Raw genomic sequence first — 72,089 nt, 5'->3', positions numbered from 1 at the left:
CTGGATTCCAGTCAGAACATTTCTCTGCCATCTCTAGAAGACTCCTACAGTATTGTGCCCAATCTTGGAACATTGCAACTCAAAGAAGACATCTGAACGTCATGAGCCAAATATTGCCGCTACATCCATCGATCATTGTTCACATCATCCCACCATTTCTGTGTCATCTTACACGCTGAAGCAACCAGCATAATGCACTTTCATTTGACATTGTTCACATGTTCATCTCCCCTCACCGACATTTCATTCTTTGGAGAGCTTGCCATCAGTCAGTATTCCAGACATGTTCCTCACTGTCCTGGTTGATGGTGCCAGTCACTTGAAGCAGGTATCTAGTCGAGACTGGTACAGCAACATCATGACGGAGAACTAACATGACATCAACGAGAGCATTAGGGCATATTGCAGTCAGTCTCTTGTATGTCATGTTTTCTCACAATTGTAATGTCTGGAATCTTTGGTTTTATTTCCTCTGTAAATAAATGTTCTGTGTAAATAAACATGTTTTACTGTATATTTGATATTGCTTACAGAAATCAGCTCCGACACATACCCAGTTTATGTGTCTGTTGAACTTGAAAACACACAGGTACACAAACCAGAAACAGCTTGCTGGTAAACAAGTAATGATATTTTAGGATTAGATAATTAAAACTTTGTCTTTCACACTGTCCTCTTTACTCAAAGCCAGAATACCTGCAACATGTAAGGTAGACAGATACAGTCAACTGCAATTTTAGAGTCTTGTTGGATTCAAAGTTCTCATCATGAATGTGCCCAGACAAAACAAAGACGAAACATTTCATGTTTCCCAAGTTGTATTTTACATTTAGAAGTCCACATACTTTCTATAATTTTAGACAATGCTTCAGAACTCGGCAATATTTCAGCTGGCAATGGTGGACATGTAAATTGTAATTAGTATGAAATCGACAATCCAGTGATTGATACTGAAAAATGCAGTCAATGCAGTTTGGGTGTAATGCCCATTTCTGGTGTCCCCTGCCGTGATGTTGCTGGAATATTGTAAAACCAAACTCAAGTCATTCAGTCAGTTGGGTATAATGACATTCTACAAACCAAACTGTCAGATCATGTTTGCTTCAAATGAGTGACAGACTAAATATGTTGACAAGCAGTGGTGAAGCTTAGTTTGAGTTACTTTTCAACTGCACTGTCAACTACCAGTAGCTGTATGTGTTGCATCTGCAGTGAGAAACCAATACAGATGTTCAGGAAGGTTTATTGTCACAGACATTGTTTTTTTCTGAAGAATTGGAATAATCATGACATTTTATGATGTGATCCTTCAAAATCAAATCACAAATATGGATTTAACACTATAGATTATGTGAAAGTTATGTATACTTTAACAATGTAATGAAACATTTTACACTAATGTTATTATGAACTTTTCAAAGAATCCAAAATATTCTGAATTTCCAACTTTAAGATCAAAGTATTATGCTTTTGAACAAATCTATAATAATTTGTATACATCACGATGGTGTATTCTTATCATATAATGATTAGTGGACTAGTGGGGCAAAGTCCACATTGCATCCTATTGGCATAAATGAGCCTGTTTACGCCTAACATTTCATCTCCACCAAGGCCAACTACAGGCCAGGAAGACCATTGGTTCATCAAATGACTGAAATTCTCCAACATTAGCGTATTAAAACATGACAGAACCATATGACACCATTGTCTGACTCATGACAAGGGACCAGGATATCAGGCTACACCATTATATTCCTCTTGCTTGAACCTGGCACGTTATTTCATTTCTTGTCATTTGTAGTGTGACCTTTATGCTGAGTCTAATAGATTAAACAGAATTTTACTAGTGCTGGACATTAGACAAGTGGTTATAGTTAAAGACTGTTACATGAACACAAACAAAAGGTTGCAATAACTTCTGTATTCACATGACAACAGTTTCAAATATATCAGTATGATGAGCCCTGTATGAGTGTCTTGTTCAACTACTATTTTGTATTACACTGCCTAGAGTTAGTGCAACAAGTAGTTTTTATCACAAATGCTTGTGTCAGTCTGATCCAAATCACTGTGTCTTGTCCAACATTTTGTGACACTGTAGGGTTTGTTTGGCGATGTTTGAAGTTTTCTTCACTGTGTCAAGTTTATATCACAACATCTGGGGTTGTACCACACTAAAGTCTATATGACACTGAAGTTCATATCACAAATGCTTGGACTTCCTGTTGCCAACACAGTCTTCAGTCCTCACTGTCCACTTCCAAATCAAGCTCAACAAGATCGGTGTCGATCTGTAAGTGTTTGACAAAGTCTGGCAATGATGGGCGTGGCTGTGGCAACATGTTGTGTAGATCTGACAACGCCTGTTGTGTAACTCCGCGCCATTTGTCTATCAGGCTCTGCAGCTGCTGCAAGTTGTTCTGGAACAGAGTGAGCGAGGGAGAATCAATAACATGATGATCATCAAACAACATTAAAGTGTATTAAAGCCTAAAAGGACACATGGTATGGACCTTTGAAACCTTGGTGAATCTAACAATCATGTTAGTGATGATGGAACAAGAATTATTATAGCAAAGCTAGGATTCAAACCAACACCACTGTTGTAGCTAAAACAACCTTAGATGAAGCCGTTATCTAAACCACATCACAGCCACCTGCCAGAGTATCAGGTGGCTTTCTACATTAATATCTCATATCCACATCAAAGTTTCACTGATAATATTAAAACAGATAAGTAAAATAATGATGTGTGAGAGTAGTCACCTGTATCCTATTTATCACTAACCCATGTGACTAACATCTGGTTGTAGATATACGATGTGTCTCTCACCTTTGACCTGTACATCTTGACCATGTTCAGTTTCCTTAGTTTCTCCTCCACTGCTGTCAGATGTAGCGTGAGGTCTCTCTTCTCCCTCCTCATTGTGGCCATGTCACTACGGCCTACAGACCGTAGACTGGTTTTGTCACGGCAAATTACAGACTGTTGAACACTCTTGTGACTACAAGCTATAGATTGTATACTGGCTTTGTCACAGCAGGCTACAGACTGTTGAACACTATCGTCACTGCAAGCTACAGACTGTAGACCTGCCTTGTCATCATTATGAACTGAATGTAGATCTGTCTGATCATGACAATCTGCAGACTGCTGATCGACCTTATCAAGATCACTTGAGAATTTCAATCTGTTTTTGTTGCCAGTCTGTGATAATCTTTTGTGTTTGGATGACAATGGAGTACTTGGATCCATTCCACTACAACATTCATCGCCGCTCGTCTCACTTCCCTGGGGAGTCACTGCTGCACCGATGCCCTCTGCTGGTCCAGTACCAGGACCATAGCTCATGGTTTTCATGACAGGTGACTTGAAAGACAAAGATGTCCTCATTCTTCTTGAACATGACGGTGGCTTGGGTGTGTTTGATAACTTTGAATTATCCCCCTTTGATGTGAATGCCTGATGAATGTCTTGTGGTGTGATTGGCAAAACAACACTTGATGGACGTTGAGTTTTGGGAGACCAAGAAGCTGCAATACAGGGCTTCTTGGCTGAGGGTGTAGCAGAATGGTATCGCCCACATCTCTTCAGTCTACTTTTCAGTCCTGCACTCAGCTGCAACATGAACATGGCTGTCATTGAAAGAGATGCAGTGATGAATCAATGCTTTAGTTACTTCTAATACATTTTGTACAATTCAATATGTACTGATACATTCTTATTGAACCATTTCGAATAAAACTGTATAAAATCAACAATAGTTTGTTTTAACCATAGTTTACTTCACATAAAGACAGGCCACAATAGTGCCTCTGCTGTACAATTATAATTTGTAATACACAGCCCAAGTATCTGACTATGTGTTCAACTGAAAGCCAAACAAAATTATTTATGTGTTTCTGGTAATTGACTGACCAATTACATCACCAAGGAAACACCATAGAAACCCATATTTCTATATGAAAGAAAACAGACATCACCGGTGTGGCCATTCTGAACTATAAATCAAGAAACACTCCACCTGGCATCACTGCTAAACTAGCGATCAATATAACCTATTCATACAGACGTATATTTCCTGCCTAAAATAACAGACTGAACACAGTGACCATGATGACAGAGCATCTTGAAAACCTGTGTCACAACCATGTCACTGTGATGGATCTGAACTTGTTATTTTCAAAATGTACATCAAGATAGAATAAAAGATTTCTTTTGATTACTCAATGCCATTTTAGAAAGTGGTCAAATGTAACATATGTTATATTTGGGATTACATTTTCTTGGCAAAGTACAAATTCTAGTCTTTTGGGGTGGGTGGGGGTGGGGGTGTTTGAGTCCCATCCAGCACACAAATGTGAAGTCACAGTGGCTAAGCGGGTTAGGCGGCTAACTTTGTGTGCTGGCGATTAGGTGCCTGACTCTAAGGGTGTGGGTTGGAATCCCAGATGGGACTCAACCCCCAAAAAGTTCTAGAATTTGTACTTTACTAAGAAAGTGTAATCCCAAATATAACATGTTACAAGATTTCTTTTACCTAAAATTGGTGTCACTGTTGAATACTTCTACAAAACATCATTTTTCTTTCTGTATGGATACATATGTTATTATGTAAGTATGTGTATCATTTGATCTATGTTTTTTCTAAGAATTGTTAAACCAGTGATAGTGACCAAGACTACATGCTAACCTACATTTATTCCAGAACTTGGAGCAGCTTGCACTCTCTGATGGGTTGGTGTTACAGCACTCATTGTGGAATCTTGGGAACATCTGTGAAAAAATTAAACAGGTTAACTTAAGGTTTCCAACAGCACAGTCAGCAATGTGCCATCTGTGACATTAGTATGTGTATATAAGCAAATTTGGACCAGAATATCATGTCATTTACATCAACAGCATCACTTGACACAATTTGGATGTAATGACAGGAATTTTGGGCAGACGCCAATAACTGAATGCTGTTACGTTAAACCAAAGGGTAAGACTTCCGCCCGTATCCCCCCTAAATTTTAAGGAGGAAAAATGTCTTTGAGTGGCCTTTTTAGAAGTTGGATATGTCTTTCAGTATGTTCAGATAATTAAAGAAACATGTTAAAACTCATCCTTATCACTTATCAGATGAGGAATTATATACTCAGGTGATATTATTTGACTAGAATGAAATTCAAGGGGGGATATGGGCGGAAGTCTTTCCATCATGTTTTATGTACTCATGTATCTTCATCAAACAGACACTAAAGACACTGTCTTGGATAAATAAAACTTTGCTTTGAAGGGCGGATCACCTGATGAATATTTACAACCATAGACATTTATTACTAGTTTCTGCTGATGAAATATATTTTACTTTCCTTCTGTTCTGGTCAACTATTTTAAAACAGCTCTCAACCATCTACATCATCACAAAATTCTGAGAATTCAAATACTTGTCTTAATGTGTTTGTGAACACACAAACGTTGGTAAGAGTTCCGCCCGTAACCCCCGTTTGAAATGTATTCTATTTATTAGGATTATTTCGAGGGTTTGGGGTTAGGTTTGGGGTTAGATTTTAGGGTTAGGGTTTAGGTTTAGGTATAGACTGTTTATAAAAAAAACATAGGCGTATATTCTTAGGCATATAATGATTAAAAGAATACGGGGGTTACGGGCGGAAATATTTCCAAAACGTTAGACATGTTGAACAAATAAACACTTTTAGAGAAGGTTTGTATTTCCCGCAACAATTTTGTGTACGTTTGTTTTGCTCTGATACGGAACACGATTATGAACCTACTCATTAAACAATATGCATCTAAAGGCACTAAACTTAGGTGCATTAGCCACCTTGAAAAACTACTAACGTAATAAAATTAATTCACAGCAGCTAAATCCTCTTGGATGCCTTTCTTTATCTCATCATTTGTAGATGTGTCTTCTTCGGACGGCTTTTGGACGAAGTTTTCGATTTGCCGAACTAAAGTACTTCCGCGAGATCTCGCGATATTACGCTTAGTGCGCGATCAACGGATGGCGGCTCGTTTAAATGATGCATAAATAGAATTACAATATAGTATCGTCAAACAAACCGTTTGATTTGGAATTACACCATTACAGCGTAAGTAGTATCCATTATATGTTGAATTTGTACCTAAAGGATGTTTCATATTGAAAGCCTACTGATACTGGTAATACAATAATGTCTGGCTTTGTGTCTTGTCAGATTAGACAAGAGTCGATCAGAAGCATCAGCTTACCGGCAATAATTCTAAGACAGTCTCCATCTCGTATAGGTATGCTAGAATTGTTAGATATATTTGATTGCTCACTCTTCGGAATTTGGGGATTATCAGCATTTGAGGGGCGTACGGCACTTTTCATGCAGGGAATGGCAACCGGTTCATCCAAAAGGACTGAAACACACAAATCTGTAACAGGGAGCACTTTTAGCACAACCATTCATCATTCGACATAAACTGATCTGGGTGCTCTTTCTCTCTGCAGCACAATGTCCAAAAGAGATGTTTTATCCCCTATTACCAACACACCGATAGTACGTCCATCAACATCGTCATCCAAGTTCGTGTCGCCATCCCCCAGCAGGAACAGCAACTTGTCGAGTCCAACCCCTCTCTTGACTCGAGACCGAGATGATACAGCAGAGAGGAAAGAGAGACGAAGGTCTCGTGTCTTGGACCTGCAGCGTCGGAACTTAGCCAGTCCAAACACCCCTGACAGGTTAGATATGAGGATACTATGACTTAAGGTCCACTCTAGTCGTGATAACAACCTGTGAAGATCAGGGATATAATTTGTCTTCAGCAATCCATACTTGTCATAACAGGATCTGGTTGGACTTAATTGATGGATGCCAATTGTGTAAATAGATACTCATGATGTCAATCACTGGATTGACCTTTTTGTTTGTTTTCAGAAACCCACCATATGGCTGAAATATTTTTGAGTGCATTTGAGTATTGCATTTGAGAATCAAATCAAGTAGCTCTTCTGTGAATCTGGGTTTCTGACTGATGAACTAACAATGCATCAAGTTGGTTATTGCGTGATGGCAATTCCATTGCAAAAAATCTGATAATAGGTGACAAGTTAAAACATCAACAGTTAACATTAAAGTCTGCCATATATTCAGTAGTAACTGTTAATCATCTACTTTTTTCAAACTACTCTCTATGGTCATCTCTTGAAATTGGTTATCACCTTTTCATATTTATTAAAGAAAATATGAATAACAATGAAATCAGATTTGCATTTTATAACATGGACAGATAATTTTCTTCTCTGGTTGATTCATCATATATTCAAGGACATCATATATTCATATGTTCTTGATTGACAAAGTAGATAAGAAAGTTAATCACCGCTGTGATACATATATTTATGTATCTAGACCTGCTCAGAAGCTGATATTCAGAAATTTTCCATAAAGGAATAATAAATAATGATTAATTCTTGTTCTTGCAGTTTGAACTTATGTTATGAAATTTTGTTTGTGTTGCGTCCTTGTAGAGGTTACTCATATTTCACTGATAACTGGACCAAAAGAAAAGTTTCATAGATATGTAGTATAATTTACCAGCCTAATGCACTTAGTTTGGAAACCTAGATGCATCCCTGTTGCATATAATGGATAGTGGTGATTATACAAGAGGTATTATTTGTCTAATGCATCAAACTTTCACAGTTCACCTTGCTTCTCAGCAGATAGGAAGAATAGTTTTGTGTTTTCTTCTCCAGGCGCAGATCAATTCCACCTTCTGGGTTAACCAATAATCAGCTTTCGGAACACTATGCATCCTGCATCAAGCTCTCCACAGAAAATGTAGGTTGTCATTTGAAACTTAGAATGTTGCTGGTTATTAATGTACTTGACTGTGCGATGTACTAATGTCTTTCTCTTGACAGTCAGGTTACAGTTGCCTTGAATGCATAGCTAGCATGTCAGTGTAATGAAATAACTCCCTGGAGGCCACGGCACAATTTAATTTGTGTGTGTGAAGTCCGACTGTTCCATCTGTTGGATAAGTGTGTCATCATGTTCACAGCATGGTAACATTACAGTGATATATCACTTCTAAGTTCTGACAAAATAAAGGTGCAAACTGGCAGTGATCAGTGGTAATTGTTAACAGGTGACATTTTGTTAGACGTAATTGTAAGGCAGTGAAAGACTTACAGACGTGTGGATATTTTCATTTCAGTATTAAATTTAAAGCACTTTCTGCTTAATTTAGGATCCTCAATATTTACAAGTAGAACACACTGTTGTATGTTTTAATCTCAAACATATCTACACGTGACAATACAAGTAGTCTGCCTCTATTGCAAAGACCCACAATAGTATATTTTGGGTTTAAAAAAACATACTTGTGAGATTGACTTTGTATAGTCAGTATATATCTGTGTTTAAAAGAATTATATTTTAAAACTCATCCTATCTCACGGTATGCACTTCTCTTTCTTGATTCGACACTGAGTGGAACGATGTAAACTTTTTTCTCTAGGCCTCTCTTGTCCATCCGCCCAAGCACTCCATGCTACCCTCATGCGATGTTAAGTGCTCTTACTACTGCTTGGAATCAACAACAGGCTGCTCACTCTACGGGGAATGCTCCTCCCCTCGGACCATCCGTTACGGCGCCTAGTCCTGGTGTTCCACCTGATCCTACGTCTCCAGCACATTCGGTTGTGGATTCCTCGGAAGTTTGGATTTTGTCGATGAACCTCAAGTTTCAGCTTGGATAGTGGAGAAACAACACCTCCCTATGTCACAGAACCCGGAGGAGTTATCTCATTCCTTTTCCATGAGACAACGAGACTTGACATCTATTACCTTCCCACCACGGCCTTGTATTGCTCATCTCACTATGTCCTTTGATCATGCCTTTAAAAGCCTTAAAAGGATTAAGGATGATCTGTCTTCGCCTAGGTTTTCGCTAGCAGCAGCTCACTCCCATGGTTTCCAGTGCTTGGCTACTACCCCTTCGGTGGATGAGGATGTCCAAACACTTTGTGGGAAGATGACTTGTTCAGCTTTTCTAGTTGAGGACAGAGAACTGTCTCACATGGACACAGCTATTCGTCGTTCCTTACCCTCGATCAATTGCATCATCTCGGCGGTGGACGCGGTTGCGGCATCAGTGGAGCACTCTTTCACCGATCAGGATGCATACATCAGAGGCTGTACGTCCCTTATACTGGACCAATTTCAGATCGTACTTGACTAGCTGTCTCATTTCCTTGGCTATCTCCTGGCAGATTGACGTCGCGGCCCACTCAATTTGTCTTCATGGGATGACAGGTTTAAGGCTGAACTCTTCCGTCAACCGTGGTATGCAGAATCCTTGTTTAATGGCATGATTGGTGAAGTTTCGACGAAGGTGGATCGGGACACTCAATTTCAAGTTTCGGTGGAATTATTGAAACTCCAGAAGTCTCATCTGCAACTTTCCATGATACAGAGAAGGCCTCCACGGTTTGTGCCGTCTCATCCAGAACTGTGTCAGGGTTTTCGTGGCCATTCGTGCCGAGCTAGAGGTAGCAGGTCCTCCCTGGCACTTCTTCCCGACGTCCTCCCAAGTCCGACTCCCAGGTTGGGAGTGGGGCCCCCAAGCAGTGACTTGTCGAAACAAGGGCACGACTGGGAACTCCCGCATCCAGCCGTCCCCATTTATGACTCTCCAGTGGGCGGGAGACTAGGGAGGTTCGCTCCCAACTGGACCATACTCGACGATCCTTTCGTGACCGACCTCCTCGCCACAGGCTATCACCTTCCAGTCATCGGACGTCCGCCACTGACAGTGCATCCAGTACACCGCAGCTACCCGGCAGACCAGGTCCAGGTTCTTCACTCCACTATAGGTACGCTCATAGAGAAATGTGCAGTCAGTCTCTCGGTCCGGCGCCATGCACTCCAGGGTTCTATTGCCCCATCTTTCTGGTTCCCAAGAAAAACTCCACAAAACTAAGACTCATTTTCAACATGAAACTTTTCAATGCCCACTATCTCCAGTGCCCACCTCACTTCCGGATGGTATCGATCGTCCTTCTTCACACCACCCTGAAGAAAGAGGATTTTCTTGTCAACCTAGACCTTCAAGATGCTTATCTTCATGTGCCCATTCATCCGGATTCGCGGAAATTCCTCCAATTCGTATTCCAAGGGATCCATTATCAATGGACCGTCCTGCCTTTTGGAATTTCCACGGCCCCGTGGCTATTTACCAGGATCACCAAGCCGATCACCAGGTTTCTTCATCTCCACGGGGTCGTGTTCGAAAGTTACATAGACGACTGCATTCAGGCACAGAGAGACCCAGTCGCTCTTCTACGTCAGTTGGAATTCAGTACGAAGCTACTCCGGCAACTAGGTTGGTTGTTAAACGCTGCGAAGTCGGAACTAACACCCGACCCAGATCCTTCAATTCATCGGAGCAACTTTCAACACGCACCAGGGCCTGATTTCGCCCCCCAAGACAGGTGGTTGAAGATTCAACAGCTAGTTCCGCAGGCCAAGACCTTATGACAGTGGCAGGAACTGTTGTGCCTCTTGACATCGGCACAGGTATTGACATGGCGGGGACAATTGCAACTGCATCCGTTGCAGCACACATTCCTGCGTCCATATCTCGTCTCAGAGAATCTACAGGAGTTGATTCGTCTTCCCGAACCCTTACGTCCTTTTCTTCAGTGGTGGCGAACAGAACGCATTCCAACGCATCACTTGTTCGTCGACGCATCGCTCAAAGGTTGGGCGGGGGCTAATTTTTTTCATCATCAGACAGCCGGGCTATGGTCGTCCGCAGAGCGGGACTTGCACATCAACGAATTCAGTCGTCTGGTACATCAACCATCTCGGGTAGAACCTTCTTCAGTTTGCGTTTCGGTTCTTCCATCTCATCGATCCTCGAGCCAGACACATTCCTGGAGTCGGGAATGTCATCGCAGATACGCTGCCCCGCTCCGATCTGCCGTCTCCCAGGGAGTGGCAATTGAACCCACAGATCTTTCGGGAACTGGTCTTCCCGTTATCAAGGCCCCAAGTCGACATATTCGCCACACGGTTCCACCATCAGCTCCCGCAGTTTGTCTCGCCGATACCAGACCAACTAGTGTGGGATCTCGACGCTCTGGCAATTTCGTGGGAGGGACTCAACGCTTACGCCTTTCCCCCCTCCGGCTCTTCTACCCAGAGTCATCCAGAAACTCCGTGAGACCAGGCAGATTCTACTGATTTTGGTCGCACCTGACGACCTACTGTTACACCCTCATTCGGATCGGCGTCATGTATCACTTCACACCCTGTCTCTGCACTTTTGGCGCATATGCAGAAGTCCTTAATCGCCAAGGGGTATTCGAGGAAAGGGGCTATGGCCATCACTTCTGCACATCGGACATCCACCCGCTCACTTTATGATGACCTTCTTCCTTGTGGCCTTGGCTACAGCTGCTCAGATTTCTGAATTCAACGCTTTGGACGTTAACGGAGTCCAGTTTGAACGGAAGAAACATGGCAAAGTCTTCATCGGTCTCTGTTGGGATTTTGTAGCGAAGAATCAGTTGCCGGGACAACCCGATCGTACTTTTACCATCCCACCATTGTCCACGATCCTTGGGCCGCATGACAATGACGACCTGCAGCTTTGCCCTGTTAGGGCTTTGAAGATTTTTCTTGCTGCTTCTAAAGATCGCCGCCGTCTCCGCAAGCGCCTCTTCATTCCGTTGTCCTCAACATCCAGGGTGGAAGTGTCTGGCATAACTTTATCCTTCTGGATGAGAGCCACCATCCTACGGGCTTACACCTTTGCTGGGTTACTGGCCCCGACAGCTTCCAATCCACATGAGACACAGGCGTTAGCGTCTATGATGGCTCTGCATAGTAACTGCTCTCTCCACGCCATTATGGAAGGATGCTTCTGGCGATCCGACTCGGTCTTCTCCTTGCACTACCTTCGAGACCTCAGTCAAGCGGTGTCTGTGGGGGTCTTTTCAAAGAAGGGACTGGTCCGATTATTGTCTACCGACTTTAATTTACTGGGGTACCTTGAAAATCGTGGCGAAGTGACATCCTTTCTTGCTGAGCTGCGTTCTTCGGAGGTTGCGGCCGAACACCACATGGCTCGGGAGCACCCATCTCCCTGGGAGACATTGTGCTTAGTAAGCCAATGAGTTCAAGAGAACTCAGCACAAGCATAGGAGTTGCATACATGCATAACAGGCCTCCCTTGTGCATCGCTATCTACGGTCGTTTCCAGTCTACACAGTTCCTGCTGCTTGCACTGTCAAGACACAGGGTATCTGCGTCCCGCCGTCCGACCGTGGGATAAGTGAATACCGTGAATATCTCACGTGACGGATTCCTGCCCATCCTCCCCGCTATGCAGATTCTCCAAGATGGATATTATCCAGTGGCTCCAAGAATGAGAATGATGATTCGGAGATAGTCACGTGGGCAGCTAGTGGTGCATGCCGCATGCTTTGCATGAGAGCTAGGAAGCTGTCTTATAATGAGGGTAGCATGGAGTGCTTGGGCGGATAGACAAGAGAGGCCTAGGGAAAAAAGTTTACATCGTTCCACTCAGTGTCGAATCAAGAGAGAGAAGTGCATACCGTGAGATAGGATAAGTATATAAATATACAATTTATATTAAACTTTTCAATTTCTAATTTTATGTTTTTATTTGTTTTCCAGAAAATTAATGCTAAGAATGCCTTCAGCCTGCAGCTTATTGACTACATGTCAGATTATAGAAACCAAGGCATCCAGTCCCGGAAAACTTGCAGATAAGTCTTTCTCCCGAACACCAGAGCTCTCAAATGGTTTTTTGATATTGATAAAAATTAGTGGGGAGAACCACTGACTAATCACATAATAGACCGCAGTCAGCCCTGCCCGCCGTTTTTGGCGTTAGGGGGACAACCACTGACTAATCACAATGGCGTCACCGCCCGGTGAAACGTCGCGTGAACGTTGTTGATGAATTCTCTTGTGGTATCCGTCGTTTGTGAATGATATTTAAAGAGGAAAGTTATACGTATTTTATTTTTAATAGATTTTAGTTGACCGATTGCAATTTGTGAGTGAAAATGAGTTACATTCCCGATGAAAAATCGTCTCGGCCAGCTGCTGCTCCTGCCCCGAAGCGTATTTTCTTTCGAACCAAATACTCTATCTGGCAATTCACGTCCGTCTAAATATAAGATATTAGCAAGGGAGGAGTAACTGAGTTATGTTATTTGTTTGTTTTTCTCAAACATTCCCATCGTTATTTTAGAAAATTCTTGAACACAGCGCCACATGTTCAAGTTGCAGATTGTTTCGGTATCTATAAATAGATTGTCAACAGTGCGCGTGTATTCATTTATCCGTTGTTCAAATTTAGTTACATCAATAATGTGAAAACATGGGTTTCTACCTTTTAATGAACAAAGCAGAAAAATATTTCCTGTCTACTACTTCGTGCACCTTATTTGTCTGTATATATTAATGTAAACAAATCAATCACAGCATAACCTATACCGGTATTTGATCTTTTGGGGGAATCTGGAAAGGGGGATTGGGCTTGTAAACATTATGTTTCCATGGATGTATCTGACGTACCAAGACGCAAATATTCAGCAGCTAATCTGCAGCAATTCTCAGTAAAATTTCCCTCTTCAAAATCTGTACACCATCCTGGAATGACACTGAATATAAGGAAATCCTTTCCAATGTTTTTTCTATGTGTACTTTGTTGTAGAAACTTAATTTACAAACTTCCATAATACTGGACTTCATGAACTGCCAGCATAAAATTTATGTACAGGTACGTTACAGCACCAGAACACAAAGAAGATCCAGGATACAGTCTTTCACCTGTACACTGACCCATCTTCCAGAAATAGGAAACCTGTGATGCAAAATCTTTGAACAGAGGATCCACAGTTATCCAAACAATTAACTAGGATTGAAATAGAATGTTACACAAAATACAAATATACTGCCTTTTCATCAGAGATATTTAACTGCTAACTACTAATGTAAATAAGGCACAAAGAATATATCCTATGTTCAAAGCTTTTTGTCAATAAAATTACATATTGACATTATTGTTTCTTAAACAATGATACTCTTTGTTTTATTACATCTGAGACCATATCCCTAAGGGACATAACACTGATTTTGATCTATTTCCTTTTCTGGGATACTTAACAGTGTCCAAAAAATATATTAAAGTTGTTTCAAAATTTGATAAAAGTCATAAGAAATGTTTAGGAAAACAGACATGAAAATGTCCAGAAGCTTTCACCTCCTTCAAACCAGTGTGCAATTTAATATGAAGCTCATTTTCCAAATAACCATCAACAAACCTTGAACAATTTGTCCAAAATCAACATCTTAATAAACACTACTTTGGCTCAGTCTTCAAATATTGGTAACCTCCTCAAAATCTGATGATTTCTAAGAAGTATTACATCAAATCTGGGTTAAATATATGATTCAATAATATATGATTGTTCTGTTTCAAGACTGAATAATGCCAGGTGTGACCAAACGTTCTAGGATGTTGAAATATGTTATATAGTGAATAATTTTATTAGTAAATAATATTAAAAACCCAAAGATATTTAAAGCAAGAGTCCAAGTTAGTTAGTACCAAGTGATTGTTCTGCCATGATATGTATAAATAATTTGTTTGCCTAGTTCTGCCTTAAAATCACATGAATCTGATATGTCAGTCAATTAAGTAATTATTTAGTATTGATTAGATTATTATTTATTTTATTACCTTTCCACGTTTACTAAAGGACGCAAGATTCTTAAAACATATCTGCTATCATGTCCAGTGAATTAATTAAATTGACAGTTCTGTTATTACTCCTAAAATGTACCAATATACCTCCCCTAAATGTAAAATTGTGTTGTAACAAAATTCAAAACAAATAATGTTCTCATGGTTAAGAAATATACTTTTCTTTCACTCCGTTTAATATTCCAGAAAGTCACTATTCTTCTCACATAGTTTTCGTCTCCGATCCACACGGAGTAATTGGTATAATTCAATTCAAGGTCCCATCTCTTTAAAGAAATTCTAAAATATTTAAGGCATGGTTTTATAGACACTCATTTGAATTAATTTTGATATTTGGATGGGCAACTGCTGACACTAACTATATTTCCTTTTGAATAAAAAAATATTACTCCTCGAATATTTTGCACTATTAAGAGATATTGTCAGTAGGCCTTCAAATTGTGCTTGTGAAACTGTCAAACAGCCAAAAATGTGTGACAAATTTAAGAATATCTAAGAGCGAAGACAACAATATCAACCACATTGTCCTTTAATGTAACAAATTTTGCTATTTTCGGTCGACCCTAACCGAAATCAGATCGCTGTCAGATTTGTTTACATTGTGTCACGGCTTTCTCGCCTGTCTCATTTCAGCTTTATGGCGTACCAACTCAATGCCCAGTATTGACTAAAAACGTTAAGCAAAAAACATTTTTGTAGTTACCAAAATTGTCCGTGTTTATAACACTTGCAAAGACTTAAACTGCTATTTGTTGTCATTCATTGGTAATGATTCTGCACGTCTGCGAAAGTGTGGAAATTCGTGCAAATTCTCACCTCGAGCAGACGTTGGTTTCGTGAACGATGTCTGCCGACATTTAACAGATCGCGAGACCTATCGCACTACTTGATCCGCCTCAAATTTTTTGTCTTGATCGTAATGGTTGTGTTAAAGGTACACATGCAATCGCAGCAATATGTAATAGATATAGCAAGTGTGAATGGCATAATTCGAAGCACATCACTTTGGAGGCATCGTTTGCCCCCGGAAATAAGTCTGACAAATCCATAAAGCGCGCCCGGCCTGCTGATTGGCCAAAATTGACGCATGCGTCAGTTTTGATTGACAGACTGGATCGGTCTATTGTCATAAGAGGCGATTAACGGGATCGGGTGGTCAGACTCGCTGACCTGGTTGACACATGTCATTGTATCCCAATTGCGTTGATCGATGCTCATGATGCTGATCACTGGATTGCCTGATCCAGACTCAATCATTTACAGACCGCTGCCATATAGCTGGAATATTACTGAGTGCTGCGTTAAACAACAAACCAACCAACTCTGTACCTGTGTCAATCAAATTGTTTTTTCAGTATCCTTTGTCATCATGTATTGTGTCAATCTGTCATGCTGCTGTCGGTTATCCTAAATGTTTGAGTTCTCCAGCCCAAGATTTTAGTGCTATTACATGGAGTGTTATTAGTTGAACTTACTAGGCACAATGTTTGACTTGTGGCCAACATTGCACTATGCTGTCTAATCTACAGTCTCTGATTTCATCTATCAGATTGCTAGCTCAACACTAGATGCCAGTGCCAAGATCTACGCAGGTCGTGTTGACTGTATCCATGCAGAAGCATACAAAGTGCTGAGTGGGCTGGGACGGGGAGCCAACAAACCCAGTGTTGAGGATGGGGAAGGTACGTAGGACAGTCTGATGTGGGAGGAGAGACATTTGTTGTTGATACACAGGCTTTAGTCAGTCACACATTGTTGGACTTTGTGTGGAAATTGTCTTCTATCAAGAGAGTTCTTATAGGAAAGCTTTACTTTGTTTATTACAGACTGATGTTTTCTGGGATGATTTGATATTTCCTGTGATATGATGTTTTCTGAGATGTGTGTTCTGATTGTGTGATGTTTCCCCAACCCAGCTGCAGATGGAGAATATGGGGAAGAAGGGACAGGAGGAGACAACCCTGATCAACTCAAGAAAAAGAAAAAGGTGAAAAATGGAGAGAAAAATGAAATAATGTGTGGCTGACCGTTTTTTTTAGAACTTTCTAGCTTTTCACTATTTGTTTTGATAAAACAATGCTGACCTATAAAGGATTCATTCACCATTACTTGAGCGACATCATATACTACTTACAAGTTTGTTAACTCAGCAGGGCTATATGTAAATGTGCTCAGAGGCTGATGTCTGGCCCTGTGTAGCTATTGTCGGTGATAATTTCCAAATAGGAATGAAATCTTTTCCAATTAATGTAAAAACTAGAGCTGTGACGATACATCGTAGTAATCGATAATCATGATACTTTATCTGACGATAAATATATCGATACTTTTTTCCGTATCGTAATATGTATCGTTGACTTTAAAATTGTTAATGTTCACTAGAAATTGATGGTTATATAAAAATTTACACTGTTACTTGCTATCAAAATATAACTTTTTGTAAAGAAACTAACTAAAGATAGCATATCGTGATATGCATCGAAATCGAATCGTATCGTATCATTCCAAGATATCGCGATACGTATCGATATCGTGACATTTTCGTATCGTCACACCTCTAGTAAAAACAGTCATAATTCTGGTGATGTTTCGGTCAAGAGGATTTTATTTTACTGATCACAGGACCAATAAAGACATTGAATGCAATTTTCCCAAATTTGTGCTAAATATTATTTTTCAATGGCTCTTAGTTCAGAATCCTGAAAGAGGTCCTTATGAGACAATAAACTTAGATAAGACTCTCACCAGGCATCCTTCTTCAAGAAAGTGTTTATGTGAGTAGTTGTTGTTTTCTGTGATGTTATGATGTTGGACACATCAGTGCTCTGTTTCAGGTTCGAAAAAGTAAGACAGTGGAAACCAATCTGAAGAACATCAGTGTTAACAAGTTTGACTTGGAATTTGAGGTGAGCAAACAGATACATGTAGACAGTTATCTAACGATAGCGATTACATCAGGAGAACATTGATCTCTTGTCGGTACCATAAACATTGCCCGTTTGACCCGGCTGGCTTGCAAGATATTTGTTGGGGTCACTGTCCCTGCCAACACAGTCTGAATATTGTTTGTCCTGTAATATCTTGATGGAGATTTAATCATTTGTTTGTCACACATGCATGCTACATGTAACGTCCATTCCTGCTGTCTCCTACACTTGAATAGTGCTCAAATCAGCTTGCATTTCTACCTACTGTACATGTATGTGTGCATGGATGTCTTCTTGCCTGCATTGTGTGCGTGCATGTGAGTAATGATCTTGCCTGTCATGCTTCTGAGCAACTATCCTGCCATTGTTCACATATTGTAGGGAATCTGTTCAACAGGTTACTTCACTGTCCAGCTCATAGGGGCCGTGGGGTAGCCTAGTGGTTAAAACGTTGGCTGGTCACGCCGAAGGCCCGGGTTCGATTCCCCACATGGGTACAATTTGTGAAGCCCATTTCTGGTGTCCCCCGCCGTGATATTGCTGGAATATTGCTAAAACGGCGTAAAACCATACTCATTCAGTCAGTCCAGCTCATAATGACCTTGACTCCTAATGAACTTTGTTGCAGGTGGATCCGATGTTCCAGGTTATGTCAGCAGCGTTTGACGAGGGTGGTGCTAGTGGATTGATCTTGAACAACCTTCATTGTTATGACGACTGTCAGGAGCTGGTGCTGGACTCGTCAACCCTGGTGTCAGTTGTGGACAGCAAGGACCCAGAGTTAACCCCCAAGTCTCTCAATGTCACTGATCTCAAAGGTTTGTACTCTATCAATATTTATTTCAAAAACCTGCTTGTGAAAGAACATTGCTTGATTCGACAGGGGAATTAAATCTGGCTTTTATATGAATCCATTGTATTCTAGTAGTTTTCTGATACAAAGAGTGCATGAGTGGCAATATTAATCCTTATATTTGACTTAGAAGAGCACCTTGTTCTATGGTATTTCTTTGAAGCTTCATCAGGGGTGGAAATAACCCATTGCCCGTCGTCCCAGTCCCGTGTTTTCTTCTGTCAGGCAAGCAAATTGGTATATCACGATGTACTGGTGTCCAGTTGACTTTCCAATGTTAATTATGTCGTTTATTTAATAAATGAACAAGACAATCGTCCGGTGTAGCTGAAAAATTATTAGGGCAAGTGATTTTACATGTGCCACTGTACCGGAGTACACTAGCAATTTTAAAGTTATTTCCACCCGTTTATTCTGTTTTGCTTTTGAAATTGCATTTCTTACAAAACGTCAGTGTCTTTATAATCAAAGTTTTTGTTTCCAGATTTGTTGGAGAAACTCGACTGTGAGAGTAAGCATGTGTGTGCTCCATATGCAGAGTTTCAGTTCACTGATTGGGATGGCTCCGACATGGTGAGTAGCCCTTGATTACTCTAATCTCTGTGTTGATGCAGCCTGTAGGGATCCCAGGCTTGAGAGTAGATCCCCTGGATATTGACCTTGTAAGACTTAATGGAACTGGTTGTCAGGACCAGAAACTTTCATGATTGTGTGTTGTGAGGGCCTGAGACATTGCTCATAATATCAATCACTGGTTGGTCTGGTCCAGACTTGATTAGTTGTAGGCCAGGATGAGCATGGCTCAAAACATACACGTTAATTCAGAGAATGTAAGTGTTGATTAGGGATGTCATCTTATGTTGATATATAGATCTATTCAAAGTTATGAATATAAATAGTAAATTCACTGTCTCTGAAACATTTATTATACATTATGTTATAATTATTACATTGATTGTTTTCTTGTTTATGTAGGAAATTTTCATCTCTGCACATACAGTATACTAACTTTTGATTTAGATACATTGTGACACTTTTGGGTTAATTTAGCAAAACTGAACTTTCTGGTCAATGTCACCTATAGTGTTGATCCAGAGATACCCATGTTTGAATGTGGTTGTTGCTTGTTGCAGAGCTCCATGCTGGGTAAAGGAGCATCGGAGCATGCTTTCGACATGAATGCTGAGAGGGAGCCTATCTTCCCAGATGCTGACGATGATGATCATCAGAGTCTTCCTCCAGACACAGATTTTGGCGACATGGCTGAAGGTGGCAGTGATAGTAAGTTAACACAGTAGCCAGTCAACTTTCATTCTTATCTTTGTATCTTGAGTATATAACTTGCCTGCAAAGTGCTTGATGGTTAACAAACATATTGCAGTCACATCTTATTGGATACACGTAAACAGATGGGTGAACAGATGCATAAGTCACTTGCCTAAAGATATACCACTGTTGAATACCTGGATTGAGGGTCAGTGAGTTCACTTTCCGGATAGCTGGCCATGGACCAGTAGAGCTAGAACCAATAGAACTAGGGCCAGTAGGGCGTGAATCAGTAGAGCTAGGACGAGTAGGACGTGGATCAATAGAGCCTAAACCAGTAGAGCTAGGACCAGTAGGACGTGGATCAATAGAGCTAGGACCAGTAGGACGTGGATCAATAGAGCTAGGACCAGTAGGATGTTGATCAATAGAGCTAGGACCAGTAGGACTTGGATCAATAGAACCTGAACCAGTAGAGCTAGGACAAGTAGGACGTGGATCAATAGAGCTAGGACCAGTAGGACGTGGATCAATAGAGCTAGGACCAGTAGGACGTGTATCAATAGAACCTGATCCAGTAGCGCCTAGGACCAGTAGGACGTGGATCAATAGAGCCTAAACCAGTAGAGCTAAGACCAGTAGGACATGGATCAATAGAGCTAGGACCAGTAGGACGTGGATCAATAGAACCTGAACTAGTAGAGCTAGGACCAGTAGGACATGGATCAATAGAGGTAGGACGTGGATCAATAGAGCTAGGACCAGTAGGACATGGATCAATAGAGCTAGGACCAATTGAACGTGGATCAATAGAGGTTAGGACGTGGATCAGTAGAGCCTAAACCAGTAGAGCTAGGACCAGTAGGACGTGGATCAATAGAGCTAGGACCAGTAGGATCAACGTGAATCAATAGGAGATAGCTAGGACATGGATCAATCCAGTAGCGCTAGGACCAGAGCTCAATAGAGCCTAAACCAGTAGAGCTAAGACCAGTTGGACGTGGATCAATAGAACCTGAACTAGTAGAGGTAGGACCAGTAGGACGTGGATCAATAGAGCCTAAACCAGTAGAGCTAAGACCATTTGAACGTGGATCAATAGAGCTAGGACCAGTAGGATGTGGATCAATAGAGCTAGGACCAGTAGGACTTGGATCAATAGAACCTGAACCAGTAGCGCTAGGACAAGTAGGACGTGGATCAATAGAGCTAGGACCAGTAGGACGTGGATCAATAGAGCTAGGACCAGTAGGACGTGTATCAATAGAACCTGATCCAGTAGCGCTAGGACCAGTAGGACGTGGATCAATAGAGCCTAAACCAGTAGAGCTAAGACCAGTAGGACATGGATCAATAGAGCTAGGACCAGTAGGACGTGGATCAATAGAACCTGAACTAGTAGAGGTAGGACCAGTAGGACATGGATCAATAGAGCTAGGACCAGTAGAGCTAGGACCAGTAGGACGTGGATCAATAGAGCTAGGACCAGTAGGACATGGATCAATAGAGCTAGGACCAGTTGGACGTGGATCAATAGAACTAGGACCTTTAGGACGTGGATCAATAGAACCAGTAGTGCTTGGTCCAGAAAGAGCCTCATTCAGAGCCTGATTCTGTAGGACCAGATAATTGATCAGTTAGGAATGAAAATGAAGTATTCCTTGCTATAATGTAAATGTTATAAATGGAAAATCATTTGAGAGCCAAGGTCAGAAACATCCACTGTACATGTTATGTGAAATATGTTAAGAATTCAATGATGATGTACGAATTCTTTATTACAATGAATGCAATGCAGATATTGACACCATTATCAAACAAGTTCAGTAATGAAATGTGAAGTATTAATATTATAGATGTCTGGATGGTTGATGTTTATACAAAGCTGAATGTTGATAGCTATTATTATTGTCTTTCCTTGTGATAGTTTCATAGTAGCAGACATCCTAAGCATTAGGATTGTAACGATGCATTGAATTTCGATGGATTGCAATTGTCGAGTCTCCAATAGCGATAAATTGATGGTAAAAACGAAAATTTATCTATGCATCGATAGTATGTGTGACTATTGATAGCTTAGTAATTGACTTCCATTGATAAATGTGCAGCGCAAAATACAGAATGTTTGGGTGCAGATTTGCAGCTTCATTGAGTTTATGTTTTAACTGTTTACTTGAAGTTTCTTGTCAGTTATTAAAACAGACTGAAACTACTTCAACTTGTTATTTCATATACACTATACATTCATTTGTGAAATGACTTCAAATGAGACAATTCAAGGGGAAAAAACACTATAGCAATAGTTAGTTCAATGGACTGTCGTTATCGCAATAGTATGTTGCAATACTGTCAATAGTATGTTGCAATGGACTGTCGTTATCGCACTAGTATGTTGCAATGGGCTGTCGTTATCGCAATAGTATGTTGCAATGGGCTGTCGTTATCGCAATAGTATGTTGCAATGGACTGTCGTTATCGCAATAGTATGTTGCAATGGACTGTCGTTATCGCAATAGTTGTTTCCCCCTCAATAGTCACCCCTACTAAGCATAAACTTCAAGGTGAGCTAGAGGTCAAAATGAGCTAGATGACTTTAGCCTATCTTCTTGCTAAACAGAGTTGAAGGGGCACCTGCTTGACCTGCCATAGCGTTGATTAACTCATTTTGAACACAGTTATCTTAGACCTTGCTGAACAAGTGTGTCTGCCATTGTTTCCTCATCTGTGGTTTCTGTGTGTAGATGAAGATGGCGGTGGCTTTGACGATGATGGTGAGAGGTCAAATGTTGTCGGAGACAGTCGGGCAGCCATGCTTGTTCAGAGTGCATTTGAAGATCTCACGTAAGTCTTGCATCTTGTATATGATATTATCCTCAGATGTATGTACTGACAATGATGTGACTGTTATTGCATCACTTGTTTTCTTTTATTAACCAATAACTCTTGTTAATGTTGAAGTGTAACAATGTTTACACTGATGCTTCATCACACTTGGGTATAATCGGCAGTCAGGTCATCACATTGTATATGCTCTACACAAATGTGTCTCGCTTAATTGAAGTGAAGATGCACTGGGTTTGTTTTTTATTTATGTTTGTTTATCTGCAGCCATGGCAGCTCTGGGACGTTGATGCAGATTCTGGCATCACAGCCATCTGACTACTCCTACTTCAACAAGGCTCTGATGCAGACCTGGGCTGGACCCTCACACTGGAGGAGGGGATGTCTCTCTAAAGGTCAGGCCCTTTTCCACCTGTTTTTCTTTTGGTTCCATCTCATTCTTGTTCAGATTTGACTTTGAAATAGGAACAGAATATATGTGTGTGGATGTCCTTGAAAGTTTGAAGAAACACTGGAAAAACTGGAAGTGGGGAAATGCTGTGTACTGCAGCTGCTCCTGCACTCCCTGTTTACTGTGGATAGTTAATGCTACAGGGATTTATCTAGAACTGCTCAGAGGTCAATATTCTGACTCAGGTCAGTAATGCGAGTTATAACTGACAAATATGAACAATGGTTTTCCCTGTTCATATTACATACAGTAGAACACGGATATAACGAACACGGATATAGCGTACAAACGGATATAGCGAACAAATTTAAAAGTCCCGTCAACAGTCCTTTATAATATCATTAAAATTATACGCGAATAACGAACTCGTGAGTAGCGAATTAACGGCTATAGCGAACTGATTTACTACCCCCAAGCCCAACTACGACGTGATTAGCGAACTCACTCAGTGTCAGCTCAGCCACTTAGCGGTATACATCAACCTTGCTGGCGGCGAATCAACATTGTTCGATGGTCATTAGCGTGTTTATCAAAACAAACATGTCGTGTTTAAAAGCTTGACTGGTGTACAGGTCTTCAGTGCACTCTCGTCACTATGGCAGGCAAACGTAAAGCCATCACTTTTGACACCAAGCTTCAGATAATTCAGGCTGTAGATTCTACATCTCTACAATCCAAGATGGCGGTCAAAAGTGAATAACGAACACCGGATATAGCGAACTAAATTTCGTGGTCCCTTGGAGTTCGTTATATCCGTGTTCTACTGTAGTTAGAACTAATGGTATGGCTTGTTCCAGGTGAATTGTATTTTACTGATATGATCAATAACGAGAAAACGGACTAGATACTTCATTTACATTATTGGTTTGACTACAATATTAGAATAATTCGTAACATGTGGACTTGCTGCATAATATTGTCTGTTTCTTGTAGATGCCAAATTCAAGACGTTAAACAAAAGTCAGAAAAACAAGACAAAGAAAGTTGCATTTCGTGTCAACTATCACGAGAATGCTGACACAGAAGATGCTTTCAAGAAGTCCAAGGCCACAGCCCTGACCAAGACAACACTAAGTCGATACAGCAAGGATCAGACAACCCTCCCTGAAGATCTGCATTATGATGCTGACAAGCTGTTCCGACCGTTCCTGAAGCCGAAGATCATGGTATGGTGTAATGAGTAGCAGGGCTAGTGTTAGGGTAGTGTAGATCAATAAACAGGACTACTAAATGTCCTGTGATATCTGTCATCAAATTTGTTCTGTGTGACATAACAATTATGTCATGTTGTGTGTTCTGTCACATTGCAGGTTAAGCGACAGCAAGGCAGCAGTGTTGGCGTGGACGATGAGATCGACAATTACGACTACAACAATGAAAACGACAGGGAGAACTTCTGTGCTGATCTTGGTGTGAGTTTTTAAAGAAATCAAATATTGTTCTACCAGATGAATCTTATGGTAATATAAAAATGCTGAGGTGAATTATGGCAAGCTACTAATCAGTGGATTATGTCACCTGTCAGGGAGATGACGATGATGAAGACGGAGGTGGTGGGTTCGACTTCAACTTGACGGCGGGTGACTACAGCCATGCTTCCTCCCAGGACAACATGTCGCAGCCAAGTCTGGCGTACAATGACAGCCTGAACGCCACCTCCCTGTGTGGAGACAAACTCCTCTCACAGCCTTATAAGGTATGGCATGGTTTGTTTCGTGGTATTTGATATAAGGCACAACATATTCTAGTCATTCTACATTCATTCTGTTGCACTGGCTACAGTGATCAGAATTGGGGTGTACACTGACTGATAAGGAAAATGATAACAATCAGATGAGGCTGGATCTTAATATATATTGGTGTTTGCAGGTTGCCAAGATTGATATTGCATATGCCAGGACCGCCAAAAAGTTGGATGTACGTAAACTGAAGGGAGCCATGTGGAATTTATTGACAACACCCGCATCTAAACAGGAGGTAATGATGGAAATATACAACTTCTTAATTCCGCAGTCTTAACAGTGTTTTTTTGCTTTCTGTATGTTTGATCACACTGCATTTTGTCACGTAGTAAGTTTGAATTTAGATATTTTGACAATGTTATGATTTGTACTCATAACGATATCAGAATACATTGTGTCACCCCAATGCTAGTTATGGGTTAGAATGTTATTGCCCACAATATTGATGACATTGAGAGTTGTCCGATCCATACAGTTGTTACTGTCCATTGTCATACAGCTGGAATATTGCTGAGTGCTGTATTTAACATGGCATTGCTCAGATTGATGCTCATTGTTTCAACCACTGTATTGTCCAGTCGAGACTTCATTATTTACAGACTGCTGTCATAAGGCTGGAATATGTCTGAGTGCGGTGTTAAACAACAAACAAACTTTCAAGTGTATGTATAAATAGAGTCTGAGTATCCCGTCAAAAGTTTGGCAGTGTGTTAAACTGTGACAATGTTCCAGGAGACGTCAGATCACCCTGACCACACCCTGATGGAACCTCCTCCATCAACATCAGCCATGAATGAAATGTGGACGTTCCAGACACTGCTCACCAAACTACCAGGGAAGGTGTCGTCCAACACAGCCAAGAATCTCAGTGTCCCCATTGCCTTCGTGTGCCTGCTACATCTTGCCAATGAGAAGGTGAGTCCATGTCTTTGACCCACATGTGCACAATACAGGAAGAAATGTGCTTCTCGTTATCGTTCTGAGTGTATTTTAACTGCTCCGGTCATGTTGTTATGGGAGTGATATGGACAACAGCTGGTTTAAATGGATTCATATATACTGGACAAAAATAGTTAGGGATATATGCAAATTTTGAAATTATGAATAATGATCTATTTATTCATTCTCACACTGATAAAAGATCAATCATAAAAATACCAATATCCCTAACTTATTTTATCCAGTATATTTACAGTATTATTTTGTTCCTATGTCCAGACAGCTAGGGGCTGTACACGAGGTACAAGGTTAACCCCCCAGCTTCTGTTTACTATACCTACCCAAGTAGTACCAGAATATTCTTTGCATTACAGTTTTTATTCATGTGATGTTTTACTAGTCCAGACCCATTCTGTTAGCAGCTTTGCTAAGATACTTCTGATACAAGGCTTCAGTCTCAGTCTGAATTCTGCTTGGGGTTTTTAAGAGAGTGGCAGCAAGATAACTACACGAGACTGCTTGAAGTCATTATACACCTGTGTCCCATGTCATAACCTATATACCTCATAACTTACCATTGGTCAGCGAGCCCACTGAGATAAACTTGCCCACAGGTCTAGTCCTTGCTGTTTTTGGTGATTATGAGGAATATTCACTGTTTCGTGATTCCAAGAAATAAGGAGCTCACTTCCCAGAAGTGTATATGCCCCATGTGTTCAAAGGTACCTAGCTAGCAAACCTACTGCTAATACTCTCACTATGCAATGTGATATAACTGAACTACTTTCATATTAGAGACCATTTCCCACTGAACACTGTATACAAAGTTAAAACAATGATTTATTGTAGTTTGCAATAGAGCACTTTAATGATATGAACAATTACCGGTATTACACTTGATTAAGTAACTAACTACTCTAATTTCACACCAATAATATTTTTTCCCTTATGTTTTTCAGACTCTGAAGATTTTGGACAGTAATTTGGAAGATTTACAAATATCCCAAGGAATTTAGCTGGATGATGTTGACAGTTTGTACATCTCAGTATTGACAAGAAGAGTGGCGTGTCGCCAACTGTAACAGCATCACTATGGCAACAGGATGGGATTGCTCAACAAAAAGGCAGCATTCTGACGTTAGAAAAACGACAGTGGATGGTTACCATGCTATATCAAAACGTTATGGTTGACCAGCAATGTGTTGTCATGACTACCATGGTTGGCGACACTATTGAAGGATGTTATGGTTGACCAGCAACGTGTTGTCATGACGACCATGGTTGGCAACACTATTCAAGGATGTTATGATTGACCAGCAATGTGTTGTCACGACAACCATGGTTGGCAACACTATTCAAGGATCTTATGGTTGACCAGCAATGTGTTGTCATGACTACCATGGTTGGTGACACTGTTCAACGATGTTATGGTTTATCAACTAATGTAGTCATGACAACACATTGCTGATGATGCTATACCTCTATGTTATGGTTGACCCGCAATCAGTGTTGTTGTTTTATGTCAAGTCTTTTACAATTTTGTTTTATTGTACATAGTCAGTGTATGTATCATTTTATAATTTTTCACCTATCTTAATGTTTTAGTTGATATCTGTTATTGGCACATGGAAGAACTTGAATGTATTCAAATCATGATCTGATTCTGACCTCATCCACCTTCACCCTTCATTTCAAACACAGGACAGTCTTACCATTCAGACATTTAGATGGCACTATTCACCACTTCATTTACATCACCACAACATAACACCTACATCAAAACAACAAGAACTGGAATACTGACACTGACATTAACAAGCCTTTGTCACAATGCCAACTTGTTTCCATAAACACAGCAGAGTTATGGCCCTTGTACGGCTGCAACAAGGACTCTGATGGCCATCTCAATTAATGTACAACTGGTCCTGTCAGTGTTCTCATCCTTCATTCTTTCCTACTGTAAATATTTCCGTATTTATATATCATGTAGGTGCTGTTACTTGGATGGAGTCAAATTTCAAAGAGGATTTTTTGTGTCTCAAATGAAGTTTTAACCAAATATATATGATCTTACTGTCTTATATCAGAAAACAAACAATAAAAGTCTCAAGGAAAACATGCCCTTTTTTTCATTTGTGAGGAGTGTGTCTCTGCTTGTAGAAGGATTATACCTGGCGTCATTGAGGGGCAACAACTTGCACCTGTTGATTTCTGCCCTTTTACCACAAGTAAGAGATATTGTATGTTTCACTGATAAGATCAAGTTTTGCTTCCATGGTAATGTTTTAAAATACTGTATTTGACATACTTTCCCATTAGAAATATGCACACACTTCCAGAATTCATAAATGTTCTCGTTACTGAGTGAGTTGAAATTTATACTCACTTTGACTTACTAGTATCTTGTTACTGAATGATGTTGTGATTATCATTGAGGTGAGCATTAATCTGGAAGTAAGTTCGTGTTCGCGTGTGGCAATATCTGGTGATTATTTTGTGTGATTTCAAACCTCTTCCTATTTAGTGCCCCAAACTCCCCTTTCCTGGGAGTATATTAATAAGCACCCCTTTTGGATTTACATTAGCTAAGTGCCAAGGATGCTAAACAAGACGAATATGGTAGTTACCTTCAGTCAGGGGGTTATTACAAACCTCAAGACTTCAGTCATCAGTGAGTGTTCTCTTCAATCAATTAATTCATAATGAAGACCAACAATGTCCTAAAGCTTCATATATACACTGGCAACACTCAAGTTCTTTTACCACATTTTTCAATTATCATGTATTGCAACACAGCAGATTGTTGATGTTTTGTGCTCGAAGTAGTACATATTGTTGCCACATGTCAAAAGTGGCACATAGTTTCTGACAGTTATCAATGAATTTGTTGTCCACAATTGAATGGTTTCATTGTATATGCAGAGATGCCAACCTTAATTTAGCTCAAATAGTATTCTGGCCAAAAACTGATGCCAAAATTAGTATTAACTTTTCCTAAGAATATATAGCTATTCTAACAACTTGTTATTAACGTTGTAGTCACCTAAATCAGTAGTAACATATAGCTTGATACTGAATAAAATGTGGTTGAAATTTATTGTGTATGCTATAAATAATTTCATTTAATGTAGTTTTTGAAAAATTTGTACATTTTTACTGCCATCTTAGTCGTGTATTTTGTGTTGTGTTTCGGTAACGAATACGATAAAATTGTATGGGTTGGCTTCTCTGTATATGTATACCAACTTTTAAACCTTTTGCAGGTCACCAGAGTGAGTGAGTTTATTAGCAATGTTCCAGTAATATAACGGTTGGTGGGCACCAGAAATGGCCTTCACATTGTACCCATGTGGGGAATCAAACCCGGGTCTTCAGCGCAGGTCACCAGAACCCAACAGGATGGTGACATGACAAGTAATAATTGTTTTTTTCTACAACCGAGTCCAACTGACTGGCAAAAACCAACATTCACATCTGGAAAGAGCAGTAACGTAGTTCATACTCCTCAAAACAACAAAGAAGTAGTATTTTTGTAAGTTTTTATTGGGAAAAAGAACTTGTATAATTACTGATTCAAAATACCAGTATTTGATCTTATTTACCATAAAGAAAACAACAATTATGCCCTTAAATGGAAAATAATGATTACAAAACATTCATGGCATTTTTGTGTGAATAAATACATGAACATAAAGTGTTCCAACAAAAAAGATGTAACATTCATAGTGACAACATAAAATAAATAAAGTATTGCACAAAATTGACAATATAATGTTGATAGTGATACATTTTTAGTGAACATGTTCTTGGACTGATCAAGTAGAAGCCCCTTTAAAATACAAGTCAAATCATGACAACAGTCTCTAATGATTTATATGTACAAAAAATATCAATAAAATGTTCTTCGATAATGGAAACTGAAAGTGGGCTCATCAATTGTATCCGGAACAGTATGGACTTAGTGTCTCAAGGCACAGACATTTTTAACATTTTCCTTGACCTAAATCTGTTAACTCTGCAAGACAATAAAACATCAACATATCTTCCCCCCACAGAAATGAAATTGTTACAATATTGACATTTAAACCATGATCCTTTGCAGTTTTGATACATTTACAGAAACAGTGAAACGCTTAATTTACACATAAACTAAAACAAAAACAAACATGGTCACTGATCAGTCCACTTCCTGAACAATTTGCAGCTTACTTAGTCATAGAGAGAAAATACATTCCTATTAAAAACTTGAAACCTTGAATTATTTTAGTGGTCGAAATATTCTGGGGACACAGAAAATAACCTTTCAGAGATGAACTTCATTTCCACTTAATGATTCTTCGTACAGCATCCATTACTTCATCATTTACACACAATACATGAATAACAGGACCATTGATACTGTAGTATTATCCCTATGAATCTATGTATAAGATATACTGTTTTCCCTGTTGATGTGAACACAGCAGTTATCTCCCTTTACCACTGCCATACTGGTTAATAGATATTTCATATAGCACTATGGAAAATCAAAATATTATTTGCAATCAATGACTAAATATTGGTTATTGACAGCCAATGGGACATTGAGATTCATCACAAATATTATGCACCATATTTTCACTTCGTGAAGTGGAACAGAAATGATTTTGAGGAGTACACCTTGCTGATACATTGCCTGAGGCTTGACTAGATGCAGGGCCTTTCTTACAGTCACACTGTAGAAGCCGTATCTACTTACATATGGCTACAGTGTTGCCGGATCAAGGCCATGTCGGAATTATACTGCACTTCTAACATGGAAAGCAATACAATCAGCTCATATCTGAGGAATGTTACGGTCATAATAAAACTATGAATACGAAAGAACAGACATACATATAAATAAATATGGACATACATATATACACAATATGTATCTAGATAAATGAAAAGTTTGAAATAAATAGTCCTAAATAATATAAAAATGATCCCTTATATATTTTCTTTCATATCACTGAAAAGTTCTTCAGTACTGGAATGAATTTCCCTTCACACAAAGGCCTCATGACATTCATCTTCTATTAAACCCTTGCAGTATAATGTTCAAAATTGATTCAATGAATTCTAGTGACCTTTTAATCCTGAATTCTCTTCCACAATGAAGTACACTTGATAAGAAAACATACACAGTTAAACAAATTTGTATCTGGATTCAAAATGTAAACTTATGTAGGTATGTACTTATTAAATAGAAAAATAAATAAAATAGATTTCCAAAATCAGTACTTCAAAACTCGAGTTCTTCATGGACAAGGGACAAGGTACCCTGATACTGTGATGGCAACTTATCATGAACAGGTACAACTATTTTCAAGTTTGACATATTTCACACCTGGCCCTGTTTCCTACTGTGATCGTATACAGCTTTTCAGAAATGGGAGCACGAAAGTGCACACCAAACCCTCTTTCTCTTGCTTATAAAAACATACTACACGAAAGCCAATAACAATTTAAACTTTTCAGTACATTTAAAAGCTATATATGTAGGGAATGATTATATTTTTTAAATACAAAACTTAATTAGTACACTTCACAAGTGGGCGTCACTTATGTACTAAATTGAACCTGGGTCCTTGGCAAGACAAGCGAATGCTTTAAACACAAGGCTACCCCACAACCACCAATAGAGTTTTACAACAGAAATAATTCTTTTTCATTATATTCAGCACCCAAATACAACCATTTTGTAAGACAGCAGGCATTTCAATATGTCAAACAAGAAAACATTATTCTTACCTGATCCCCAACAACAGTTCAGATACTGTTTGTTAAATACACTCTGACTATACCAGGCTTCTGGTAATGACTTGGAATGCTACATGAAGTATTCTTACTGTCAGGTTTGGCAATAACAATCGTCACGTGACACATCTCAATAAACTTGACTATATAATGACTGTCATGGACACGAACGTCCAGGTGCACAGCGAGTACAGAATCTGAATGCATGTACAACAATGAAGAATGAGTGAGCACCAACAAGTCCTCACATCTGACTCACATACGCCACCATTCTAAGGTTCAACACTGACAGCCTCTCAACTCATATACATTTCTGAATACAATATTACCCCTGAAAATATTTATCCCAAAGATATCTTTGCTTAATGTACTGTTAGATTCTGAAAATTAAGTTGTATTCAATCTTTAATTATTTTTTTCGTGCATATCCGAATAAAATACAATGTTGGACTGATCTGTAAGTGCTCCTTGAGAATGACGTATGTTGCCAGTGTAAGGATACACAAGATACATAGCAGCATGTAGTTCTACCATCCCTACTCTAATCTACCACCGCAGTTAAAGGTACACACACTCCAAGGCACTTTCTAGAGAAATGTATGGCACCCTTGACCCTATCCATCCACACAACACGAGATGCTCCCCTAGCCAGGCTCTTTGAGTATCCAAAACAGTTTCTCAGCTGACAGTTATAAATAACACCAACTCTACTTTCACTTTTATTCTGATTTAGCCTCCATTTTTTCAATCAAATGATCCTAGTTTAAAAAATAATATAATTTTGTTTAGATATGGTCTTTTTCTAACAGAATACTAAACATTCAAATGGGCTTATTTTAAAAACAAATATGCTTATCTATTTATCACAATTACGTCAACAAATATATTTTATAATTAAACCAATATAAACTTAAAGCGCCTGATCAAGCCTGGCTGGGGGAGTCACCAATTGGAACAGTCTGGAAATGCATGAGCTGCTCTGAGAGCCAATCAAATCATCTCATGAATTGAGCATATTAGATATAATGTGATAACAACATGCACCACTGTGTAATAATGCACAATATAACATAGCTTCCACTCTATATAGAACTGTAGGTATATAAACATCTGAAAAAATAGGACAATCTCTTTCCATTTACATCTGCTTCAGAGGCCAACCTGTACTGGTGCATGCTGGGATGGTGTGCCTCTGAAGCAGACGGACAAGTCATGCTACAATCTCCTCCTACAAGAACATTACCAACATAAAATTGGAAGGAAATACAATTTTTATAACCATTCTCTTTCTAATGTCAAAGTCTGTTTTAAACTCAATAAACATACGTATTTTCAAACCCAGTGTACAATAGTAGGTCAAGGACAAATTATTTACTCAGAAGCAGTGTCAGAAGGCCAGGGCGAGTTACAAAATGGAACAAGAAGTATTTTCTTTGTAACATCTACCAAAGCTGAGGTTGTGGATGACGTCTTATAGGAGCAGAGTGCAGCATCAATATAAACACAAAGCATAACATACACAAGGCAGTGAGGACAACGCAATACCACTTCCCAGAAAACAGAAGTAACTTGCAACCAACAAGATTATGCTGACAGTATGTACAAACAGTAGGACGGTTCAGACACTCAAGTTGCTCAAGTTGAACGTTACATTTGCAGAAGATAGAGATGTTCCTAGTGGACAGAAAGACGGTAGATGACATGATCTAGTCTACTTAAAACATGAATATTAGTATATCGGGTAGCTACGACAACAGTTTCCAATGTGCAATCGGCTCCCCAAACTAAACAGTACTGTTAGAAAAGTGTGAAATGAGTATTTCCTGAGCAGGTCAGGGCTGGATCACCAGTTCAGATTTACCTGCCTCACTCTTTGTAGAAAAAGGCAGACCGAGAAAAGTTGAAAAGTTGAATATTATGTGTGAGATACAAGAGAATCCCACCACCACCATTGTTACAGAGCTGACCGATAACAATGCAACACACTAATTCCAAGCATCTTACCATAATGGAAGACACCAAGACTTGTGTGGTCTTTGCATCGAATCAAGTCAACAGTCAGAATGGATGTCATCTCGGATGCACGGGGGCCTTTGTCTCGAGGAAATTTGATAATACAAATCATCTTCCCCTGTTCCAACTATTAATCCTAAATCCCCCACTCCGCAACAACATTAAAAGCTTAAATAACTGATGTGACCTGCACACAAAATCATGACCTAAAACAATATCTACTAATTCAGTCCGGTTCCATAAAAGTTCAAATTTTGATGAAACTACAAAGGTTTGAAGCAGGCAAAATAATGACTTCTTTGAGACACACAATGATTTCGAGCTCTGTTGAACTTCCATTTCAGAATGGAGAGATGTTAAGTCTGTGTGGAACATCAGAAATGCTCTAGTACTCTTAGCTAACTAGAAACTTCTGTCCACATGTAAGCAGTATTCCTCCAGCCAACAGCCCCTTGTACGGATTCTGACGAGTTTGTCACATCATATCAACAATCAACAATCAATGTACAAATAAATTATAGGAATCTGAAAAAACGTCCATACAAAATTATTCAAATCACACATACAAACTTGAGGTAAAGAAATCCACTGTCTTGAAAGTCGAGGACAAACCGATCTGAATAATATATCAGTGTAAACTCCCTTTTGAACAAAAACAACGTACATCCAAGCTATTCCCATATATGGGCACAGGAAGGACGAGAACCAAGGCATATATTGTAAGCATATGAGAGCAGTGTGATAGTGGGAGGGTGAAGTGAATACCTGATGGCCGCCCTACCGCCGTGCGACATCACCTACCCCTTGGTTCCTTCCTCCGGGTCGACAAATGAAGACATCAGACTAAAAATACAAGGGCCAAAGGTCAGAGGATGGGTCAGTGAATGAAAACAAATAAACTCAAAATGTTAACAAAACAAAGAGTTTGGGAACAATGGCCAACAAAATACAGAAATTTACAACTTTCACAAAACTTTACTATGAGGAGTTAAAACTTGCAAGGCAGCAGTGAATGTTTCAAGAGTCTTCTAGTATTTGGAATATTGTTCTTGATTTAGCAAAAGATGAATGGTTTTAATTAGGTAGTTCTGGCACAGCTAGTAATTGAACACTGGAACATATTCTATAGCATGAGTAGCAACCCAATGAGTCAGCTGTAAGGTAGAGGAGTGACTTTAGTTTTACGTTGCTTTTAGCAGTTTTCTAGCAATATCACAGCAGGGACACCAGAAATGGGCTTCACACATTGTTCCCATGTAAGGAATCGAACCTGGGTCTTCAGCGTGGCGAGCAAATGCTTTAACCACTAGGATACCCCACCGGCCCGCTGTGAGGTAGAGACTGGACATTGCTGAGTCAATATTATACCATAGCGTAAGCCTATGAAACTTCATGCTTGTACTAGAGAAATAAATTGTGCTCTCGTCAAGTAGAAATTCAATTATGGTATTCTGTATGACTAGCAGAACTTGAAGTTAATTAGTATTTATTCTGAACCAGTTCTCAAAGTTTCTTTTCCTGATTTAAATGTTTTTGCTAAAACTGACAGAATACATTGACATTGTGAATGTCTTTGTGTTATTTAGTTAGAACTTGCTTCAAACTCTGACGACTAGTGTAACGAAGCTTGCACTAGTCATGTAACCACAGCACATTTGATAGGCTGGTTAGATATCCAATGAGAGACGCTGACTCAAGCTGCACAAGTCTTGAAGACTTGTTCATACTTCAGAATTTATCAGAAACATGGGTGTTTGCTATGGAGCTGATAAACACACTATGAGCCTGGGAGCATGATGGAGCCTATGAAAAGCTACTACCTAATGAAGACCACAAGAGCTGATACATGGAGCCTAATTTAGGGGCTCCATTATGGAGCCAAATGGCTACGAATGGAACCAAAGCAATGATGGAACACAATGGGTATACGATAGGGAGCCAAAGCGGTGTTGGAGCCTATTGGATGTACAACAGGGAGCCAAAGTACTAATGGAGCCCAAAGGGTCTACTCCATGGATCCAAAGCACTAATGGAATTTAATGAGTGTACAATATGGAGCCATAGTACCGATGGAGCCTAATGGCTGTGCTATATGGAGCCAAAGCACTGATGGAGCCTAATGGCTGTACTATAAGGAGCCAAAGCACTGATGGAGCCTAATGGCTGTACTATATGGAGCCAAAGCACTGATGGAGCCTAATGGCTGTACTATAAGGAGCCAAAGCACTGATGGAGCCTAATGGCTGTACTATATGGAGCCAAAGCACTGATGGAGCCTAATGGCTGTACTATAAGGAGCCAAAGCACTGATGGAGCCTAATGGCTGTACTATAAGGAGCCAAAGCACTGATGGAGCCTAATGAGCCTAATGGCTGTACTATAAGGAGCCAAAGCACTGATGGAGCCTAATGGCTGTACAATATGGAGCCAAAGCACTGATGGAGCTAATGGGTCAACTACATGGAGACACTACAAGGTGCTAAACATGCTACTAGAACATGATTCATGACATATTAGGGACTCAGGGCAGCATTTTTGTGTATCAGATCGAAATGTACACTGATATACATATACCTCAGTGTCACCATGAAACTCTACTGTAGGCTTGAAACTTACAAGCTAAACCCGTTGAAAATATAAAGAATATATGACTTCATAATCAAAACAGCAAAATAAATTTGATAGTTTTCTTGTCCAAGTCCACTGTTGTACCTGTCAATATCACTAAGACAATGTCATACTTAACTTGAACACCAACAAGTCTAACAATTATAGGACCATTTACAGAAATAATTGCACAATACATCACATCAATTGAACAAGAGGAACCGCTCATGGAGAGTTCCAACACCGTTAGGTCGAGGCAAATCAAATGTGTTGTCTTGTGGGAAGGTCCCGGACTTACTCTGCACCTTGTGTTGCAGCTTGAGCAGAAGCTCAGAGGCAGGGGTGTTGAGAGCAAAACCAGAGTGGAAAAAGCCCATGGCGGGGTCGAAGTGGGGGCTGCCGTTAAGGTAGGGCTGGAACCAAGGCAATCCGCTGCTACTCTGCTTAGGGGCTCCCAGCCCTAAGGCACTGAGTGGGGCACTCTCCGATTTGGCTGCTGCTGCTGCTGCTGTTGTTGTTGATGTTGAGGCAGATGTGATGCTGCTGTTTGAAGAATTACTGTCAGAGGCTGTGCTAACTGCGGCTGTTGCTGTGGATGAAGTTACGGTCGATGATGATGTGGAGGTGACGGCTGCTGTTTGCTTTTGGCTCGAAGTTGTTTCCCGTGGCTTTTTCTACGAAGGAGGTGTCTCTCCTTCACCTTGTACTCCAGCGTGGAGTGAGGCACCCCAAAGTAGCTGCCAGCTCGATGGACGCTCATCTCCCCGCGCTGCACCGCACGCACAGCCTCCATCAACAACTGACTGTTGTACTTGCGATACTGACCTCGTTTTGGCCTCGTCTTCTTCAAAGTTGACGATGACATGTAATTTTTGTCCTTGTCTGAATCCTTCTTGTGTCGTTTTGGTGGTGACGGAGAAGAGTGTGACGAAGCATAAGAGTGGGGCGTGGCCAGCGTGGTTGGGATGCTGGCATGAGAGCTTATATCCTCAGGGCTCATCTTGTAGAGGTCATCTGGAGTTGCTGTCCCAGAACTATCTTCACGAGTTTCACGAAAACGGATTTTCTCATTGATAGATTTAACAATGATATTCTTGAGTGTTTCGCCTATCGTGCTGCTTTCGTAAACCTTGGCCATAGGTTTGTCTGGCAAGGTGTGGTGGTGGTGGTGGTGGTGGTGGTCCTTGGTGCCATTACCCGGCTTGTAGGACGGAATGCGGATGTCAGCCAGACTTGCAGCTGTCATGCCGAGGCACGTGGCGGTCGAAGGGAGGGAGGATGGCAGAAATGGGTTCTTCATGGTTAATCCATCAATTAGAGAATTTTCTACACAAACATCAGGCTCTGCTTTTATGGTGACTGAGGCACTTTGGCGCGCTCCATAGCTAGTCGTTGTTCTACCATTCTACGAATCAAGTCCACCAAAAGAGGCATTTTCAGTTCGTTGGCATGTGCAGGAGTTCGTAAGTTATCATGAGATCCATCAAGGTTATGTTTACGACGGAGTAATTCAACCCTTCTTACAAATTCCTCCTCTTGTTCCTCAAGGTCAAAGTCTTTTCTGAAGGGCAGTGCGAATGGGAGAGGAGGCAGTGTGTAGGTGAAGGCGCTGGCCTGCATTAGATCTGCCAGCTTCATGCTGTGTCCCTCCAGACTCAGGAGATCCTCGGCAGAACTTGAATCTTCCTGCTCCATTTCAGGCTGAAGAGCATCCTCACTCTCCAGCTTGAAGATCTTGTTCCTCAATGTGGATCGTGGGATTCCATACAACATCGCTGCTCTCCGCGTACCAAGCTTCCCGCTGCGGATGTCATGAACAGCCGCTGTTAATTCGTCATCTGTGTACGACTTCTTACCGTTCACAGTGCAGTCTTTTTTGTGTTTGCTGAAACATACCAAAAGTCTGTTATTTTGGGTCCGGAAACTATAGTCCACAATGAAATCTTGAACAATCTGACTTGAACCATGAAATCCAGACAATAACATTTGCAAAACCTAATCAACAGGCCTTAAGACTTCACAGTACTGATAAACTAGACAATTAAACTGTCTATTTCAAAGTTAGAAGCAGCCCAATCCCAACTTTTCCAGAAAGCCCATACACTTTCACATCAGAAGGATGCATAATGAACTATTTTGCCTCAACCATACACATTCCAATAAAGTACAATCTGAAAAAGAAGAGTAGCTGTTTCTAGCTACCTTATAAACAAAGTTACTAGCATTTCTGGTTTGGGATACATCTGGCCAAAGCAGGAAAACTTTAAAACAGAAAGTCCTACGAACTGCATCCATGATTGCATAATGGTTAGACTTTTGATGGACTATTCCAAAATTTTAAGAGATTTGAAACATGGCTTCATATTTTGACTAACAGTAACCTTCACCTTTCACATATTTTTTTTTATACATTTAAGACCATCTTGCCACAGAGAAAAATTTTCCCTGGGTAAATATGTATTTGAAGGTTCAAATGTAAGCTATTGATTTTCTGAACTTCATGCTTTTGATATATATATATAAAAATCAGTAGCTTAAATTTGAGAAAACACACAAAGCTCAACTAAAACCTGAATCAGCAGTAGATTACCTGGCTTGGATTGGAATGTGTGGTATCTTCAGCTCTACGTGAGGTTTAGCAGACGGCACTGAAACCTCGCTGTCCTCCGGCGCAGCTTGAGTCTGCTTACTCCCCACAGAAGCGTCAAGGCGATCTCTGCCTAGTCCATGTGTATAGAACTGAGGGCAGTACGGCAGGAGCTCCTGCAGCAGGCGGACACCTGACACAGACGGACAGACAGAGGGTTAGATTGTTATGGCAAACAAACACTTGATAGACAAGCAGTGTGCGAAATAGCCACTGGCATCCTAGCCCGTGGTTAGTACAAATCCAGTTGGGCCAGTAAATCTCTACAGTCACTGGCCCAACTGGCTAGTGAATATTCATGGTGTCATTTTGTAAATACATCACTCTCTCCGACTTGTTAATTAATAATACACTTATAAATCATCGCAAGATTATGGCCTGATAAAAATATTCATCATGTTAAGAGCTTAATGATCAAACCCGTGTCATTCCGACAATATCTTATTTTCATCTATTTTTGTAATCTCTTGCTTAATGTCTACATTCAAATTATGGGCTAGTGAATAATTTTGCGGGCTAGTAACTTTCAGGCATGGCTAGCCTGACTGGCTAGCAAAATTTGGAAACTATTTTCACACACTGCAGACAAGAGAGACATACATACCTCAGTGATGGTCAACATACAACACATTTTCAAATAATCTTGTAAATGAACATGGAAGATATTTGGCTTTTTTCTTGACAAAGATAGTCAAAGACTCAAAAGGTAAGTTCATAAGTACTCACTAGGGTTGTCCTGTTCTGATCGTCCATTCTTGACGTCTTCTGCCAACTTACTGACCACATCCTGCAACAAACATAAGATAAGTCTTACAAGTGGTGCCCACATGCGGAGGCAGACAAAGAGTGAGTGAGTGAGTGAGTGAGTGAGTGAGTGAGTGAGAGTTTAGTTTTACACCACACTCAGCAATATTCCAGCTATATGGCGGTGGTCTATAAATAATCAAGTCTGGACCAGACAATCCAGTGATCAACAGCATGAGCATCGATCTGCGCTATTGGGAACCGATGACATATGTCAACCAAACCAGCGAGTCTGACCGCCTGATCCCGTTAGTCGCCTCTTACGACAAGTATGGGTCACTGAAGGCTCATTCCAAACCAGACCTTCACGGGTAGGCAGACAAAGAACAGCAAAACATTGAATGAGTTTCGTTTTACGCTGCTTTAAGCAATATTCCAGCAATATCATGGTGGGGGACACCAGAAATGGGCTTCACACATTGTACCCGTGTGGGGAATATAACCCAGGTGTTCTGCGTGACGAGTGAACGCTTTAACCACAAAGCTACCCCACTGCTAAACATATGGTGATGTGTTAACATGAAATGTCAATGCCACTCAATACCACTTATTGTTGCTAATGAGGCTCTTCTCTTTTTTACACTAAGAACTAGAGTTTTGAAGAGAGGGGCAGTTCCTTAAGCATGGACTAGAAGATATCACATTATATTGGGACTGGCCATGTTGACCAGCAATCAATAGCCACTATGACGTTAGACAGTAAAACTTCACATTTTGTTTGAAATAACTGTTCCAAGATATGTAAGCATCCATTGTATATAAAATTAAAATGAGCGTCACGTCAACTACAATTGCCCAGCCAGCTGAGTAAACCTTAGTGGTATCAGCTGCAGTTTTCCAATACAATTTGGCCTAGCAGTTAATTTTACATATATATTTGGTTTAAATCATCACACCATTGCAATAAATACATTTCTAATTTCTTCAAATAAATTACAAGTAGCATAAACTTTAACTAATATTGAAATTACATTTCCGTAACTAATGAGGTCATTTGCCCATGAGATCAAACAGGTGATATGAACCTGAAATCAATTCCCTTTGTTTTTTCATCCATTAGCAAGCATTGGAAAAGGTGTGTATGGAAGACTGTTAAATAAACACTCTCATAGTTAAAAAAACTAAGTCTGGTCAATTGAAACTTACATAGCTGGCGATTAAATTGCAGGAAATAGACTCTCTTCATTCAGTTCTTAAATGAACAGATTTTTTAACTGTTACCAATTTGGTGTTGCACCTGTTTCAACACATCAAATAACGCTATTCACTCAATTTCTACTCGATCAAGCATCATATAATAAACAACAGAAGACAAAGATGTGTTTATAGCAAAAATAGGGATTGCATAAGCACTGCTGATGTCTTTCATTGAGGGTCACTTGACAGCCAGGGTATATAAATTTGCATTAATTATGAAGGTGTATACAAAGGGTCACCTTAAACATGGAGCTATCAGTCTCTGCATCTGTTGTAACTGATTCTGTTTGGTTTAAAAGACAATGGATCACTATAAATGAGTCCTAATATCATTGAGGGGTGAAAACGGTATACCGCAGTATTAGTAGAACTGCAGTATTTTGCCTTTGGTTTGGTATACCATAATGCAATCCAAACATTCAGTATTTTCGGTTTTCGTACCGTCATTTATTAACCTATTTAAACCTTTTCTAAAATGTCTAGAAATCGAATCATTTTGTCAAACCCTTTGCTAGATGGCCGCTATCTTCCCGGAAGTAAGTTCTCATATACCGAACCGAAACAGACTGAACTGAAGGCCTTGTACTGCAATACGTACCGTACTGTGGTAAGAGCGTACCGTTTCACCCCTAATGTCATGTCAAGAAGGTAAAACATAATGTATGTGTCTAAATACAACCCCGTTGTAAATCTCTCTGTATAGGTATAACTGTGACATTAATCACAGAAGCAACTTGTCTACTTACGTCAATCAACGGCAGCTTGCCGTCACAGTAAAAACATTCTTCTTCTGGAACCCAGTCAGAAATCTCTTCTGGCTCAAGACCTGCAAGGAGACGCATCACAGGTCAGCTGAGGACTACATACAGGCATGATAGGGCAGTGTGTTGTCTAACAAGAGATGGGACTTGTAATCGAGGGGAGTCAATGGATCCTGGCTGTTGTTGTACCCACTCACAGCATTATGATGGAAATAACCAAGCTTTGGCAAGACAATCTAATCCCTGATATACTGAGCCATTCCATTCGGGCACAGTGACACTCGATCACCTTAGTCACAAAGCCAAGATCATCGATCCATTAAGTTACATCTTACAGCTTTCAGTTTGTTAAGGCCAATTCTAATCTGAAATTTCAGGTAGAAAAACATTTGACCTTTATCAAGCAGCGAGAGGACATAAGATAACAAATGGCTCAAATCTGATCTGTGGGCGACATTTGAGGAGAGTGAAAAGATTATCAATTTATGACTTGTAGTGTGTGCAATGAACACTAGAAACACAATTCACTCACTGCAGGGCAACATTACACTGACTGAGTATGGTTTTACGCCGTTTTTAGCAATATTCCAGCAATATCACGGCGGGGGACACCAGAAATGGGCTTCACAAATTGTACCCATGTGGGGAATCGAACCGGGTCCTTCGGCGTGACGAGCGAACGCTTTAACCACTAGGCTACCCTACAGCCCCTGGCAAACTTTAGACTACAGATACAGCCTATAAGATCTATATTAGATATTCTCTCAGCTAACGCAGATCATGCTGACTGATATGTTTGTTGAACCGGAGTGCTAAAGTTATCAGGTTTTCATAAAACAAAAAAATGTTGAAGAAGGCATTAAGCCATTTTAATACTAAAACAGACTAAGATCTGTAAACAGCAAGCTTATGCTAAATGGGTTGTCGGTACATTACTACAGATATGTACCCCAGGTACATTTCTGGAAAAGTACCCTTGCCAAAATCAGAAAGCGTACCCTACATTGAGTCCATTCAGCATTGTGCCATTTTGATTGGAATTGTCATACTGTTGCATCCGATGCATCAGATTGTGTAATATAAGAAACAGTATACACAATAACGAATATTTTGCGATGGACAAGACCTCTCACAATCAGTTGAACAGGAACAACTACCTAAGGTTTCGGTTTCGTGTTGGGGAATATGGACTCGTCCCCAATTTAGGGTACCGGGTATGTTTCTGTATTTTGACTTTGTGTAGGGTACATTTCTGTATACAGAAACGTACCTGGGGTACATATCCAGGGCTCGATTTAGTGCTTTGTTACTTGCACTGGTGCAACTCAATATCACAAAGTGCAACCTAGTTATTAGTCAAAAGTGCACCATGTGCAAGTCAATTTTTGAGAAATAAATCAATAACAAATCTAAGTATGTCAGTTCATTTTTCTTCTAAACTTTGAATAGCTATGGCACCGAAACATTGCCATTTATAGACATTTCTCGGCTATGACAGCTCTTGTAAACAGGGATCAGCTGCGTATCTGTGTTGCTATGATTTCATGGGTACTACGTCACGGAAATATGTTTATGTTCATCAAAACCTCTGACGTTTTAGCACACTACATTGCAACTGGAATTTGGATAAGAGAAGACAGGGGGAGAGGGGAGGGAGAAAAGAGGGAAAAAAGAGAAATTGGAAGTAAATTAACTGAAAGCTTCAATTCTGTCTTGTCAAACCTTCATTTTTTCAATAAACAAAGGAAGTGAGTTTGTCGTCTTGATTCATTAAAGTTGATTTTATGACACAGACACACAAATAAATAAACAGAAATATATGTCCCATTTAGGGAATTACAATGTCTTGAGAAAGACAATATGCCATGGGCCTAATAGTTTTTACAATGAATCACAAAGGCTTTCACATGAAAGGACAAAGCCGAGTTCGTGATCTGGAGTGTTTATTTCTTGACTCCTACAGATATTGTATTTAAACATTAATGACTTATCTCAGATTTCAAAATAAGTGCCCTTGGCAGGCAATTTTGGAGGCCATTATTTGCACAATTCTTGAGATGTATTCCAACATGGCACAATGTAACACTGAACATTAAAGGCTCTTCTTCTTTATGTTCAGTTATTTTTAAGTCACTTCTTCCAGGATAAAACATACCTCTATTTATAAAATATAAACCTGAAACTTTTTATACTTGAATTTGAATTTTGTTACTGACAATTGTTGCAAACATAGGGACGAATTTCAGCCTCGGGTCTAGAAAAAGCTGTGAATGTAATTTCAAATTTGCATAACACTTACACCAGTATGACTCATTTAAAATAATACTGACTTCAGGAAGTTGCAGGTAATGGAGCTGATCTACTGCAACCAGCAATAGCTCATACAGCTTTATCATATTGTTATCACAATTTGCAGTATTAGACACACACTTCACAACAGAATGTAAACAATCTTGGCTAGGCCAGCAATAAGACTCGCAAATGGATTACAGAAAGGTTTTATCTAGGATATCTACTGACTGACTGAGTTTTGTTTTACGCCACTTTTAGCAACACCACGGCGGGGGACACCAGAAATGGGCTTCACACATTTTACCCATGTGGGGATTCAAACCCGGGTCTTCGGCAGGACGAGCCAACGCTTTAACCACTAGGCTACCCCACCGCCCCTCTAGGATCTCTAAGTGCCCTTGGCAAGCAAATTGGCGAAACAACTGTTTTGTTTTTTCACAAAGTTGGGATTTTCTACTTTCTTAAATTCAGAGGTCTTTTAACATTGTATACTAACCTTACATTCAATAAATATGACTGAGCATCAAAGAATCTTCCACCTCACTGTTCCTGATATCTGAACTACTAGTCGAATCGACATCGCCAACACATGAAGTATCTATATTAACATTAACTGGTGACATCTTAAGTCCAATTAGGGAGTACAATAAAGACAAACTTTATGGATAACAACTCATGAAATAAAAGAAGTTGTTATCCATAAAGTTTGACTATATTTGTACTTCCCATCTTTTCGTGTATAACGGATAAAAGTCTTCGGCATCAAAAGTGGAGTACAGATGTAGCAGACCGCCAACAATAATACGCCTGAAATCTTTACTCAGTCATCCTTATAAACAAACATGAGACTTGTTTCATACATTCATACACATCATATATGTATTAAGTAAAAATAGTTCTTGCATTGTTCCTGTGGACAAAAATCCTAGCCAGCTTCTCCTTCATCAACATGTTCAAAGTTAACGATAATGAGATAATAAGAAAAACATATCAGTTCCGTCACAAATCAAACACTGACTGTCCAATGGTGTCTGTTGAATTAGTCCCTAATGTGGTGGCCATGTTTTAGACGCCAACGTTAGGTCAGCGCCACACCGACTCTTGGGAACCTCCCTTGACATCTCATTTGTTGCTGTTGCCATGGCAACAGGTATTTTGGAGCCACTTTAGCGAGCCATTAACCATGAAAAATAGTTTATTTGAGACACAAGAAACGCAAACGAGTGTAGTTGAACTCCATCATAACATTAGATCACAGATAATACAGCGTAAGAACTGGTTTTTGATGTTTATGTGATGAGAGAGGCAATTTGTATCTACATATAACAGCATAATCAATAACTGTGGGGCACAGTACACAATCTGTCAACATATATTAAATCTAAAAAGCTTAATGAATTATATCAATTAGGTTAATGAATCTAGATTTCTGTTCTGGCCAGAAGTATTAAGACAGCATACTTACAATTAAACTGCTCAAGGACAGGTTGTAGAGCATCCTTTCCTATGAATTCTTCAGCAATTTTTTCTAAGGCTGAAAAGAAAAATCAATAATGAGATGTGGCTGAACACTAGATGCTAACATGAATGATAACATGAAGGAAAACATCTCCTGCACACCACGGCAGTCTCTCACAACTCTCCATAGCTACACACAATGTTGCATTACAGTTGAACATTACAAGCCATGTACTCGATCAATACGCAATTAAATACATTCAGAGCATATATGAATAAGATCTAACAGCTACAAAACCCAGAATGCAAATTCAATGAAGATCCCTGCGGCTCCGTGGTCTTTACAGGCAATTTGAATATTTAAACAAGCATCATGACAAAAAACAGTGCACATAAACAGTGCACACTGACACAGCAGGAAACACCGGAAACATGGTGTGGAGATATTACTACAGGTAGCCATGCTAACACTAAGCACTTGACGCGATGGTGCAAACAAGCTTTGTTCACTTTGTGTTTGAAGTCAAGCTGTAACCTAGCTGATATTTGTCATATACAAGGTTGGTTGGTTGGTTTGTGTTTAACGCCGCACTCAGCAATAGTTGAGCTTTATGGCAATGGTCTGTAAATAATTGAGTCTGGACCAGACAATCCAGTGACCAACAGCATGAGCATCGATCTGCGCAATTGGGATACGATGATGTGTCAACCAAGTCAGCGAGTCTGATCACCCAATCCCGTTCGTCACCAGCATGGGTTGCTGAAGATCAATTCTAACCCGGATCTTCACGTGTATCATATAAAAGGATGTAGCCCATTTGTGCATTTATATAAGAAATACAAAGGAAAGGATTCCACAATGGATAAATGTATGGCAAAAGCCATTCACTGACTTGTAAAAGGTCATAGTTTTACTATAACACCAAAACATGACTTCACTATCAAAATATTAGAGGCATAACGATACAATGAAGGCAGGTTATGATAATATCCTGATGACATTTGTGCAATACAATTGGTATTCCATAGTCCATAGTCTCTCCTTTTTGGCAGGTGAATCACAACCCTACATAATTTGCCTGTGAATTTCCAAAACACTGAGGTCGGACATGGTAGGGGTGAGACATATATGCTTGGGGGGCAGTGTACACTTTATATTATTTACAGCCAACCAGGCATTACTAGAGAATCTGCATAAATTAATTCTTTTAGTTTCTGTTATTATTCACAATTTTACATCAATATAGTAATGGAATGAATCATATGTATTGCGATACACTAGTTTGAAATAGACCTATTGTATCATATTGCAGTACAATACTGAATTGTCACATCGCTACAACAAAGTCCAAGCATGCATCTGTGACTCATCAAACTATTCCAAAATGTTAGAAATACACCAAGTGCTACGATTATGGATATTTTCATTTGAAATACATACACAAAAAGCTGTATTCAAAACAGCAAGACATTAGAATATTATTCCTGGTTGAATATGGGTTTCACATTCAATTTCTTTGCTTCACTGTATTAAAAACGTTTTCAGTTATGCTATTTGGCATTTTTTAACTGAATCTATGGAGGATCTGGGAGAAATGTGTTTACAGCTAACTGCGTTTCCCAGCTGACATCACACGAATATTTATATCTACACAATTGAAGTACACATTCATTTACTAATCTGAACATTGGCAGGCACAGCCTTAGTATTCAACAGTTGATTTGTTACACAATGAACCTGGCAAATATTTGTATTTTCTTCATATTGGTAAGTATCTTTATAACCTGAAATGATCTAGAAACCACATTTACAGCCTATCTGAACTCTTCATGACCCTCCCCCACGCTGGTGACAAGTGTCACAAAGTCCATTGTTTACATGTTGACCTGAATTCGAGGACAGCTCTCAGCTGTGACCAGGCTGAGGTTAAATGTTCCTTTATCCTCATACAACAACATGCAGCCCCCACAGTACAGGGCCTACATCTGTGATCCCACTGTACAGGCAACATCCCACCCCCAACCCCTCTGTAGAATCTACATCCCACCCCAGCTGTACAGTCTACATCCCACCCCACTGCAAAGTCTACATCCCCCACTGTACAGGCAACATCCCACCCTGTCACTGTCCCCACCCCAGTCTTACATCCCACCCCAGCTGTACAGTCTACATCCCCCCCCCCACATCCCACCCCCTCTGTAGAATCTACATCCCACCCCAGCTGTATAGTCTACATCCCACCCCAGCTGTATAGTCTACATCCCCCCACTGTACAGTCTACATCCCCCACTGTACAGGCAACATCCCACCCCGGCTGTATAGTCTACATCCCACCCCCACTGTACAGTCTACATCCCCACCCAGCCCTACATCCCACACCCCCACTGTAGTCTACATCCCTACATCCAACCCCACTGTACAGCCTACATCCCACCCCCACTGTACAGTCTACATCCCACCCCCCCACTGTACAGTCTACATCCCACCCCCACTGTAGTCTACATCCCCCACCCCCCACTGTAGTCTACATCCCCACCCCCACTGTACAGTCTACATCCCCACTGTACAGTCTACATTCCCCCACTGTACTGTACGTCTACATCCCACCCCCACTGTACAGTCTACATCCCCACCCCACTGTACAGTCTACATCCCCACCCCACTGCATAGTCTACATCCCACCCCCACTGTACAGTCTACATCCCCACCCCCACTGTACAGTCTACATCCCCACCCCCACTGTACAGTCTACATCCCCACCCCCACTGTACAGTCTACAGTCTACACCCCACCCCCCACTGTACAGTCTACATCCCCACCCCCACTGTACAGTCTACATCCCCCACCTCTTTGTATAGTCTACATCCCCTACTCTTTGTATAGCCTACATCTCTCACCTCCATACCCGTCTACATCCCTACCCCACTGTACAGTCTACATCCCAACTCCACCCATACTGTACAGTCTCTACATCCCAGTCCCCCCACTGTACAGTCTACATCCCAACCCCACCCCACTGAATTGTCTACATCCCCACCCCCACTGTTCAGTCTACATCCCAACCCCACCCCCACTGAATTGTCTACATCCCCACCCCCACTGTACAGTCTACATTCCCAACCCCACTGTACAGTCTACATCTCCACCCCACTGCACAGTCTATATCCCACCCCACTGCACAGTCTACATCCCCACCCCACCATTATACCCTACATTCCCCACTTCCACTTTACGGCCTACATCCTAGACCCCACTGAGCGGAATAAAACCCCACCCTCACTGAATAAAAATGGATTCATGTCAAGAAATAATTGCCAAATCTGTAATGTGAAAAGCACTGAGGATCCACAACTCCTGGCGATAATTGACCAAGCGAATGTGCTGCCATTCACCTGTAAGACAAGACAGACAATGCATAACCAGTCGTTACAAAACCCACCATTCCTTATTCAGGCTATCTTAAACATTCGTGGCTGACCATAAAATAACGATTCAACTATAACAAACATCTTATCACAAGAATTTAAATATTAAAACACCATGGTTACCTTACATCATATTAACATCTGACGCAGCCTCAAAAGAACAATAAGACACTACAGTGAAAAATCAATAGCATTTGAAGCAGCCAGGCACACTGCAGCCATTCAGCGTCATGAGGCGTGTTCTGTGCCAAAGGCATTTCGGCAGAGATTTGGCCGACCTGTGAGTGCTACATGTTGGACAATACAATTGATTTAAACACAGCCCACCTTGAGGCAAACAATCAATATTGCTATATATATCCTCACTTCTTTCTCCCCCTCTCCCTGCTGTAGTCAGTTCTAGAAGCCCTGATTCCCACTACAAGCACATTAAAATATTGATGCTTGTGAAACAGACCCTCTTTGCACACTAGTCACAATTAGTAGCAGGGAAGACATGTTTAACTGCTGCAGACCACGCTAGTCACCAGTGGGATTCAGTGTTTTGTTCTCTGGGCCTGAGTAATTTTACCTGATTCCAACTTAAGAAAGTCGTACAACACAGCAGCGGTTGATGTTAATCATGTCATATTGAAGGACCAATGACTATTACTGTACGGCAGTAGAGCTAGCGACAATACTATATAATCATATCCCTCAGATGATGTGGAGCGCGCAACCTAATTTGGATGTTAAACACAAAGGGATGTGACAATACCACCATTTCCATAATATGATACCAATCTTTGATAATCATTTCAAAACAACTTTGAATTGATTCTTTTATTTAATATGGCATAAATACACAAAGGCTTCAAACTTCCCAGTCTTCTAACTTCAAAACGGGGCTGTGGGGCAGCCTAGTGGTTAAAGCATTGCTCGTCACGCCAAAGACCCGGGTTCAATTTCCCCATGGGTACATTATATGTATGAAGCCCATTTCTGGTGTCCCCCGCTGTGATATTGCTAAAAGTGACGTAAAGCCCAACTCACTCACTCACTCTAACTTCAAAACAATTTTTTTCTATTTCAAGATATAACCTGACTCAGTGTCAACAGCAGTAAGATAAAGTCTATAACAGAATACAATCTTAAATTATGTTCACTAAACATGAATTAAGCATAATAATGGCATTCATCAAATTTCCTTGTGTTGAAATCACCATTTTAAACAAAAAGACTAGTAAATGTTTATTGCCACAGCTTTCTTAATGCATCATCTTATTATCACGCTCATGGAGTATGACATTAACAAAATTTGAGGAATCATAAAATAACTTCTTGTTGGCACAGCTTAATTCAAATGGGTACACCTAAACATCTTAGTGCCCTGTAGCACACTTGCATTTCTCTAAACAAGTACCCCTGGCAGGCAAATTGGAACAAAATTGTTAGCGTGTTCAAACTTGGATTTTATTGAAGTTATCTATTAATTAATCAGAAGTATTTAAGAATTCATTGTAAGCCTGAGTGTATTTGCCTTGTTATTAGAGATAAATCACATCTGTAACTTGTTACATTTCTCAAAGTGAGAATTGGGAAAGTTTCAATTACATTGTGGTTTTTCAACGACATTTGCTGCATACTCTGGAACTAAATATATGACTTGAAAAATACATTCCTATTCCTGAAAACAAAATAAACCTTTGAAATGGCAGAAAGTCACCATTTCCTGACTATGAGAAACAGCAAAACTGCCAACAACCTATGCCTTCAGTGATCAGATTGCAATTATAACACAACCAACTGCCAACAACAGACTGTACACACTGCCCTGGTCACAGATCAATAACCAACATTATTTCTAAACAAATCAGTTAGACAGTGTTAAAAGCCTTGACAACACAACTGTTGCACCAAGAAACAGCTGTGAAAGGGGCAGATAACAACTTCCAGATACAAGCCTCCCTACTTTCTGACGAAATAGGGAAATATATGAAATATGTCCTGTTGATCATGATGATTGAATAGGAGTAGCTATTTCAAGATAGTTTCCAACAATTTCCACAATGAGTGACAATACAAGAAATATACCCCGTGTTGATCATGTTGATACTTTCTGGGGTGATGATACAGAAAGTTAATCTGTGTGTTATACTACAGGGAGACAGTATGGTACACAAGGGATAGCTACTGTCTGGGTTAATCTGTTGCTGATTACACAATGTTATACTACAGGGAGACAGTGTGGTACACAAGGGATAGCTACTGTGTGGGTTAATCTGTTGCTGATTACACAATGTTATACTACAGGGAGACAGTGTGGTACACAAGGGATAGCTACTGTGTGGGTTAATCTGTTGCTGATTACACACTGTTATACTACAGGGAGACAGTGTGGTACACAAGGGATAGCTACTGTGTGGGTTAATCTGTTGCTGATTACACACTGTTATACTACAGGGAGACAGTGTGGTACACAAGGGATAACTACTGTGTGGGTTAATCTGTTGCTGATTACACAATGTTATACTACAGGGAGACAGTGTGGTACACAAGGGATAGCTACTGTGTGGGTTAATCTGTTGCTGATTACACACTGTGTTATACTACAGGGAGACAGTGTGGTACACAAGGGATAGCTACTGTATGGGTTAATCTGTTGCTGATTACACACTGTGCTATACTACAGGAAGACAGTGTGGTACACAAGGGATAGCTACTGTGTGGGTTAATCTGTTGCTGATTACACAGTGTGTTATACTACAGGAGACAGTGTGGTACACAAGGGATAGCTACTGTATGGGTTAATCTGTTGCTGATTACACAGTGTGTTATACTACAGGGAGACAGTGTGGTACACAAGGGATAGCTACTGTGTGGGTTAATCTGTTGCTGATTACACAATGTTATACTACAGGGAGACAGTGTGGTACACAAGGGATAGCTACTGTGTGGGTTAATCTGTTGCTGATTACACAATGTTATACTACAGGGAGACAGTGTGGTACACAAGGGATAGCTACTGTGTGGGTTAATCTGTTGCTGATTACACACTGTGCTATACTACAGGGAGACAGTGTGGTACACAAGGGATAGCTACTGTGTGGGTTAATCTGTTGCTGATTACACAATGTTATACTACAGGGAGACAGTGTGGTACACAAGGGATAGCTACTGTGTGGGTTAATCTGTTGCTGATTACACAGTGTGTTATACTACAGGGAGACAGTGTGGTACACTAGGGATAGCTACTGTATGGGTTAATCTGTTGCTGATTACACACTGTGCTATACTAAGGGAGAGTGAGTGGGTTAATCTGTTGCTGATTACACAATGTTATATTACAGGGAGACAGTGTGGTACACAAGGGATAGCTACTGTGTGGGTTAATCTGTTGCTGATTACACAGTGAGTTATAGTGGGTTACTGTTGGGAGACAGTGTGGTACAGGGAGACAGTGTGGTACACAAGGGATAGCTACTGTATGGGTTAATCTGTTGCTGAATACACAGTGTGTTATACTACAGGGAGAGTGTGTGGGTTAATCTGTTGCTGATTACACAATGTTATACTACAGGGAGACAGTGTGGTACACAAGGGATAGCTACTGTATGGGTTAATCTGTTGCTGATTACACAATGTTATACTACAGGGAGACAGTGTGGTACACTAGGGATAGCTACTGTATGGGTTAATCTGTTGCTGATTACACACTGTGCTATACTAAGGGAGAGTGAGTGGGTTAATCTGTTGCTGATTACACAATGTTATACTACAGGGAGACAGTGTGGTACACAAGGGATAGCTACTGTATGGGTTAATCTGTTGCTGATTACACAGTGTGTTATACTACAGGGAGAGTGTGTGGGTTAATCTGTTGCTGATTACACAATGTTATACTACAGGGAGACAGTGTGGTACACAAGGGATAGCTACTGTATGGGTTAATCTGTTGCTGATTACACAATGTTATACTACAGGGAGACAGTGTGGTACACTAGGGATAGCTACTGTGTGGGTTAATCTGTTGCTGATTACACACTGTGCTATACTACAGGGAGACAGTCTGGTACACCAGGGATAGCTACTGTGTGGGTTAATCTGTTGCTGATTACACAGTGTGTTATACTACAGGGACAGTGTGGTACACAAGGGATAGCTACTGTATGGGTTAATCTGTTGCTGATTACACAATGTTATACTACAGGGAGACAGTGTGGTACACAAGGGATAGCTACTGTATGGGTTAATCTGTTGCTGATTACACAGTGTGTTATACTACAGGGAGAGTGAGTGGGTTAATTTGTTGCTGATTACACAGTATTATACTACAGGGAGACAGTGTGGTACACAAGGGATAGCTACTGTGTGGGTTAATCTGTTGCTGATTGTACACACTGTGTTATACTACAGGGAGACAGTGTGGTACACAAGGGATAGCTACTGTATGGGTTAATCTGTTGCTGATTACACAATGTTATACTACAGGGAGACAGTGTGGTACACAAGGGATAGCTACTGTATGGGTTAATCTGTTGCTGATTACAGTGTGTTATACTACGGGGAGACAGTATGGTACACAAGGGATAGCTACTGTGTGGGTTAATCTGTTGCTGATTACACAATGTTATACTACAGGGAGACAGTATGGTACACAAGGGATAGCAACTGTGTGGGTTAATCTGTTGCTGATTACACAGTGTGTTATACTACAGGGAGAGTGTGTGGGTTAATCTGTTGCTGATTACAGTGTGTTATACTACGGGGAGACAGTATGGTACACAAGGGATAGCTACTGTATGGGATAACCTGTTACACAACAGACAGGCTTGGTAGTACAATGGGACAGCTACTGTTAGTTTGTTGATGATCATCATGATTATACATGGTGTTAAGATAATATATGGTGTGATATGATTTGCATCACAACCATGAATTATATGTTTTTAATATCTAGAGTTTGAAAGTTAGGTATAAAGGTTAGGAACATTCTAAAGGGCTGTGTGGATGTTATAATATCAATAATCAACCAAAAGCCATTCATTAATATTAACATTGTATGTATTTTATGTATCTTGAAAATGTAAAAACAAGAAATATATTTGTCTCTTTCACACAGGACCAGGTACATCCATGTACATTACCAACAATAAATAAATATAATCTCTAATGGATGTGTCCGTGATAAAACTCTCAAGAAGGCCAACATCCCATCTCTAATGGATGTGTCCATAATAAAACTCTCATGAAGGCCAACATCCCATCTCCAACAGATGTGTCCATAATAAAACCCTCATGAAGGCCAACATCCCATCTCTAATGGATGTGTCCATAATAAAACTCTCATGAAGGCCAACATCTCATCTCCAACAGATGTGTCCATAATAAAACGCTCATGAAGGCCAACATCCCATCTCCAACAGATGTGTCCATAATAAAACGCTCATGAAGGCCAACATCTCATCTCCAATAGATGTGTCCATAATAAAACCCTCATGAAGGCCAACATCCCATCTCCAACAGATGTGTCCATAATAAAACTCTCATGAAGGCCAACATCCCATCTCCAACAGATGTGTCCATAATAAAACTCTCATGAAGGCCAACATCCATCTCAATACTCTCATGTGTCCATAATAGAAAAGCGCTCATGAAGGCCAACATCCCATCTCCAACAGATGTGTCCATAATAAAACTCTCATGAAGGCCAACATCCCATCTCCAATAGATGTGTCCATAATAAAACTCTCATGAAGGCCAACATCCCATCTCCAACAGATGTGTCCATAATAAAACGCTCATGAAGGCCAACATCCCATCTCCAACAGATGTGTCCATAATAAAACTCTCATGAAGGCCAACATCCCATCTCAATAGATGTGTCCATAATAAAACCCTCATGAAGGCCAACATCCCATCTCCAACAGATGTGTCCATAATAAAACTCTCACAAATGTGTTCTTCCTATCTCAAATACATGTATCTCAATTAAAACTCTCTTGAAGTCCTGCATTCTCATCACAACTCTATCTCATGCAGACATCATCCAATGTCATTAAATCTACCATGTGCTTTTCATGTCGATGGCATTGTTTGATTTGTAATTGAGTAATTACATCAATTACTCTAGTTGTGTACATGGTAATAGGTTAATCCAACCAAATATAAATAGCCAAGATGGAACAATGGGATAATGACAGGAGAAACACATATAGCTCTGTACTTATTTGAAAAGGAGTCTTGCTCTATCATCATCCAAAGGCAACTCTACAAGTCAAATAGTCTGTTCAAAATATCCTATCTTTTCCCATAAACATAAATGTCAGAATGCTTCTATCCACCCCAGGTTACTAAACACTGCTGCACAATCCCAAGAAACAAGTGAAAATGGTGACAGGTTGGGCATGGACCTCTAAATATAACAGGTCTTTATCTGGAAGAAAAAAAAAAAGAAAGAAAAAAGATAAAAAAAGAAAGAAAGAGAAAATGGTGACACGTCTGGTAGTTTGACAGGCCAGGACAATATGTGGACATCTTGCTGATTCAGTCCACTGCAACATGAACTCTACTTTGCCATTCTGGGCCCCATTCCTCAAAGCGATCGCAATGCTAAGATGATCGTAACTCCCATACTTCAACATAGACTTACGAATGTGGTAGAACTACGGTCGCTTTGAGGAACGGGGCCCAGGAACTCAAATTTCCGACTCCACATCAGGCAAAATCTGATGATGACCAAATGAAATATCCAAGGTCCACATAATGTTTTCCGGTCATGTTCCTGTACACAATCGTCAGATCTATCCTGTTGATGTAATGCCATGATGCTGCCACCAGCATACCTACCACACAGGCTGCTGCAGGAGAGCAGCCTCTCCATGCTGACTTCAAACATGCTGGTGTTGAGCGCCACAGTCTACAATGGCCTATGTATGTCTCTGGAGGACATCTTGATTTCAGACCTGAATTTTTCAGTCTGTTTCAACTGAATTTCTTCAAGGTTAAATTCCCGTGACAGATTTGAAGTTGTTCTCAAGTTTTTGTGCAAAAATGAATCTGTTCAACACAACTGTGTGAACAATTGGATCCTGCTGGGGAGGTGGTACTTCTAGGCCTTCCTCTACCCACCCTAGGGTTAAAGCCATCCGTTTGCAGATAAGGTTCCATCCCAGTGTTTCCGCTGGCATATTTTTACAGCTGGACATTGTGACTGGCTAGCATTTCAAATACCGGTCACTTGTAAATTTTACTGGTCAAGTGATCACGCTTTTCATTGTGCACGAGACCTTGCACCCTAACAGCCAATCAGAATTGTAGAGGCTAGCGCAATGCATCAATGCTGCTATTTTTATCCTTGGAGTTTTCCAAAACTGCTAGTCTTTAGTTGACAACACCTCAATGTCATTGTGAAAACGTAATCTTTTTCGAGGAGAAATAAAATTGACAGAGTTAATTAGAAAATTGATTTTAAAATTTGCCAGACACGATGACCGACAGCCTTTGAAATTACTGCACATTCTAACTTTGTACCGGTCAAAGTCCAATATATACCAGAGACACAGGAAAACCAGAAATTATTGAGAATTTAAGATTGTAATTTTTTTTTTTTTTCACTCAGTACTCACCTATTAAATGTGCATATTAGCAGAACATAACTCCAGATTCAAAGACAGGTGAACAGTTAGTATTTTGTCAAGTCACCATGGGCAGCAATGCAGGCTTCAATGCAGCGGGGCATACTACTGATCAAAGAAGTTAGAAAGTCGTGGTCCATGCTGTCCCAATATCGGACCACCTCTTCTTTCATTTCAGCAATATTTGTCAGATTTTTCTTATTGACACTTTCCTTCATAAGTCCCCAAACATTTTCTATTGGATTTAGGTCAGGGCTATAGCTTGGCCAATCTAATAATGTCATATTTTGGGTCCGAAACCAGGCCTGTGAATGCTTTGAACGATGTTTTGGATTGTTGTCCTGCTGGAAAATCCACGTGAGCAGATCGAAGTAAATGTCCCTCGAGAATATCTGTGTACCGCTCACTGTTCCTATTCCCTTCAAATACACAGAGGGGCGTTGCCCCTAACACAGATATGCCACAACACACGTTAAATTTCGGACTGTACTTTGGGTGCTGATACAAAGGTTTTTCAGTTTGTTTGGTCAAGAATTTCAGTGTATTAGGAAACAGCCACAGAGATCTTTCATCTGAGAAAATCACATTGTCCCAGTTAAAATTTCTATGCTGTAAGCACCAGTTCAACCTTCGCTCCTTTTGTTCAGGTTTCATGATTGGTGATGGAATTCCTCGACTTTTCTGCCAAACCATTGCATGCAGCTCAGTTCTAATTGTCTCCTTACAGACAGCCACAGTTCCTCTATCAATGATATCCAGCCTTACGTTTTCTAAACTCCTTCGTTTGTTTTTAGAAACAAGAATACCAAGCCACCTCCTGTCACCGTCAGTCAATTTTCTGGGCCTACCTGCGCCTCCCTGGTGCTCAATGCCATATCCATTTGCAATATTTTTCAAAACACAATAAACAGTGGACAAAGGGATGCCTGTTCTACTTGAAATCACTTTAGCTGATCTGATATCCTTGTTACAATACTCTAAAATCAACTTCCTCTTCTCTAAATCATCCATACTGAGGATCACTGAAAATGTCATCTGCTAGCAAGTAAACAAAGGGGAATAACTCTTCACAAACTAATGAAAACGGATTAATGGATTTGTCTCTCTTGAATGAAACCAAGCACTGACTGACTGAGTTTGGTTTTACGCCGCTTTTAGCAATATTCCAGCAACATCAAGGCAGGGGACAGCAGAAATGGGCTTCAAACATAGTACCCATGTGGGGATTCGAACCCGGGTCTTCGGGCGCGTGACGAGCCAAAGCTTTAACCATTAGTCTACCCACCGCACGAAACCCTAGCACTTGAAAGCTGGTCAAGGTTGTTTATACTAGAAATCCAATTAAACATATTCCTAAAATTCTCAATAATTTCTGGTCATACTATAACGGAAACACTGCACCCATTGGGATATCACACTTTTAGATTTACTGGTGTCTTGCAACTGCAATAGGCCATGCCTGTAATACGATTTCTTACTTTTTCTGCCATGTAACACTTTGTACCCATTTTTCTTTATTGAACGTTGTGGTTAGACACACTTTTGGCACACTTAAGTAACCCGGATTTGTAAACAAATTTCATGTTTTTCATGTGCTATGTGAAAAGTTAGTGCAAGTTTATTATCTGCATTTGATTATATCTCACAATATATCTGGTATTTACCAGATTTCTTTATCCTTTTCAGGTAATAGCCCTTCGATCTTCAGATAAATAAACATAAACAACATAAATGCATAGAAGTTTCTCTCTTGCCCACAGGAAGCTCAAATCCAAACATTCAAGTCAAACTGTTCATAGTCTTGAAAAATCCACTCATCCGCTTGCATTTACAGGGGAGTTAAGATACAACGAAACCATGATACAATATGTACACCAATCATTTGAGTGTCATACAGTTTGTATCCTGATACAATACTCTTACTTCAAGCGCTCATACGCCATCTTCTTTCAAATTTCAAGAACGGAAATGGGATACTGTAGGGGAGAAAGCCTTAAGCTAGGTGTCTTCACCATGGCATTATTCAATAAAACTTGTTTTCAATAAAAAAATGTTAAATCAATAAAACATGATATGCAAGGACACATATTCTTAGAAATTGATAAACTGTATCATTACACCGTTAGGATTTAAGACTGGCCACATTTACATTGTGAAGCTGAAGTGAACAAACACTTGGGGCAAGAACATATTTCAATCAGACAAATTCATCTTTAATAAAAGAAATTTAAATATGTACAGGAAAAATTTGAACTAAAAAATATATTTTCATATCTTTCAAGTTCTTAGTGATGATAATAAAATACACTCATTTATGAAAAAAACAGACAGTGTATTTGGCAGAATCAAACAGAAAAATGTGTTTGCACAGAAGGGCGAAACAAATTATTAAAGATAGGTCATTATATTGCCATTTTGGTTGTGACTTGTTACATACACTCAAATGTGACGGAGAAAGTAAATGATTATGTGAAGAAAAGGCCGAAATATGTTTCAAGTAGGGGATGGTGTGGTTGACGAGGAAAAACACGCTTTGAACACTAAACAGGATGAAAAGATTTTTTCAACAATGATATTACTTGTAAAAAAATGTTCAAGGCTCATGCTTGAGCATGTGAGCATTAATAGGCAGGCATGAATAAAGATGGAAAAAAATAATTACTTTGAGGAAATATATATAAGAAAGATTGCAGAAATTATTAATATTTACTTAGGACACATAACAGCTAACAATTCATTGTTCAAGGGAAAATATTATATGTCTGGACGAGTACAAAACTGTTGTTCATACTTGAAAAGAGTGATGTATGATTATTTCTTAATTTTCTTTTGAGTAATATTTCATGTCATAATCTTTGAAGATTTAATAACTTTTCTAATAAGCTATGACAAATGCAGTATGCTGATTAAACAAGTTTGTTCAAGACAATTATTGTGCGAAGTGTTTTACACTGGTATAGGTTGAGTTTAGTACAGACTCAGTGAACCATACCAAGCCATTACTTTGGCTGAAAAATATTACATATGATATAATAATATAATTATTGGGCACAAACTTCTGTAAAGGACCCAAGATACAAAAATACAGTACATTGTGAACAATTGTGAAATTTTCTACTTGCAGATTTCATCCACATTAAAAGAATTTTAAGCAGGACATGAATTCTCTGAATTTTACCACTGCTGACTGATCACGAAATCTCATTCAGCAGGTCTGACGACAACCAGCATCGTGATAACAAGCCCTAAAATAACTGTTTAATTCCTGTTTATAAGTTAAGGAAAGAAAACAGGAAATAAATATATGCCAAAACATCTTGTATTTCTACAGGTTGTCTTTTCTGTGATACTGACAGACTGTTGTTAAGGGCACTATTTCACACCACACTTCTCTAAAAATACATAATTCATTTCTCTCAATAATACTAACTATCAGCCCTCAGGGAAGCTACCTTACACTTTATCCAAAAAACGTATTTAGATTACAACATAAAGTAAAAGGTTCAAATGAATTAATGTAACGTTGCATTGAATCGACCCGCATGCTCTCTATCGGCTGACCATTATTTTAAGCGAACACCATATAGTTATGTCCCTTGGAGCGCTCTTTACGAATATCAACCAGTTCGGCAAACACCAACAACACCGTGTGTGACAGTTTTCGATGTACGGAGCAATTGTTTACATTCCGTACATGGCAAGTGTTTTGTTTGGAAGCTGTTCGCCTCAAAGTTTCAATTATCAATGTCAGGCAAGTCGTAAGGGATAATAAGTCTTTTACAGCATTAATTGTGAGTGCATATGCCTAATATATATTATAGAGGTCAAAATATTGTTTAAAATGTGTTAAATTGTGCCCTTAATTTATTTTTCTAAATTTGGGAACGGTACAAAATATATAAAGCTTCTTGATTGAATGACATGAGATCATTCAGACAAAGGTGATAATGTGCAAAATCTTTCGGACTCAGTGAACTTAAAAACAACTATTTCAGAAAATATAATATGCTATTATTGAACCTGTTTAGACTGAGCTATAACCTGCTGTCATGTTAATGCTACAAAACAAATCTATTGTATATTAAATGCCCCTGGCTATCCCCCTTTCAACCAGGAACTTGAAATCCAGTTTTATTGTGTATACTTAAACCTGTGTCCACACAACCCTTCAACCATATGACTGTGTTACTCATACATATTAATGCTGATATTCATATACATCATTTATCATGATAAAACACATTATCTACAGTGTTTTAACATTTCCATAATTAAACTTCCTGTTTCATTTTTTCAGCATTTTCATTATAGAAATAAAAGTTCAATTTTTTTCAATATTTCCATTATAGAAATTACTGTTAAATTTTTTCATCATTTCCAGAACAGGAATTAAAGTTTAATTTTTCCAACATTGCCATGATAGAACTTACTGCTAATTTTTCAACATGTCTATGCCATCTTTCTGATCAGCTTCCAAGTATTATTTATCTATGGCAGGTCCACAAGTTGAGATGGTTCTGACCCTTACAGCCTTTGGATGGTCACACACCGACCAGCTATAGATGTCGATAATCCAAGTTAAATTTCAGTTGGCAGGAAGCATTAGGAATTATAATAAACCCCCAACCGAACCCATACCATTAGGAATCATAACAATCCCCACCATACCACCACTCACCCATAGCAAAGATGCCACAGCCATCTGAAAACAATCCTTTACAGTTTAACCACTTCCTCAGAGGCAACAAATATCAACACAAATTCCTTAGTCTAAATTAAAAAATGCCCAAACCTATGTTGAAAGAGTTATATGGTAACCAATGTTATGGTTTTGCAGAGTTGACTTAAATTTCAAAACAAACAAATTCATAAAGAAGACTGAAAAGGTTCCATGCATAGTCAGATATTCTTTGAACAAAGAACCTTCCTAGGATTAAAAGATAAGAACCATCATTCAAATCCCAAGTTTGGAATTATAATATGCATATTTGTACATTCTTCCTTGAAAGAAGATACGTCTTATAGTAAGAAAATCACAAGTTTGGAACATTTGTTTTTAAAGTTTTCCTACCTAGGGATACATACAATACACTGTGTTGCATTCCATGCAAGGATCCATAGTCTATGATCTTTATGATTTACATCAAAATCTTAATTTTGAAATTTAAAAACTGTATCCCCTTTTCATTAATATACATAAAATATTATCGCTCTTCATTCTCGTCACCATGATTACTCAACAGCTTAAGGTTTGCAACCATCCAGTTGTTAGTCACTATTCCATGATTCACGGTAGCCCATGTTTGGGATGCCTAACCAACATGTTGATTTCTGTGTGCCAATACTCAATGGGAATGGCACTAAGTAAGGTGAGAAAAACATGGGTATTTGGGTCTGATGATATTTTAACTCATTCGTACTGTAAAAATACCAACAACTAAAACCCAAACAATTCCTTGTATGATTTGTTCTCAACTCAAAATCTGATTATGTAAAAACACAGTCTGCTGCTAAAACATTATCTAATTTACATATGCCCCCCAGCTCTTCAGAACCACATATGACATTTTCCTAATCTCAAACTGTCCCTAAAAAATAATTTCCCCATAGGACAACTCAAGAACTGGCCTGTTAGTAAAATGGAAACAGACATACTCTGACTGTGACCTCCATACACTTCCAACAATGACAGAACGAAAACTACAACAGAATCAATAAACAAGCTGCATTATCATAATTAAAAACATTCAAAAACTCATATCTACGAAATTTGTAAACATGTCCAAACATCTCTTAAATAAATTATTAGTCGCAGTTCTCCTGCCCTGCGGTAAGCTGTGGTCCGCATCAAGCCATCCGTTTGCCCCTCCCCTGCCTCCAAAACCTCACCCCCAGTGACTGTTGTCGTCTTGTGGCACCAAGCGTGGCACCATCACCAAACCAAGGCTACGGAGTAAGCCGCTCAACAGGCTCATTAGCATAGTGCGGGCGAGGTCACGTCTTGCACAGTAACCTACATCAAAAGCCATCGATCGTTGTTCGTCTTACCTATGTTACAAAAAGATCAATAACACAAAGGTAAACTTCCAAATATAAAACCTCACCGAAATAATTCCCCCACCTGTGAAACCATGTCCGGAGATGAATTTGATATGGCTATTGTGATGAATCTTTATAAGGGCACAAATATGGCGGTTATGAAAATGATGCACAATATGGTTTGGGAAATTTGGGTGAAAAAGGATCAATTTTGTATAGTCATCAAGGTAAGCTTACACGGAAAAGCGGGAAATTTTGATTTGTTCTGGTTTAATCAACAGTCTGAGATAACAAAGCAACAATTTCACTGCCTGGTCCTCTACGACGCCAAAAAATAAGCCAGTATTCTTTTTGACTGCGGAAGGTGCCGTTGTATCGATCGAGCCCAGGGATGACCAAATATTGGCGAAAATTTGACAATGATGAGCCGCGAGTTTCCGACTCAAACAGGCTCCCAGAAGACTTCTAAAGGGCGGAAAACTATCGGAATCGTTAGAATAAGGCACTTACCAATGGTGACGGGAATTTTCTTGCTCCATGAGAGTAATTCTTTCCTAAAATTTCGCCGCTCTTGAGCACACTGCGGGCTCCCGCAATCAACCATGTTGACCGTACACTGCCGCTTACGTCATGATTCCATGACCCCCGAATCCGTGACGTTTTGTGTACAGGTGCAAATTTGGGTGACCTCCAAACTCGTGACGTTTTACGTACAGGTGAGAACCAGGAAGAGAACGTACCCCAACTCACAGGACTTGCCACGCCCTTGTCAGGTGGGCTAAGGTAAGATCGGGTTTAATTTGTAAGTTCGATAGATTACAATCGGAATACACGATAATTTGGACATTGTGTTGGACAGTTCAGTAACACCGATGCACGTGGGCAGGTAAACAAAAGGTGACAGACAGGTAGGTAACTAAATCTGGCTTACCAAAACACAAGATCGTGACATTAGTCATATCGCATGAACACGAACGAGACTGTTCTGATAACACTCTTGTGTAATTGTCATAGTGATTTTTCAAGCCCTTAGACATCGAAGATTGAACAACAGTGAGGTGCTGATCACAACGAACGCAATAACTGCGAACAGAGTCGGAACTGTCAAAATTAGTGGATTTGACGTTGGTGTTTTCCACAATAACACCTCTACTTGTAAGTTTGGCAATAATTCACAGAATGAACATTTCTTAAATGTTTTATTATTATTATTATTTACAGAACCATGGGTCAGTCTTTTTCAGTTCAAAAGTTAACATTTTGAACCCCAATTTGTGTTCTGTGAACTTTGTTTCCTGAACTTTGAGTAGCCATAACCATATTAATGCTACAGTCTCTGTACAACACCAAGTATTGATAACAGTATTGTTAATCTGTGTCTCGTTTAGTTATACATGTTATTGATTATATTTCAGTGATTCTTGCATCTCAATCAGCAATATGGCCAGCTCCTATAAATACCCTGATGGAAGCTCCTACTCGGGCAATTGGAGTGAAAATGGTCAACGCCATGGTTACGGACATATGAAGTTTGCTGATGGGTCAGAGTTCTGGGGGGATGTTTGACAATGGCTTGTGTACAGGGAATGGAGTCATGAGGTTCCCAGATGGTTCCAGGTAGTTCTGTAGTTTTTCTCGAGCAACTTGTGAAATTAACATGCTTGCTAGTCCAACTTTATTCACATGTATTGAGGCTAAGTATAATGGCTATAATGGAAGCTATAGTTGTATGTCAAAGTTTCAGTTTCATAGGAATTGGAGCTGAATAAGTTTTGAAATTTAAAACACAGTAGCCAGTTCTAAAGTTTGATATAGGATAAAATTTTAATTTCTTCAGTTTGGGGATGGCGAAGTTGAAGAGCCAGCAGGATTTCCATTGGATAAGATTAGTTCACTGATTTTTTCAGTGTTTTTATAGTAACTGAATGAAGTAAAACTCCACTGCTATTCATTTGCTGTTAGCAGTTGTCAATAAATACATCTGGTGTGGCCACAAGGTAGGGCGCCAAACCATGCCCCAGACATCTGGAATTCAACACTTTCATAACCGTTTTTGGGTTGGGGGAGTGAGTTTAGTTTTATGCTGCTTTTAGCAATATCCCAGCAATATCACGACAGGGGTCACGAGAAATGGGCTTCACACATTGTGCCCATGTGGGTAATCAAACCCGGTTATTTGGTGTTACAAGCAAACGCCTTAACCACTAAGCTACCCCACTGTCTCTGGGGTTTGGGGAAAGGGGTTAGGTCTCGAAACTTAAGATATTCATTTAACATTAAGCTTTTGAAGTGGTTCTTTAATAGTTTCATCTCAGTAAAGCTGGGTCAAACTATATATTTCCTAGCCTGTATGTGAGAGTTGTCACCTGAATATAGAAGTCCTCACCTGTATGTGAGAGGTGTCACCTGTATATAGAAGTCCTCACCTGTATGTGAGAGGTGTCACCTGTATATAGAAGTAATCACCTGTATGTGAGAGTTGTCACCTGTACATAGAAGTCCTCACCTGTATGTGAGAGGTGTCACCTGTATATAGAAGTCCTCACCTGTATGTGAGAGGTGTCACCTGTATATAGAAGTAATCACCTGTATGTGAGAGGTGTCACCTGTACATAGAAGTCCTCACCTGCATGTGAGAGGTGTCACCTGTATATAGAAGTCCTCACCTGTATGTGAGAGGTGTCACCTGTATATAGAAGTCCTCACCTGTATGTGAGAGGTGTCACCTGTATATAGAAGTAATCACCTGTATGTGAGAGGTGTCACCTGTACATAGAAGTCCTCACCTGCATGTGAGAGGTGTCCCCTGTATATAAAAGTCAACACCTGCATGTGAGATTTGTCACCTGTATATAGAAGTCATCATCTGTATGTGAGGAGCATCACCTGTGTGTGGTTTATTGCAGGTATGAGGGTGAGTTCAGACAGGGCAAGTTCAACGGCTACGGGATCTTCACTCGCTGCGACAACATGCGGTTTGAGGGAGAGTTCAAGGAAGGAAAGATCTGGGGCATGGGTGAGTTACCATGACAACTAACTTTTTTAACCATTTAGGTTTCATGGATGTTTGAAGCTTCCAGTGTCAAATTAATAAAGTACCAATATCTCTGATGAATTTGATTCCATCACCTCATCTGTCAGGAAACTAAAGCGGACTTGATGGACTTTTTGCTGTATTTATTTGCATGACAAGCTTTGTTCTCACAGCTTGTATCCAAGCTGATGACGTACCGATGTCATCTATAGGATGATTCAAAACTCTGTACATATTCCCTGTCAACAGAAGGCTCCTCCTGACCCTGAAAATAGGCTGCTAAGTCTCATCATGTCTGTGAATGTTTTCAGCATCAATGAAGGGGCCATAAATTTCTGAGTCCTATCATTGGATTAGAAAAACACTTTCTTATGTGAGGTCGGCGCCTTGTCCACATGATCAAAGAGGCATCTGGCTTACATATTGTCGTCCTTTGCTTATAAACCTCTAGTGACCTCACACTATTGTCTCGCCAGGTTCTCCTTTTACTGAGTAAACCTCTACAGGCAGTTTCGCAGACATTCTCCAAGAAATCCTAGGGATTTTCTACAGAATTGCCTGGATCCCAGGGATTTTCCCGAGGATTTATATTAATAATAGCCCTTGACTTTGAATTATTTGACTGGTACAAGTTTTGAAGATTGATATAACTTTGTCTGCTATTGCTGAATATCACATTATTGTAAACTTCCAATATATTGGGCAGATGCCTTGTTTCGAACCTGCAACCCTTCGCTTACTAGCTTGGTGGTTTTATCCACTAGGCTACGAAGGATCGCTGTGAAGAATAAGATTGTTTGTCAGTATGAACCATGTGTTCCTCACAAGACGGGTAGTGCGGGCAGCACATGTGCAGGACACAGGTAGTACGTGCAGGTCACAGGTAGCACGTGCAGGACACGGGTAGCTCGTACAAGGCAATGTATCAACTGCCAGTCACATCCCAGTCGATTTCAACAGTAAATACCAAATATTGAAATTATATCTAAAGTATATATTTGGTCGGTTCATAAGTCCCCTCCCTAATTTCCCTCTGTCGCTAGCTAACTTTTTCAAACAAAACCCCAGAGTCGGTTTTAATCCCTCATGTACAGCTGTCTGATGTCTGCTAAAAAGTAAAATAACAGTTTACGTTTATTCACTCAAACAATAAAATGATCACTTTGTGTTGCTTTGTTTCAGGTCTGATCACATTCTCGGACAAGACACATGGATTGCCGCGTAACGAGGGGTACTTCGAAGGGAACAAACTCCTTCGTCGAGAAAAATGTTCTGGGATCATTCAACGGGCAAGAGATGCTGCCAATAAGGCAAAGTCTTACGGTTCCTGAACAATTGTTTTTCATGAATCTTGAAACAAAGAACCCAATGTGCCTTATAATCTGAACTATGGAGGGAGTATGTAGCATATTAACATGTCAAATGAAGCCTGGCATGAAGAAAGGGAGTACTGAGAGAACTTAATCAAACATGACAACCAATCACTACCGCATGCTTACAGCTCATGTTGGTTCCATTGTTGAATTTTATATACTTAGTATAAAACGATTTTTATGTTCAACAAGTGTTTAACATTCAGGAGGGATTTCTCTATCAGAGGGTTAGGGGACAGTGGGTTTGTATTCAGGACTGTATCATATTTTGATGATCTGCATTTTATGTAACAATATTTAACACACAGACATCAATAACAAACCTAAATTTTTGTGATAAATTTTAGCAGCACACACCACCCACATGTTTTTCTGTGTGATGCATCACACACACCCCACTTGATGGAATGGGGTGTTATCACTGTGGTGCATAATGGTAAAGAACGTCCGACTGTAATTGTGTCTTCTTACATCTGCTGTAGTCATATACATTAAAAGCTTGTTAATCTGGAGATCTGACATTTCAGATTAATACTGCTGGGAATTCCAATATGACAACAAAGACACATAACTATGCACCTCTGTTTTGTTATCTGGAAGTTTGTAGATTCTGATGAAAGAGTTTGGATATACACCGAAACGTTGTGTTCCTCAATATAAACAACTTGCCATCCATAAAAACAATCTTCCTTATGGTTTCACTGTAAATGATATGTCACTGTAAGTTGTAAGAAGGTGTGATAGAAAGCTGAGTGCATTTGTTGAAGATTGGCGGGAATGTCCATCGAAATCTGCCACTGCTGATGGCAGCCATGGCAGAAGTTCTGCACTGGAGATCAGCCGATGTTGAGTCGTTGCTAGCATTATTTGTAAACATGGACAAGGTTGTAAACATGAACATGTCAAAAACTAATATTCAATATAATCAGAACAAAACAAATTCTTTGAGAATGAGGATGAGACAAGCTATATTTTCTATATCAATGTAGTGTTATTTCTACATATTCCTACCCACTGTGTATTGTTAAACAGAGTATATGTTATTTTTCCTTATCCTGACTCATGCTCTTTTGCTTGTCTTCTTCTTCTTGCGAACATAGTGGAACACTTGTATCTCCTATTGAAGCTCCCTTCAATAAAGAATAGACGTAAAATCACTCCTACCAAGAGTTATCTCTCCAGCCGTTTAGGCAGGAAACTGTGGCGCCACCCTGCCCACATGCCTCACTCTCTCCTTCTTCGCCCTGTGGGCAGGTTGTGAGAGCACCTGTGTCTCCTAAACGGCACTATATCCTTTAATTAATAAGTTATTCTCCTCTATTCTACTTTTATAGAGGTTTAGTTAGTATCCTACAACAATATGGTTGGATATTTAATCGTATTTAGCACTGTTTATTCACGGTATTGTCCGTATTTGTTCAGTTGTTTACATTTCATGATAACCTATTTTCGTTGTTGATTTAGATTCGCTGCTGCAGACCCGCGTTGATTGTGCCCTAGCTGCACAACAATATGTACTTCCAGCTATAGCTGTAATCTTTATCAGCTTTTAATTGAAATTCAAATTAATATATAATTTTTCTCCGTGCTTAGGACGTACTATCAACTATCCAGGTGACTTCCAAGTCATGGGTAACTGGCTGAGTCCCTCATGAGCTGTCTACTGCTGTAGGCGACTTACTACCATCAAGTGACCTGCGGAGATATCCTTGGAGGATGGGTGGGATGTTGTCCACCTTGCTGCCGAAGACGTTGGCTTCTACATCGGACAACCCCTCAACGCAGGCGTAGAAGAAGCCATCCTCACGCAGAATGAAGCCTCATCCTGATGCCAGTGAGAGGGCTTCATGATAAGCCACTGCTGATCATCCCAGAGATACAGCACGCAGTCCGAGGGCGACAGATGAGGCGATCTCCGGACCATATCGCTATCAACGCAGAGAGGGCAGCTCTACAATCATGGCAGGCGATGTATAGGCGCCATCCTCTACCCAGAGAAGGCTACACACCCCTTAGATGGCGACAACTCTACGGGACGTCTCTGCGAGACTACAAGGACTTTCTGCCGAGATTGTTCCGTTGACGGTACAGGGACTCTCCGATGATCAACCCGATCATCTTCCCAGAGGTTCATCACAAGTAGCGACCAGTCAGCTACGGTGACTTCAGCGCAGATCTCCACGGTACCTGAGGTATCTACGATGACAACAGATGAGCGTCCTGTGGGCCATGTCGCTATCAACGCAGAAAGGGCAGCGCTACTACCACCGCAGACCTTCAAACCGGGGGGACCTTATGCAGGAAATGAACAGCGTTACGGCCTGGAGAAGACATCACAGCCCACAACGAGGTCCCGAGCCCTCGCGAAGGTTCCAACGCAGACGTCGTCTCTGAGGGACCCTCCATCAACGTGACATCTGGCAGCAGATCTACACTACAGGCCAGCCTTCGCGAAGGTCGACTCAACCATCCCCTGCGGCGGACACGGACGATCAGCATTCGAGAAGGCGTTCGCGAAGGAGGAATTGCCATCCCCGGATACAGAAGCGTTCGCCAAGCGAGAAGCGACGAAGGACCAGTCGCCATCCCCCAGATGCGGAATCAGCGTTCGCGAAGGCATTCACGAAGGAGAATTCTTCCATCCCTGGATACAGAATTGGACCACCAGCGTTCGCGAAGGACCAGTCGCTATCCCCCAGATGCGGAATCAGCGTTTGCGAAGGAAAATTCTTCCATCCCCGGATACAGAATCGGACGACCAGCGTTTTCGCGAAGACGTTCGCGAAGCACCAGTCGCCACTCCCCAAGTGCGGACTCAGATGAGGCCTTCGCGAAGGACGTCAGATACAGTATACAAGCATCTTCGTCCTATAGATCGTCGAGGATTCACCAGGACCTTCGCGTACCTACAGGTCAACCTACAGGCACAGTTCGTCGGGCTATTTACCACGTCGATCTCCTCGCCGATTTCCACGCAGATTCCCATACAGGTCTCCAGCGAAGCAGAGACATCGCAGTACTTCGTCTCTCTACTGTACGCCACATGCCGTCTACAAGCCTGCACGAAGGCATTCGCGCAGGCCATCTACAACGCAGAAACGCCGCAGTACTTACTTTCTCAACAGAACGCTACATGTCATCACCGAGCCTGCGCAAAGGCATTTGCACAGGCCATCCACAAGGCAGAGACGTCGCAGTACTTAACTTCTTAACAGAACGCTACATATAGTCTACAACTTGCGCGAAGGACAGCGCTATCTTCAGAGACGGTCAACAGATGAAGAGCCTAATAAAGGATCTTCAGACCAACTACCTACATCAAGGGCATCAACGACGCTTCGCAGATCATCACGGGAATCACCATTTCCGTATATATTGCCAGGTAGGCAATCCCGACTACAAGACGATTATCTACATGCAAAGCCATACAGTCACACCAAGCCGACCACCACGCAGATCACTACGCAGATCGTCGAGGTTATTCAACTAGGACACAAAGTAGCGTCATCCTAGAAGGGAAAAGATCTTCGTCGGTACACAGACTGAAGATAGGTCATACAGTACAAGAGAGGTACTCTTGTCAGAATTCATCACTAGCTCGGATCTTCAGACGGAATCCAGGACGGGATTCACATAGATTGATATATCTACATTAGAAGATTCATGGCCTTATGGAGATCTTCACCTTCGTACAGATCTGCAGACATTCTCACTGGCGGAGTTCAACAGCAGCCTTGCTACAGCTAGGAAATTACATACTCGTCACCGATTCCCTGAGTAAAATTTACAACAAGTTCAGCATTAATTCTACAATTACGACGCTTCATTGATGTATGCAGTCTACAAGCTGACAACGTGGAAGTTCAGTTGAGCCTATGTATAAGGACGATGGCATTATCTTCAAAACTGAAGTAAGAGTCACAGCAGCCAGGAAAACAGCCTACCCAGCATCGATATTGCGGCTTAAATAGCGAAATATTCGCGAGTTTACCATTTAACCCTCGACCTGCGTGGTCACTCGTGTAACCCGGAAAGCTACGGACAAGACCGGCGATTGATCAGATATCAGCGGCGGCACTAGATTCTACAAGGATCTTTTTCCTGCTACACCGGTGACATCACAGCGGCTAGCCTAAAGAATCAAAATGCTTTGTTTTGATTGGACCGCGAGGGACAACGCCCTGAGCAGAGGTCGGACGTAGTTCACAGATCAAGAAATGGGTTACAAGTGACAACAACATGTCAGCGGCGAGCAACTCCTCCATTACAGTCCAGTTAGACTGGACCCCGTGATTTGGCTGCCTTCATGGGGTTAGAGACCTCCCCTGTCATCATTGAAGGCGAGGGCGTGGCAGCCAGGCGATTTTTACATAGAGTTATAGCGATGGCAGTCACAGAGTCGGCCATCGCTTCATTTCCTTACAGACGCGGTAAGGGTGTCAAGATCGTAGGATATAGATACAAGTTCTTGTATCTCAAGCACTACTCTCTCCGTTTTACTACAGTAGCGGAATCTGTTGGTTTTCGCCGCGTCAGCACAAGACATTACAGGCAGAGGGAATTACAACTTCGCCCACTACTGGTCTTCATGAATGTACAACGGACGATCCGGACAGGTTATAACCCATATCTATATATGGTGAACTCCGTCGCGAGGAGGGTTGCAGGCGCACCTAATTAGTGCGGGGTTTGCAGTACAAGGCGCATCTCTATGGGGGCGCATCTCTCCTAGAGTGGGAGCACACCTTGTCAACAATGTGTCAGCTGGGATATGGACCATAGCAGAGGCGATCTGCACTTCCATATGCTGGAAATGAAAGCAGCGATAAACGCCATACTCCACCGGATCAGCTTTTTTATAAAATGCTCATCTAATGGTACACACAGTCACCTCCACAGTGACGGTCTACATCCACAGAAGGATCAACAAAGTTGGCGAACCTTCTGGACCTCTGCTTTCAGTTGATCAGCATAACAGTCAACCTGTCTGTCCACAGCAGAGTATGCCACATTCCAAGAACCAAGAATGGGTTAGCAGATACACTATCCTGTCCAACGCAGCCATTCTCAACAGACTGGATGCTACATTCAGAGATCTTCAACCAGATCCACGGACAGGGGCAACGGACATGCGAAGCATCTCCTGCCTAGGACTAAACACTTACGTGTTTCTCCACCAGCTCTAATACCTAGGGTATTACAGAAATCAGTCAGGCGAGAGACCC

At 40.4% G+C, this 72,089-nt stretch overlaps 5 protein-coding genes across 6 annotated transcripts in view; 3 read left to right on the top strand and 2 right to left on the bottom strand.

The window, feature by feature from the left end:
- LOC124284814 overlaps positions 1–514 on the top strand; it is a 5,278-nt gene extending 4,764 nt beyond the window's left edge. Inside the window, exon 6 of the mRNA XM_046720936.1 lies at positions 1–514. This exon is cut by the window's left edge and continues 80 nt beyond it. Within this exon, the coding sequence (XP_046576892.1) occupies positions 1–96 (96 nt within the window). The 3' untranslated portion in view covers positions 97–514.
- A 1,395-nt stretch (positions 515–1,909) lies between these two features.
- On the bottom strand, positions 1,910–5,982 carry LOC124284813 (swi5-dependent recombination DNA repair protein 1 homolog). 2 transcript variants are annotated; one of them, XM_046720935.1, is made up of 4 exons: positions 5,870–5,982; positions 4,702–4,780; positions 2,837–3,622; positions 1,910–2,423 (listed from the first exon to the last, which is right to left on the bottom strand). In XM_046720935.1, exons 2-4 carry the CDS (start codon positions 4,759–4,761, stop codon positions 2,244–2,246), a joined length of 1,026 nt encoding a protein of 341 aa, XP_046576891.1. In that variant the 5' UTR covers positions 4,762–4,780; positions 5,870–5,982; the 3' UTR covers positions 1,910–2,243. The 2 variants fall into 2 exon arrangements, with proteins under 2 accessions (XP_046576891.1, XP_046576890.1); XM_046720934.1 differs by having other exon boundaries at positions 5,852–5,953.
- A 2-nt stretch (positions 5,983–5,984) lies between these two features.
- On the top strand, positions 5,985–27,932 carry LOC124284818 (condensin complex subunit 2-like). The gene is made up of 18 exons (XM_046720939.1): positions 5,985–6,105; positions 6,492–6,725; positions 7,743–7,827; positions 12,697–12,763; positions 16,327–16,479; positions 16,714–16,784; positions 17,632–17,703; positions 18,353–18,542; positions 19,062–19,150; positions 19,711–19,858; positions 22,585–22,684; positions 22,952–23,079; positions 24,069–24,301; positions 24,446–24,547; positions 24,661–24,831; positions 25,005–25,112; positions 25,610–25,792; positions 26,776–27,932. The coding sequence occupies exons 2-18, from the start codon at positions 6,496–6,498 to the stop codon at positions 26,830–26,832; spliced, it is 2,187 nt and encodes a 728-aa protein (XP_046576895.1). The 5' UTR covers positions 5,985–6,105; positions 6,492–6,495; the 3' UTR covers positions 26,833–27,932.
- A 7,467-nt stretch (positions 27,933–35,399) lies between these two features.
- On the bottom strand, positions 35,400–63,145 carry LOC124284819. The gene is given in 8 exon segments (XM_046720940.1): positions 35,400–36,893; positions 36,896–37,560; positions 37,563–38,102; positions 38,808–38,997; positions 39,591–39,651; positions 41,612–41,691; positions 45,384–45,452; positions 62,968–63,145. Coding segments are annotated over 8 exon segments (2,172 nt in total). The 5' UTR covers positions 63,062–63,145; the 3' UTR covers positions 35,400–36,420.
- Positions 63,141–67,762, top strand: LOC124284817 (MORN repeat-containing protein 4-like). Its single transcript, XM_046720938.1, is given in 5 exon segments — positions 63,141–63,240; positions 63,873–64,011; positions 64,013–64,074; positions 65,364–65,473; positions 66,674–67,762. Coding segments are annotated over 4 exon segments (435 nt in total). The 5' UTR covers positions 63,141–63,240; positions 63,873–63,897; the 3' UTR covers positions 66,823–67,762.
- Positions 67,763–72,089: the final 4,327 nt, after the last annotated feature.

The sequence above is a fragment of the Haliotis rubra genome, unplaced genomic scaffold (genome assembly GCF_003918875.1).
Source record: "Haliotis rubra isolate DU_JTF1 unplaced genomic scaffold, ASM391887v1 Scf345, whole genome shotgun sequence".
NCBI classification, from domain to species: Eukaryota; Metazoa; Mollusca; class Gastropoda; order Lepetellida; family Haliotidae; genus Haliotis; species Haliotis rubra.
Note: the sequence above shows the minus strand (reverse complement) of the source record. Positions and strands in the feature narration are given on the sequence as shown.

Excerpts from the sequence above, each read along its gene's own strand:
- LOC124284818 (XM_046720939.1), top strand. The coding sequence starts at position 6,496 with ATGTCCAAAAGAGATGTTTTATCCCCTATTACCAACACACCGATAGTA. Across the intron at positions 23,080-24,068 it reads GAGGGGATGTCTCTCTAAAG|ATGCCAAATTCAAGACGTTA; the intron begins GTCAGGCCCTTT and ends TGTTTCTTGTAG. Across the intron at positions 25,793-26,775 it reads TACATCTTGCCAATGAGAAG|ACTCTGAAGATTTTGGACAG; the intron begins GTGAGTCCATGT and ends TATGTTTTTCAG.
- LOC124284813 (XM_046720935.1), bottom strand. The coding sequence starts at position 4,761 with ATGAGTGCTGTAACACCAACCCATCAGAGAGTGCAAGCTGCTCCAAGT. Across the intron at positions 3,623-4,701 it reads CTCCAAGTTCTGGAATAAAT|CTGAGTGCAGGACTGAAAAG; the intron begins GTAGGTTAGCAT and ends TTCATGTTGCAG. Across the intron at positions 2,424-2,836 it reads TCAAGATGTACAGGTCAAAG|AACAACTTGCAGCAGCTGCA; the intron begins GTGAGAGACACA and ends ACTCTGTTCCAG.